The sequence below is a fragment of the Lactuca saligna genome, chromosome 8 (genome assembly GCF_052625555.1).
Source record: "Lactuca saligna cultivar CGN05327 chromosome 8, ASM5262555v1, whole genome shotgun sequence".
NCBI classification, from domain to species: Eukaryota; Viridiplantae; Streptophyta; class Magnoliopsida; order Asterales; family Asteraceae; genus Lactuca; species Lactuca saligna.
In genome coordinates this window covers 270093872-270165960 of record NC_136424.1, presented here as the reverse complement: position 1 = coordinate 270165960, position 72089 = coordinate 270093872, and the positions used below count along the sequence as shown (strand labels likewise).

Genomic DNA, 72089 nt, shown 5'->3' with positions numbered 1-72089 from the left:
ACACCAAGAGCAAATGGAGAAGGTATAAAGAGAAAGGAGAGAGGTTAGAATTCGTCCTTAGGACTTCTTGGGAAGAGATACACGAATTCATGAGCCTTAGGGTCTTTATATAGGTGTAGAGATAGGGTTTCAGTCATTATCCTTATCTAGTTGCTTATCCACAAAGCAACCCATAAGATAATCCTTGAATCCTTATCATAGTCGAATTCTAAGGCCTTATCACCTTAAATTCGTCCAACCTAATAATAAGATAATCCTTACCTTATTTTGTAACTATCACATAATTACAAATCAGCCCCTCTAGTTTAATTAATTACACTTGATCACAAAATTAATTCCTAATTAATTATTGACCAATATTAATTAAACAAATATGATTTCACCTTTAATATATTATTCTTATAACATATTAATAAATCATAATAACCTCTCTCTCTTTATTTATTTATCCAATCAAGTTGTTTTGGTGAAGGAAACCCAAAAGGACCATGCGCCATCGGGTCAAGTACATACCAAAATAGTTATGGACTTAGACACTAATCCAACAGTTTCATCATCCAGATTATCAACTTCTTTTATCCTAAAAACAGGCTCTTCAAAATCTTCATTATTAAAGTCAAGATCTTTAAAACTAAAAAATGTTGACTAAATAGTCTTCCTAATCCTACTAAATCAGATTTTATTGATGAACTTCAAAATTTTAAACAATAAATATGAGTTCTAAAGTACAAATTAATTGTTCAAAATATAATATGCTTTGGACTAATATGTTAAAAAGACATTGGAAGATAAAATCTAATATATACAAAATGATTCGACATTTAGAAGAAACTAGAACTTACGAAAATTATAATTTATACAAAATACCTCCATATACTAATAAATATAATAAACAATTAGAAAAAATTTCTAAGCTAACGATAGGAATAAAAACTACGAAAAATTATGAAGTCATAATTTAGAGTCAATAAAACATATTTCCTCAATCCTAACAAAAACAACCTGTTAAAATGAATTTCTCGAATTTAGAATATCAAGTTGTCACACCCCCGAACCGGACGGCGGAAACGTCCGAGGGCTATCGTGACTCATTGAATACCATCACAATGCATATACATGAAACATAACATTATACATCACCAACATTTGGAATGATACAACTGGTAGCGTTTACATTCATTACATTGTTCAAAACATTACATTCTCAAAAAAAATAACTGTTTGATACTACTTAAACCACAGCAAAACGTCATAGAGTACAAATCATCCTTCACCTTATCTGTTACCTGAGAATACAAGTATTTTGAAAAACGTCAACATATGAAATGTTGGTGAGTTCATAAGTAGTGTTTGAAATCCAATGTATTGTTTGAAAACCATCAGAAAATCCGATATTTTCTAAAAATAGAATAGTGTAAAAATATGCGAAGATCCATGAGTATGCTTGTTTGAATTCTATAGATGTAAGCGTAAGAGTTGTGAAATTCGACCGGTAATTCATAATTGTACTTGTTGAAAACCCTAGGAAAACCCGACGTTTTCCTATCACTTTGCTTTACTTAGTTTGTATACTGTTGTTTCGTTGCGTTAGAGGTAATCGTTGAGCTCCGGAGGCATTGCGAGTACAGTGGGTGGTGAAGTGTTGTGACGTGCGTTAATGAAAACGTCCCATCGACAACCTTACAAGCGATCCCTTAGGCGTCACTCGTAATTATTCACACAACTCAATCCTCCCGTACTTGTGTAGTCCCACGACCGGAGGGAAGGAGAGAAGGTACGAAACCCTCGGTATTTCCCCGCGTCGTTCAAGACTATTGCAATTGCGAAGGGCCTGAAGCCCAATCCCGCAATGGTGAGTTCCCGACTTTACTAGCAGCACTGAAGGACCCTTGGGGACCAGCAGCTTGTTTGCCATTGAAAGTCCTTTTACGTTATGTCGGATCGGTAAAACCCAACACTTCGTAAGAGAGAGAAGTCTTCGGGCCTTAAGATCAGGTCATTGGGCTAGCTAGGCTCAACAAACAAGATTTTACACTTTTGGGGCCCAAAGGTGGTGCGTAGACGTCTGTGCACACTCGCATGTATAGTGACTTCCCAATCGTTATTAGTTATGAATCGTAATGTCGTAATGTCATAGTATCGTCGTGTTAGTAGTTTCAGATTTTTATTGGTTCGAGACCGAACCAATTCGTTTGACAACGACTTTTGGTGTTGTAATGTATTGTATTTCGTCAATAGTCGTGGTACCATCATTTGATCAAATTGCATGTATTGAACTAGTCTTGAGAATTTTTCTGTTTTCAGCCCCTCATTATTTGTAAAAATTTACTTTTTCAATCCTTTATTTAAAACTTTCCGGTTTGGTCCCTAAATCGATTTTCTTGACATTTTGATACCAAAAATTATTGAAATTAATATTTTTCAGCATATTTTTCATTGAAGACAGTTTAAGTCCTTGAAATTTCAGTTTTCTCGGTTATAACCCATCTTTTCGCAAGTTTGACAATTTTGGCCCAAATTGAAATTTTTTTGCAACTTTAGTCCCCTTTAAATTTAAAAAGCATTCTAAACCTTTGAAAAGGACTTGGATCACTTATAGTCCACTATTTTACAGAAAAATGCAGTTTTGGCCCTCCAAAATAGAAAATTTCGCATATTGGGCCTCATTGGGCTGAAAATGTCATCTTTAGCCCATTAATCTTGGAATTTATGTTTTTAACCCTCCAAATAGTATATTTTCAGAAAATACATTATGTAAACTGTTTTGACTCATCTCACCCATCAGATTTCGAAATAATTCATTTTAGGCCCTTCAACTTTGTATTTTCAACATTTTATGTCAAAAAAATGAGTTTTTAGCTCAAATTAAGTGTTGTCAAGCCATTTGGCTATTTTTCTTAGTATACTTTGCATGTAGTAGTATATTTTATGCTATAATAAAATACATATCTCGGTTTTTAGCATTTCATAACTAGATCTAGCATCAAAATCATACAAAACATACATATAAGCATAGAAATCAACCACAACATACACATAATGATGGATCTACACCTTTGCTTGTATTCTCCCCCACAAAAACTTATGAAAACTGAAAATAAGGGGGTATGAAACTCACCTTGGGTGTTGATTCGGTTTTTGAAGAAAGAATGGAAGAAATGAAGTGATTTTTGGCCTTTGCACTCCTTGATGAAGTTTTCGAGTTTATGGAGTTTTCTAGAGTGCAAGATCACGATTTTTGCATGGATTAGGAAGGGATTTTGATAAAACAAGGAATACAAGTCATAGATCCAAGCAAAACCTTACCTTAGATGATGATTTTTATGGAAGAACTTCCTTGAATGCTCCCTAAATCTCGAGATTTTTGATGGAGAAGAAGAAAGAAGCCTTGAGTGATCTAGAGAGTGTTTGTGAGAGATGTGTGTGTGTGTGGGTGTTGCTCGGCCGAGAGTGAGAGAGAGAGGAAGAAGAAATGATGTTTGAGGTGAGGTTTGCATGGAGACATGAGTCTCTTGCATGGAAGTCCAAAAGATAAAAGTGATGTGGCATGAGAAAGTCAAACCCTTCTCTTGGGCTTGCTTTGGGCCGAGAACATGGAAGGAGGAAGGAAAAATTTGGGCTTTTTGCTCCTAAGCCCAATATTAGAGTTAGTCTTAGGTATTTATTGGCGTTATAAAATAAAATTGTGATTTTTATGTTTTAATAAGCTAGATTGGGTTAATCATGGATCAAGGCTTTCCATTTATTTCATTCTAGGCCCAATATGGCCCATAATATTGAAATAAATGAATGTGGGTCCAATTAGAGCCCAATTAGGGTTCTAAACCCATGATAGTCCAATTGGAAGCTTATTGGTCCATTTGGATCCAATAAGGAAGTTCTAGTCCAAAATGGACTTAACAAGAACTTCTAGGGTTTTCCAATTGCTTGATGTAGTGAATTGGGGTTTAGTTTTCCATTGAGTAAGCATCATACATGCTTTTGAGTTTTTAATTTCAACATTTACTTGAGTATAGTGATTACAAGACATAAAATTTCTAGTTGTGACACAAGTTGATTTTGATTACTTAAAAGATATTGTGTATTATAAATATTACAATTATAAAAAAAAGAGCTTGGCACGAAGAAAATTTTTCATACTACTTAAGATTTCTTCATTTAGGCCTTTGGGGAGATTATGTTTTATCAAATAAAATTCATTTTCCTTTTTTTCAATGGTTTGAATTAATATATGCCCCTAAACATAAAATAAATTACCCTTTTAAAAATGATTCTATCACTCACATTTTAGAGAAAAAAAAATATAAAGGTATTATTTCTAATAAAGAAATTATTGCTAATTTTCCACCAAAAGGAGAAATTATTATTAACGATATGTTTATTGCAACTCATTTAGTTCAAGCCCCAAATCAATTAACTACTGAAAAGGGTCTTCAAAAAATCATTTACCAAATTAATTATGCAAACGAAACATTATCTAGTATTACCGAGTATTTAGTTAAAATTGAAGAAAAAATTTTCAAACATAAAAATATTAATAAGCAAGATATAGCAAGCACTAGTAATATAAGTTTTGTTCATTGCCAACAATTTTAATCTAGGAAATACATATTTAATTAACGAATTAGAAAAACGACTTTCAAAGTTGCATATCTCAAACACTAACAATATTAATACTCTTACAAATGATGAGTCTGAAAATAGTGATATTAATAGTGAACCAAATTTTGAAACTCTTGCTCAACAATTTATTAATACCAATGATGATATTAATCAATTCACTAATGACTTTTCAAATCTTAATAAAATTAATCAATCAAAACAAAGCACTTTCGGAAAGAATCCAAAACCAACCATAAGAAATTATTGGAATAAACCCTATTTTCCATATGTTTAGAATCACGAACTTTTCAATTTGATCATTCTCAATATGATGATAATTTTGTTTATAAATGGAATATTGATGGTCATTTTGAACATCAAATTATGAATATTATACAGGAAATGACTATGGCTGCTAATGCTTATAAAGCTCATAATAATACTCAACTTCAAATTGTTAATATTATTACTTCTGGGTTTACTGGTAGTCTTAAAGGCTGGTGGAATTTCTGTATTTCACAAGAAGAAAAACATATATTTTATCTAGTAAGAAAACTATTATAAAACAAGAAAATAATCAACAAATACAAACGTTTGAAGATGATATGGTTAACACTTTAATTTTTTCTATTATCAAAAACTTTGTGGGAGATCCTATTACTTTTCAAGAAAAACTTCAGAAATTTTAATGAATTTACATTGCAGAAAACTTACTGATTTTAGATGGTATAAAGATAATTATCTTGTTAAAGATTTTTCGAAACTTGATTGTAAAGAGTCTTATTGGAAAAAACATTTTATTGCTGGCCTTCCAAAACTCTTTGTAGAAAGAGTTAGACAGAAATTAAGAGAAAATTTTAATAATATCATTCCTTATCAGAATTTAACTTATGGAGATTTAATAAATTACATTAATAAAGAGGTATTAGCAGTTTGTGCTGATCTTAGGTTTAAAGAAAAGCTCAAAAAAGATACAATTAATAGTAAAAATGAATTGGGAAATTTTTGCCAACAATATGGTTATCATCCCTTGAATTACATTTCAAAATTTAAAAACCCTTATAAAAACAATTATAAAAAATCCAAAAGAAAATCAAAAGATATTATTATTTGTCATAAATGTGGGTGTAATGGTCATACAACTAATAATTGTTATGCTAAGACAAAAATAAATGAGATAAATGTTTCTGAAGATTTGAAAGAACAAATAAGAAAAATTATTTTAAATACTGATTCAGATTCCGATGAGAATATTTCATACTTTTATACAAATTATTTAAATATTCTCGAAAATATTAGTTCAAGTTCAGAAGATTCTGATATATGCGAATGTATTGATAAATGTCACTGTAACAATTTAATCAATGTCATTACTAGTAGTTCTATTAATGTTCTTTCACAAGATAATAAAGAACTTTTAAACTCTTTAGATTCTATAAAATATAAAAATATCCAAGAATTATTAATAAGACGGATGCTTATTAAACTAATAACATAACTCCTGCTAATAATGAAAATTTTAGTTTTAAAAATATATATGAAAGATTTACTGAAGCAAAGCCAATTTCTATGCAAGAACTTCAAGAATAATTAAAAATAGTAAAACAAGAAATAAAAGAAATAAAAAATAAATTTTTAATTTTATAAAAAGAAAAACCTTCTACTTTTAAAAGTAAAAATATAGAAATTAATAACGAAGAAGAAAATAAAATTGAAAATGTAACTACTGGTAAAATTATAAATAATCAAGTTAGTCTAATATATGAGACAAATAAGACACTTATGGTTTATTAATATATTATAAGTTCTAATATATTAATAATAAGAATAATAATATATAGTTAGTATTGATCAATAATTAATTTACAATTAATTATGTGATCAAAAGAAGACTAATTCAATATATGGGTTGATTATGTCAATCATCCATAACTTATATAGTGGGCCAAGGCTCCATGGATTATCAAGTTGGGTTAAACCCATAAGATGCTCCATGGATGCTCCATGGGTTAACCGGCACTTCGATTGAGGGGTAATACATTAAGTGTACCAAGTAATTTGCATGGTTACTTCACACCTTGTTTTGTGATCCTCGGCATCCCAGTCACAAAACTTGAAGGGCACACTCGAGATTGAAACATGTTATTGAAAAGTTCAATGAATCTCAAAGAACCTAGGAATTTCAAAACCAATTAAAACCTAATAAGATTTATTCCGTTTTATGGTGGAAATTGGTGAATCGTCATTCACCTACCTTCAAATATTTTATAGCCTGGATTACGACATCCCTCTTCTAAGTTATAAAATATTGTGTTAGGTCCTAGACTTAATATAACATTTGGGTGCTTTATTAAGGACTATCTTGAAATCTAATTTAAACTTATTCTTTCATTTTATATGTCTTCCAAAAACAATGCTTCTGGCTCAAACCCTACTGGCTCCTTCTCTCTCATGAACCTTTTTGGGAGAGTCACCTTTGATGGATCCAATTTTATGGATTGGATCAGAAACATCAGGATGGTCACTCTCTATGAGGACAAAGAATATTTCCTTGATAAGGAGTTGAAGAAGATTGATGAGCTACTTGCTACCCTAGAGGCGATTGTTGTATTTCAAGCACATAACTTGTCCTCAAGTTATGGAAAACCAAGAGTCACACTTGAATTAAAACCATTAAAAGAACACAAGAGTTATGAAAATGAAAAGTCTTCATTTAATACTCTAATAAAATCATAAGTTATGAGAAATGAAAAGTTTTGAAAGTTTACGAAACTTGCCCTCAAGTTTTGGAACAAGTAAAGTCATAATTAAAACTTTAGTTCCAACCCTTAGAATTTTAAATATTAAAATTTAACCCTTATACTTTGTAATATTATAAGTGAATAATAATTATATATGTATAAGATAAAAGTCGTTTTACCATTAGTAGGTCTCATTCACGAAGTCGATCTATAAGGGGGGTGTAAGGTTGCTGCCTATAAAATGGCAACTTAATGGGTGTCCACTCTCACCCACCGCTTCCTTGATCGGTGGAGGGTCGTTAGCTGAAAAGGTAGAAAAATGACTACAGTTCTCATAATAAGTATTATGAATATACTAAAGTAACTAAAATCTTATTAATTCCCAATCTTAGTTACTTTAGGAAAATGTGAATAAGGTGCTAATCCATGAAATTACACTTTGCGCTTTGATTGAGTCGTTAGTGGAGCGTGTGTGGTTAACCGACACACTAACGTGGACTTATCAAGGTAGGAAAACGGTGACTCAATGAATCTCAAAGAACCTAGGAATTTCAAAACCAATTAAAACCTAATAAGATTTATTCCGTTTTATGGTGGAAAATGATGAATCGTCATTCACTTATCTTCAAATATTTTATAACTTGGGTTACGACATCCCTCTTCTAAGTTATAAAGTATTGTGTTGGGTCCTAGACTTAATATAGCATTTGGGTGCTTTATTAAGGACTATCCTGAAATCTAATCTAAACTAATTCTTTCATTTCAGATGTCTTCCAAAAACAATGCTTCTAGCTCAAACCCTACTGGCTCCTTCTCTCTCATGAACCTTTGTGGGAGAGTCATCTTTGATAGATCCAATTTTATGGATTGGATCAGAAACATTAGGATGGTTACTCGCTATGAGGACAAAGAATATGTCCTTGATAGGGAGCTGAAGGATATTAATGAGTCAAATGCTACCCCAGAGGAGATTGCTGCATTTCAAGCACATGAAAGAGATGCTACCAAAGTAGCATGTATCATGACTGCTACAATGACAACAGATCTCCAAAAGTCCTATGAGGACTATTACCCTTTTGAGATGCACATGGACTTGATGGAGTGATACCATCAAAGTGCTCGTCAAGAGAGGTATGAAATAGTCTCCTCCATGATAACCATCCAATTGAAGGATAATGAGTCCCTCACGACCCATATGCAGAAAATGCAAAGGTTTGCGGATCACTTTAAGAAACTAAATGTTGAATTTCCTGAGGAGTTAGCAATAGATATCATTTTGCACTCCTTACCTTCATGTTATGATAAATTTAGAATGACCTACCACATGAATAAGGAAGAAGTTACACTTAGTAAACTTCAAGGACTCTTAAAGACTACAAAAAGTAGTCTTAAGGGTAAGTCGAGTGTTACTACTCCTACTGCGGCCAATGTCTTCGCAATCGGGCAAGAGAAAGAACCCTTCTAAGGGTACCAAGGGTAAGACCCTTGAAGGCTCCTCTTCAAGCAAAAAAATGAAATGTTTTGTCACTCCTTCTGCTAACCCTAATGAAGCTGAATGCTTCTATTGCCATGAAAAGTCGCACCGGAAGTGAAACTGCCTTAAATACCAGCAATATCTTAAGGATGGGAAAGTAAAACCAAACCATGCAGGTATATAAACAATATTGTCTAATAACTCATCTCATTCTAAGTCTTGGTTCCTTGATACAGGATGTGGAATTCACATATTTTCTGATCTTCAAGGACTAAGATGAAGTGAGGATTTGGAGCATGGAAACATAAACCTAATCATGGCGAATACAAAAGTATCACATGTCACCAAGATTGGATTTTATTCCTTGTTACTAGACAGTGGGTTTACATTAGACTTGAATAAATTTTTTTATTCGCCAGAAATGGCAAGAAATTTTATTTCCTTTCATGCATTGTATAAACAAGGGTTCACCTTTTATTTTGATAATAAAAGTGGTGGTATTGATGCTTTCTAACATAGTGTTCTTTATTTTAAAGCATTACCTTGTGTTGGTGTGTATGAAACTGTATCTATTGTAGATAACTTAGGAAATAATGAATTGTGTATTGATTCTTCCACTAGCTTAGATAAAGCATCTTTATGACATTGTCGTCTTGGACATGTAAGCAAGAAACGCATAGGCCAACTCCAAAAGGATGGAGTCTTAGAAGCATTCAACCTAAAGTCGGATGATAGTTGTGAATCTTGTCTACTTGGAAAAATGACAAACTCACCTTTTACTGGCACTTGTGTTAGGGGTGAAGGTTTGTTGGATCTCATATACACAGATGTGTGTGGACCCTTCAGAACCGCCACTAGAGATGCTAATTGCTTCTATGTGACTTTTATTGATGATTTTAGTAGATATGGATATGTCTACTTAATCAAACATAAGTCGGAAACCTTTGATAAATTTAAATAGTTTAAGCAAGAAGTGGAGAATGAGTTGTGCAGGAACATTAAGATGATTCGATCCAATCGAGGTGGTAAGTATCTTAGTATCGAGTTCCTTCACTATCTTAAGTAATGTGGGATAGTCTCACAATTGACACCACCCATAACACCACAATTGAATGGTGTAGCTCAGAGGCGCAATCGAACCTTGTTGGGCATGGTTCGTTCCATGATGAGTCGAGTTTTGCTACCAATCTCATTTTGGGGGTATGCCTTAGAGACTGCTGCCCATATCTTTAATCTAGTCCGTACAAAGAAGGTTGCCAAAACAACTCACGAGATGTGGAATGGAAAAGTTCCTAATCTAGACCACATCAAGGTTTGGGGTTGTGAGGCTTTAGTGAGATGCGAGATTCACGACAAGCTCGAACCCCAAAGTGAGAGGTGTATTTTCATCGGCTACCCACATAAATCTTTTGGTTATATCTTCTACAGACCCAGTGACAATGTGGTCTTTGTAGCAAGAAGAGGAGTCTTTCAAGAGAGAGAGAACTCATAAGCCAAGGAGACAGTGGGAGGCAAGTTGACCTTGAAGAAATTCAAGAGTCAAGCGGTGAAGAAACCTCAAACCCTAGCCCTCAATCTGAGGAGGAAACTCATGTTGAGCTAACTGAAGAGTCCATACCTCTGAGGCGTTCCACCAGAGCTAAGAAGGCACCTGAGCATTATCATGGTTTCCATATTACTACAGAAAGTGATACCCTTATCAGTGATGATACACTGATAAATATGGAAGAGCCTAACAGCTACACGGAAGCCATGGCAGGCCCTGAGTCTGCTAAATGGAAAGAGGCTATGGATAGCGAGATAAAATCCATGTATGGCAATCAAGTTTGGAACTTGGTTGACAATGTACCAGGTCGTAAGACAGTAGGGTGCAACTGGATCTTCAAGAATAAGACCAACATGGATGGTAATGTACACACTTATAAGGCACAATTGGTTGCAAAGGGTTATTCACAAACTCCGGGAGTTGATTATGATGAGACCTTTGAACCAGTGGCCAAGATTAAGTCTATTAGGGTTCTGTTAGCCATTGCTGCATTTCATGACTATGAAATATGTCAAATGGATATCAAAACCGCTTTCTTTAATGGAAAGTTAGCTGAGGATGTTTACATGGTTCAGCCAGAGGGTTTTGTAAGTACATAATACCCTAATATGATGTTTAAACTTGAAAAATCCATATATGGATTGAAAAAAGCACCTCATAGATGGAATCTTTGCTTTGATGAAAAAGTCAAAGAGTTTGGCTTTTCGAGATGTGAAGCTGAAAATTGTATATATGTCAAGGCTAGTGTGAGTATAGTTAGCTTTTTGGTACCGTATGTGGATGACATACTGCTTATAGGAAATGACATCTCAACCTTGCAGGAAGTGAAATCCTGGCTTGGGAAGTGTTTCGCTATGAAAGACCTAAGAGAAGCTGCCTATATCCCTAGGATAAAGATTTTGAAAAACACGAGTAAAAGACTAATTGGACTTAGTCAGAGTACCTACTTGGACAAAGTGTTGACGAGGTTCAGTATGGAAAATTACAAGAAATGAGATTTACCTATTCGGTGTAATGACAGACTGAGTAAAACTTAGAGCCTGAGTACAGATGAAGAGATAGCTGAGATGAGTCGAGTCCCATATGCTTCCGTTGTAGGCTCGATCATGTATGCTATGACTTGTACTCGTCCTGATGTTGCTTTTTCTTTAAGCATGGTTAGCAGATATCAGAGTAATCCTAGCAAGGCTCACTGGACTGCAGTAAAGAATATTCTCAAGTACCTACGAAGGACTAAGGAGTGGGTCCTTACCCTTGGTGGGAGTGATGACTTGAAAGTAGCAGGGTATAGTGATGCTAGCTTTCAAACTGATAGGGATAATTTCCGCTCTCATTCGGGCTGGATCTTTACCCTAAATGGAGGTGAAATTACTTGGAAAAGTTCCATGCAGATACATTGGCTTATTCCACTTGTGAATCAGAGTATATAGCAGCAAGTGAAGCAGTAAAGTAGGCTATATGGCTAAGGAACTTCATCGAAGACCTTGGAGTTGTACCAGCTATTAAGAAGCCCATGGAAATGTTCTGTGATAGTGAAAGTGCAGTTGCCTTAGAAAAGGAACCAAGGGATCACGGGAGATCCGGGCACATCGACAGAAAATATCATTTCATCGGACATCGAATAGAAGAAGGAATCCTTGTGGCAAAGAGGATATCATCATATGGGAAATCGGCAGATCCCCTCACGAAGGGACTGAGTAGGGTTAAGCATCTTCAGCATGCTAGGAGCATAGGGCTAAGCGATGATATTAGTTTTTAGAAGTTAGATAATTTTGAAATATGTAAAATGAAATTGACATTTGATGAAAAACAAAAGTTTTTATTTATGAGTAAAGTGTTGCTATCTCGTGTCAATCATTTACTAGTATTTCTTTTTGCATTTTTGACTTCCAGAATAATTATGTTATGGTATATATCATATTATTCAAATTCTCCACAGTCAATCATATGCTGGAAGTACATATGAATCAAGACTGTCACGGGTTGGTTTGTAGAGGTCCAAGATGTTGGACAAAGGGGGCTACAACACTCATGAGTGCTCATAAGTTTTGAGTATTGGATTCAACCCACGCTTACTGGTATCACTTCATGGAATTTATCTCGAGTGATCGTGAGACGGTAATATCATATAAGTCTTGAAACCTAGACATATGATTTGTTACCTATAAGTTAGTTATGCATTGATTGTACGAAAACGCATTGGTAACTCGATGTTATAAAACATACCTTTATGTGTAATTCAACAAGTAGTAGAGCAAACATACGAGTCGAAGTTTATACATTCCTTCTTGGATTAGAAGCGATATCTGGGCCCCTTGATGATTTTCTTTTGACCCATGAATCAGGACCGGTCAGAACTAAATTGATGTGTTCAATTAAGTTCTATATCAATTAAATCGGAAATCGGGAAACAACTGCTAGACAATAGAAAGACATGGTTCCATGTTTTTGTCTGACTGATATCTAGAACAGAGATTATATGATCACTTATCTAAAATGTCACTCCATCATCTTCTCAGTTTCGAGAGACCTTGAAATAGCTACGATTGCTGATTGGTTCCTGAAGTCATACTTGCAACTATAGTTATTAGACTTATCCATGTGGGAGACTGTTGGATATAGTGTGTAAGTCCATAACTATATTTGGTATGTACTTGACTCGACCCGCCATGGTCCATTTGGGTTGCATGGCATCATGTACCTTGATAGACTAAATGAAAGAAATAAGACACTTATGGTTTATTAATATATTATAAGTTTTAATATATTAATAATAAGAATAATAATACTTAGTTAGTATTGATCAATAATTAATTTAGAATTAATTATGTGATCAAAAGAAGACTAATTAAATATATGGGTTAATTGTGTCAATCATCCATAACTTATATAGTGGGCCAAGGCTCCATGGATTATCAAGTTGGGTTAAACCCATATGATGCTCCATGGATGCTCCATGGGAGTTACATAAGCCATGGGTCTTGGAAAGGAAAGGTCATGACAGTTAGTGTTTACATGGTGTAACCCTAATTGTGACACACTATATAAAGGTTATTCCATTCACCAAAATCCGCCACTATAAAGAAAGAGGAGGGCAAACCGGTTTTACAAGTGTTCTTATTCTCTTAGAGTTTATTCCAAGTGTACTTGGTGTTGTGTGAGGTATTTGAGGCATCATACTTAAGGTGCTAGGCTCACAAGGTTTCAAAGGAATCCAAGCTACAAAGAGGTATGTAAGTCTTACTAACTATTAGAATAAAAGATCCCCATGTATGCTAGATAGGATTATGAACCTTGGAAAATCATTTTTCATGTATCTTAGTCAAACATAGATCCAAGGTTTCTAGGGTTGCATGTACACCATAGGAGTGTCAGAATGCTCAAAAACCCAACAGAGGTATCTGAGCCTAGGCTTGTTTGTTTGATACTTAATGCAAAGTAGCTGAAAAACGAATTTTTTTTGTTCACTGCACGTATGTACTCACCGAGTCCACATGGGAACTCGACGAGTCCATGAAGAAATGCATGCTACTCGTCGAGTCTGTTCATGCACTCAACGAGTAGAGGCTGTAGTGACCAGATTTTCGAGTTATGTTGCTGGAAATGGAATAGAAACATTACCCTAAATTGTTTGGTGTTTTAAAACTTGTTTTAGTTGGTGTAATGTTTATGCTAATCCATTTACAATGGCTATTATCAAAAAATTACAACTTTTATATAAGTTTGTTATGATTCTTGAAATTCTTGATAATCATGTTCTTGAACTTATGAATTTAGATGATCACAGGAATTATTTGTAACCTCCATCTTAGTTAATTATAGATCATTATGTGTTTTAATGGAGTCCATAACTTGTCCTCAAGTTATGGAAAACCAAGAGTCACACTTGAATTAAAACCATTAAAAGAACACAAGAGTTATGAAAATGAAGAGTCTTCATTTTAATACTCTAATGAAATCATAAGTTATGAGAACTGAAAAGTTTTGAAAGTTTACAAAACTTTCCCTCAAGTTTTGGAACAAGTAAAGTCATAATTAAAACTTTAGTTCCAACCCTTAGAATTTTAAATATTAAAATTCAACCCTTATACTTTATAATATTATAAGTGAATAATAATTATATATGTATAAGATAAAAGTCGTTTTACCATTAGTAGGTCTCATTCACGAAACCGGTCTATAAGGGGGGTATAAGGTTGTTGCCTATAAAATGGCAACTTAATGGGTGTCCACTCTCACCCACCGCTTCCTTGATCGGTGGAGGGTCGTTAGCTGAAAAGGTAGAACAATGACTACAATTCTCATAATAAGTATTATGAATATACTAAAGTAACTAAACTCTTATTAATTCCCAATCTTAGTTACTTTAGGAAAATGTGAATAAGGTGCTAATCCATGAAATTACACTTTGCACTTTGATTGAGTCGTTAGTGGAGCGTGTGTGGTTAACCGGCACACTAACGTGGACTTGTCAAGGTAGGAAAAGGGTGACTTAATGTTTATCATAGTATCGTCGGAACGCGTGTGGTTAACCGGCACTTCGATTGAGGGGTAATACATTAAGTGTACCAAGTAATTTGAATGGTTACTTCACACCTTGTTTTGTGATCCTCGGCATCCCAGTCACAAAACTTGAAGGGCACACTCGAGATTGAAACATCTCATTGAAAAGTTCAATGAATCTCAAAGAACCTAGGAATTTCAAAACCAATTAAAACCTAATAAGATTTATTCCGTTTTATGGTGGAAATTAGTGAATCGTTATTCACCTACCTTCAAATATTTTATAGCCTGGATTACGACATCCCTCTTCTAAGTTATAAAATATTGTGTTGGGTCCTAGACTTAATATAACATTTGAGTGCTTTATTAAGGACTATCTTGAAATCTAATTTTAACTTATTCTTTCATTTAATATGTCTTCCAAAAATAATGCTTCTGGCTCAAACCCTACTGGCTCCTTCTCTCTCATAAACCTTTTTGGGAGAGTCATCTTTGATGGATCCAATTTTATGGATTGGATCAGAAACATCAGGATGGTCACTCTCTATGAGGCCAAAGAATATGTCCTTGATAGGGAGCTAAAGAAGATTGATGAGCTAATTGCTACCCCAGAGGCGATTGCTGCATTTCAAGCACATAACTTGTCCTCAAGTTATGGAAAACCAAGAGTCACACTTGAATTAAAACTATTAAAAGAACACAAGAGTTATGAAAATGAAGAGTCTTCATTTTAATACTCTAATAAAATCATAAGTTATGAGAAATGAAAAGTTTTGAAAGTTTACGAAACTTGCCTTCATGTTTTGGAACAAGTAAAGTCATAATTAAAACTTTAGTTCCAACCCTTAGAATTTTAAATATTAAAATTTAACCCTTATACTTTATAATATTATAAGTGAATAATAATTATATATGTATAAGATAAAAGTCGTTTTACCATTAGTAGGCCTCATTCACGAAGTCGATCTATAAGGGGGGTATAAGGTTGTTGCCTATAAAATGGCAACTTAATGGGTGTCCACTCTCACCCACCGCTTCCTTGATCGGTGGAGGGTCGTTAGCTGAAAAGGTAGAACAATGACTACAATTCTCATAATAAGTATTATGAATATACTAAAGTAACTAAACTCTTATTAATTCCCAATCTTAGTTACTTTAGGAAAATGTGAATAAGGTGCTAATCCATGAAATTACACTTTGCACTTTGATTGAGTCGTTAGTGCAGCATGTGTGGTTAACCGACACACTAAAGTGGACTTATCAAGGTAGGAAAAGGGTGACTTAATCTTTATCATAGTATCGTTGGAGCGTGTATGGTTAACCAGCACTTCGATTGAGGGGTAATACATTAAGTTTACCAAGTAATTTGCATGGTTACTTCACACCTTGTTTTGTGATCCTCGGCATCCCAGTCACAAAACTTGAAGGGCACACTCGAGATTGAAACATGTCATTGAAAAGTTCAATGAATCTCAAAGAACCTACGAATTTCAAAACCAATTAAAACCTAATAAGATTTATTCCGTTTTATGGTGGAAATTGGTGAATCGTCATTCACCTACCTTCAAATATTTTCTAGCTTGGATTACGACATCCCTCTTCTAAGTTATAAAATATTGTGTTGGGTCCTAGACTTAATATAGTATTTGGGTGCTTTATTAAGGACTATCCGGAAATCTAATTTAAACTTATTGTTTCATTTTAGATGTCTTCCAAAAACAATGCTTCTAGCTCAAACCCTACTGGCTCCTTCTCTCTCATGAACCTTTTTGGGAGAGTCATCTTTGATGGATCCAATTTTATGGATTGGATCAGAAACATTAGGATGGTTACTCGCTATGAGGACAAAGAATATGTCCTTGATAGGGAGCTGAATGATTTTAATGAGTCAAATGCTACCCTAGAGGAGATTGTTGCATTTCAAGCACATGAAAGGGATGCTACCAAAGTAGCATGCATCATGACTGCTACAATGAAAGTTGATCTCCAAAAGTCCTATGATGACTATTACCCTTTTGAGATGCACATGGACTTGATGGAGCGATACTATCAAAGTGCTCGTCAAGAGAGGTATGAAATAATCTCCTCCATGATAACCACCCAATTGACGGACAATGAGTCCCTCACGACCCACATGCAGAAAGTGCAAAGGTTTGTGGATCGCTTGAAGAAACTGAATGTTGACTTTCATGAGGATTTAGAAATAGATATCATTTTGCACTCCTTACCTTCATCTTATGATCAATTTAGAATGACATACCATGTGAATAAGGAAGAAGTTACACTTAGTAAACTTCAAGGAATCTTAAAGACTACAGAAAGTAGTCTTAAGGGTAAGTCGAGTGTTACTACTCCTCCTACTCCTACTGCGGCCAATGTCTTGGCAATCGGGCATGGCAAAGGTAATAAGAGAAAGAACCCTTCTAAGGGTACCAAGGGTAAGACCCTTGAAGATTTAGAGCATGGAAAGATAAACCTAATCATGGCGAACACGAAAGTTTCACCTATCACCAAGATTGGATTTTATTCCTTGTTACTAGATAGTGGGTTTACATCAGACTTGAATAAATGTTGTTATTCGCCAGAAATGGCAAGAAATTTTATTTCCTTTCATGCATTGTATAAACAAGGGTTCACCTTTTATTTTGATAATAAAAGTGGTGGTATTGATGCTTTCTATGATAGTGTTCTTTATTTTAAAGCATTACCTTGTGATGGTGTGTATGAAACTGTATCTATTGTAGATAACTTAGGAAATAATTGAATTGTAATTATGTTATAGTTGCAAAGTAGGGCAATGATTATCCTTGTTAAAGGGTGGAAGAATTCAAGGATAAGGATATCCTTAAAATCGTCCAAGGTCCAAGGGATAAGGGCTTTTCAAGGCTTATCTTATGGTTGCTTGGTGGGCAAGTAACTAGATAAGGATAAGGACTGAAACCCTAATCCTAACCCTATATAAAGACCCTTAGGCCTTGAAAAATCATCCCACCTGTTCCCTAGAGTTCCCTAGGCTGATTTCTACCTCTCCTCTTCTCTCTCTATAGCCTCTCCAATTGCTTGTGGTGTTTGTGAGCCATTAGAGGCACTACACTTGTGGTGCTTGCTTTCAAGACTTAGGGTTTGAAGATTTAAGTTGTTATTACAATATAACAACAAGAGGTATGTAATCTAACCTTATATGTGAATTTCGAAAATAGAAACATACTTTAGGGTTTTATTCATGTGTTCATAAAGTTGTATATCTAATAGTGAAAACATAGATCCAAATCTAGGGTTGCATGCACACATAGGATTGTTTGTCTAAAACCTATCAGTGGTATCAGAGACTTTGGTTAACTTGTTTTCAATTAGTATTATTCAATTGTATGAACTTGACAAATTAGGGTTTATAGCCACTAAACCCTAGGAGGCTAAAGATTTCGAGATTAGGGTTTTCTAACCCTAATTTGCGAAAAATCTTGAAGGGTTTTTGAATCCCTTCCTTTTAGCTCAAGATTTCGAGATCTTGGGTTTGTAAGCCCTTAGATTTCGAGATTTGCCTCCTTCCCCAAGATAAGATCCTAAATTTAAGGGATTTGGATAATCCCATATCTTGTAATTATCTGTTAATTGTTAAATATGGTAATTAAAGATTTTGAATTATCCCCTCCCATTATTTTTGAAAATTAGAGGGATAAAAGGGATTAGGATAATTTAATTTATTAATTGGTAATTATCCTTTAAGATTTAATAATCCCTTATGATTTAATAATTTGAATTAATAGTTTAATTGGAGATAATTATTAAATCAAGAGTTTTAATGTTTAAAATTTTAATTTGAATGGTATTAAATTTCGAAAATTTTAAATTGAAGATTAAAACCCTAGTATTTTGAAATGTTTAAAATACACCCTATACTATTATATTATTTCAAGCTTGATAAATATATATATATATATATATATATATATATATATATATATATATATATATATATATATATATATATATATATATATATAATTAAAAATGCTAGTCTTACCGTTAGTAGGCCTCATTCACGAAGCCGATCTATAAGGTGGGTATAAGGTTGCTGCCTATAAAATGGCGCTTAATGGGTGTACACTCACATCCAACGCTTGCTTGACTGGTGGAGGGTCGTTAGCCAAATGGGTAGGATAGAGCAATCCTCTCCTCATTAATAAGTATAATGAACATAAATAAAGTAACTAAACATTTTTAAAAAATTCCCAATCCTAGTTACTTTAGGCAAAAGTGAAATTGATGCAATCCTATGAAATTACACTTTACACCCTTGCTAAGAAGTTAGTGGAGCGTGTGTGGTTTACCAGCACACTAATTGGTTCTAAGCAAAGGTGGTAAAGGGTGATTCATTGTTTGTCATAGTTCGATGGAGCGTGTGTGGTTTACCGGCACATTGAATAGGTGATTGTAACAATGAAGGCACCATGTAGATTTGCATGGTTATTCACACCCACTTTGTGATCCTCGGCATCCCAGTCACAAACGAGAGGGGCATATCGAGATTTAAACATGCCATTGAAAGGTTCAATAAATATCCAAGAAAATCTAGGAATTCTTAATACATTTAAAACCTAAGCCTATGTTTTTCATGATGAAGAGTTAGTGAATCATCATTCACTTACCTCCAAATTATTTGTGTGTTGGATTACGGCATCCCTTTTCTAATATGTGAATAATGTTGTTGGATCCTAGCCCTAATTTTTCATTTTGGGTGTTTAATTAGGGATTCAATTCTAATCAAACTTTGTCCTTTCTATTTGTAGATGTCTAACGCAAACAACGCTGCTGCTAGCTCATTCACACTAATGAGCCTTTGTCAAAAAGTGACTTTCGATGGATCAAACTTTAGCGAATGGATAAGATACATTCACACTATCGCGCGTTACAAGGACAAAGAGTATGTCCTCGATGAGAAGCTTGAGAAGATCAATCCTGAAACTGCTACTCCCGAAGAGATGGCTGTCTTTGAGACCCATGAGCATGATGCAATGAAATTCCATTGCATCATGATAGCCACAATGAACTCTAAATTCCAAAAGTCCTATGAGGACATGTATCCCTACGAGATGCATATAGACTTGATGGAGAGATATCACCAAAGCGCAAGGAAAGAGCGCTATGAAATCATTACGAATATGATCACTGATAAAATGGGAAGTGGAGAGTCTCTAACCGTGCACTTGCAAAAGATGCAAAGGTATGTTGATCATCTTCGCAAGTTGAATGTCAACTTTGGGTAAGATTTAGCTATCGACATCGTTCTTCACTCCTTACCCTCGTGCTACAACCAATTTAGGATGACCTACCACGTGAACAAGCAAGAGGTCACCCTAAGCAAACTCCAAGGGCTCCAAAGGACTGCTGAGAGCAACCTAAATGACAAGTCTGTTGCATCAACTCCTAATCCACCTGCTGCTATTGTTTTGGCAATTGGGCAAAGAAGGGGCAAGAAGAGGAAGGCTCCATCAAAGAGCCACCACAAGGGAAAGTCCTAAGATGGATCCTCTTCTAGTGGGACCAAGGTTGATCCTGCTAAGCCCAACTCTAACCCAAAGGAGGTCGAGTGCCATCATTGCCACAAAATAGGGCATTGGAAGAGAAGCTGCCCGGAATATCTGCAAGCCATCAAGGATGGAAAGATCAAGCCATCTTATGCAGGTATATACACTATTAAATCTAATGATTCATCTCATGCTATTTCCTGGGTTCTTGATACAGGATGTGGTTACCACATTTGTTCTGATTTGCAAGGGCTAAGAAGAAATAGGGATGTGGACCATGGAAGGATAAATCTAATCATGGGAAACAGAAGATCGTCACCTGTCACCAAGATTGGAGTGTATTCTTTAGTGCTTAGTGATGGATTAGGCTTAGATTTAAATAATTGTTGCTACTCGCCAAATATGGCAAGAAACCTCATTTCTTTTCATGGTTTGTTTAGACAAGCATTTAGATATTCATTTAATAATGAGAATGGTTCTATTTATGCTTATCTAAATGGTGTTTTATATTTTGAAGCAATGCCTTGTAATGGAATTTATGAAACTGTTATGGTTGTAGATAACCTAGGAAATGATGTGTTGTGTATGGATTCTTCCAATAGTATGGATAAAGCATCTTTGTGGCATTGTTGTCTTGGACATGTTAACAAGAAGCGCATAGCCCAACTCCAAAAGGATGGGGTGTTGGAGTCATTCGACCTTAGGGAAGATGACGTGTGCGAATCTTGTTTACTTGGAAAGATGACCAAGTCACCCTTCGCTGGCACTTGTGAGAGGGGTGAGGGTTTATTGGATCTCATACATACCGATGTATGTGGACCCTTTAGATCCACCACAAAGGATGGAAACCGCTTCTATGTGGCTTTTACCGATGACTATAGTAGATATCGGTATATTTACTTAATCAAACACAAATCAGAAACGTTTGAAAAGTTCAAAGAATTCGAGCAAGAAGTTGAGAATCAATTGGGCAGGAAAATCAAGATGCTTTGATCGGGGAGGAGAGTACCTATTCCACGACTATCTCAAGGAATGCAGAATAGTTTCGCAATTGACGCCACCTACGACACCACAATTGAATGGTGTGGCAGAAAGGTGTAATTGAACCCTATTAGACATGGTTCGTTCTATGATGAGTCGTGCTTCACTACCTATCTCATTCTGGGGGTATGCCTTAGAGACTGCCGCCCATATCCTTAACCTAGTCCCTACAAAGAAGGTTGCCAAAACACCTCACGAGATGTGGACAGGGAAAGCTCCCTCGTTGACACATATCAAGGTGTGGGGTTGTGAAGTTTTCGTAAGATGAGATACTCACGACAAGCTCGAACCTTGTAGTGAGCGATGTATTTTCATCGACTACCCGCAGAGATCCTTTGGATATCTTTTCTATAGACCGAGCGACAATGTTGTCTTCGTTGTGAGAAGAGGGGTTTTCCGAGAGCGGGAACTCATAAGCCAAAGAGATAGTGGGAGGCAAATCGATCTCGAAGAGATTTAAGAATCGACCAATGAAGAAACCTCTAACGCTGGCGCTCAACCCGAGGAGGAAACTTCGGTTGAACCAATTGACCAATCCTTACCTCTTAGACATTCCGAAAGAGTTAGAGTTCAACCCCAGTTGTATGGTTTTCATATTACTACCGAAGGGGACACGTATATTAGTGATAGTACACTAGTAAATCTAGATGAACCTAACAGTTATAAGGAAGCCATGGTAGGCCCGGAGTCTGCTAAATGGAAAGAGGCGATGGACAGCGAGATACAGTCCATGTATGACAATCAAGTTTGGAATTTGGTTGACAATGTGCCCCGATGTAAGACGGTTGGGTGCAAATGGATCTTCTAGAAGAAGACCGACATGGATGGGAATGTGCATACGTATAAAGCATGATTGGTGGCGAAGGGCTTTACTCAAACTCCCGAAGTTGACTATGATGAGACCGTCTCACCAGTTGCCAAGATAAAATCTATTAGGGTAATGCTAGCCATTGCTGCATTTCATGATTATGAGATTTGGCAGATGGATGTCACGACCGATTTCCTTAATGGGAAGTTGGCTGAGGATGTTTACATGGCTCAGCCAGAGGGTTTTGTCGATACGAAGCATCCAAATAGAGTGTGCAAGCTTGAGAAGTCCATTTATGGACTTAAGCAAGCATCTCGTAGATGGAATCTTTGCTTTGATGAGAAAGTCAAAGAGTTTGGATTTGTACGAAGTGAAGATGAATCATGTGTATATGTCAAGGCCAGTGGGAGTATAGTTAGCTTCCTCGTTTTGTATGTTGATGACATACTGCTCATAGGAAACGACATCCCGACTCTGCAGGAGGTGAAGTCTTGGCTCAGGAAGTGCTTCTCTATGAAGGACCTCGGAGAGGCTTCCTATATTTTGGGAATAAGGATAGTAAGAGAACGAAGTAAGAGACTAATATGACTTAGTCAGAACACTTACTTGGATAAAGTGCTAAAACGTTTTAGTATGGAGAACTCAAAGAAGGGAGAACTACCGATACAGAGTAATGCCAAGTTGAGTAAGACTCAAAGTCCAAGTACCGAAGCTGAGATAGCAGAGATGAGCCGAGTACCCTACGCTTCTGCAGTTGGCTCAATCATGTATTCTATGACTTGTACTCGACCTGATGTGGCCTTTGCCTTGAGCATGGTCAGTAGATATCAAGGGAACCCGGACAAAGCTCATTGGATTGCAGTTAAGAATATCCTTAAGTATCTTCGGAGGACCAAGGAATGGTTTTTAGTCATCGGAGGGAGTGATGACTTAAAGGTGCGAGGGTATAGTGACGCAAGTTTCCAGACCGACAGAGATAACTATCGTTCGCAATCAGGCTGGATCTTTATCCTAAATGGAGGAGCAGTGAGTTGGAAAAGTTCCAAGCAAGAAACTGTAGCTGATTCAATGTGTAAGTCATAGTACATTGCAGCGAGCGAAGTGTCCAAGGAGGCAATATGGTTGAATAACTTCATTGGTGACCTTGGAGTTATGCCTGCCATAAAGGAGCCTATGGAAATTTTCTGTGATAATGAAGGAGCGGTTGCCTTGACCAAGGAACCGAGGGATCATGGTAGATCTCGGCATATCGACAGAAAGTATCATTTCATTAGACATCGAATATAAGAAGGACACCTCGTGGTTAAGAGGATATCATCAGAAGATAACCCAGCAGATTTGCTTACGAAGGGACTGAGTAGAGTTAAGCACTTGCAGCACGCTAGGAGCATTGGGCTGAAGAATGATATTAGTTTAGATTAGATAGGTTTAGAAATGTATAATGGATAAATGTAATTGACATTTGATGATTAAATAAAGGAGTATTGTTTATAAGTAAGGTTACTGTCTTATGTTAATTGTTTAACTGTTGTTTCAAATTTTCATGTTTTGACTTCCTGAATAATTGAGTTGTTAAGAATAATCGAATTATTCGAATAGTCCACAATCGTTCATATGTTAGAAGTAGGTATGAATGAAGATTGTCATGAATTGGAATATGAAAAAAAGTGATCGCAAGACAATAATATCATATGGTCTTAAAACCAAGATATATAGTTTATTGTTTACTGATTGGTTGTACATTGATAATGCGAAACCGCATCAGTAAATTGATGTCATAAAACGAATTGTTGTGTATAGTTGATTATTAAATAGTAAATGCATATAAGTCGAAGTTTATCTGGTACTTCTATCCTAAGAGGGTAAAAGCGATATTACGGCCGCTCGATGATTTCATTTGACTTATGTGCTGGGCCCGGTCAGGACTGAATTGATCTGTTCAATTAAGTTCTATGTCAAATGAATCTGAGATCGAGAAAATAAATGCTAGACAATGAGTTCCATGAAATTGTCCGCACAATATCTAAACAGAGGACTGTACGATCCCTTATCTAAAGGACAGAATACTGATGAGATCAGAGTGCGACAGCATCTTTGAGAGCTACGATTTCTAATCGAGTTGTATGTTATATTTGTGGTTACTACACTTATCCAAGTGGGAGACTGTTGGATTAGTGTCTAAGCCCGTAACCATATTTGATAAATACTTGACCCGGTTATGCATGGTCCTTTTGGGTTGCCTTCACCAAAGAAACTTGAATGGAGAAATAAATAGAGAAAGAGGTTATTATGATTTATTAATATGTTATAAGAATAGTATATTAAAGGAGAAATCATATTTGTTTAATTAATATTGGTCAATTATTAATTAGGAATTAATTTTGTGATCAAGTGTAATTAATTAAACTAGAGGGGCTGAATTGTAATTATGTGATAGTTGCAAAGTAGGGCAATAATTATCCTTGTTAAAGGGTGGATGAATTCAAGGATAAGGATATCCTTAAAATCGTCCAAGGTCCAAGGGTTAAGGGCTTTTCAAGGCTTATCTTATGGTTGCTTGGTGGGCAAGTAACTAGATAAGGATAAGGACTGAAACCCTAATCCTAACCCTATATAAAGACACCTAGGCCTTGAGAAATCATCCCACCTATTCCCTATAGTTCCCTAGGCCGATTTCTACCTCTCCTCTTCTCTCTCTATAGCTTCTCCAATTGCTTGTGGTGTTTGTGAGCCATTAGAGGCACTACACTTGTGGTGCTTGCTTTCAAGACTTAGGGTTTGAAGATTTAAGTTGTTATTACAATATAACAACAAGAGGTATGTAATCTAACCTTATATGTGAATTTCGAAAATATCAAGATACTTTAGGGTTTTATTCATGTGTTCATAAAGTTGTATATCTAATAGTGAAAACATAGATCCAAATCTAGGGTTGCATGCACACATAGGATTGTTTGTCTAAAACCCATCAATAATGTATTGTGTATTGATTCTTCCACTAGCTTAGAATCTTTATGGCATTGTCGTCTTGGACATGTAAGAAACAAACGCATAGGCCAACTCCAAAAGGATGGAGTCTTGGAAGCATTCGACCTAAAGTCGGATGATAGTTGTGAATCTTGTCTACTTGGAAAAATGACAAACTCACCTTTTACTGGCACTTGTGCTAGGGGTGAAGGTTTGTTGGATCTCATACACACAGATGTGTGTGGACCCTTCAGAACCGCCACTAGAGATGCTAATCGCTTCTATGTGACTTTTATTGATGATTTTAGTAGATATGGATAGGTCTACTTAATCAAACATAAGTCGGAAACCTTTGATAAATTCAAAGAGTTTAAGCAAGAAGTGAAGAATCAGTTGGGAAGGAACATTAAGATGATTCGATCCGATCGAGGTGGTGAGTATCTTAGTACCGAGTTCCTTGACTATATGGGACAGTCTCACAATTGACACCTCCCAGAACACCACAGTTGAATGGTGTAGCTCAGAGGCGCAATCGAACCTTGTTGGACATGGTTTGTTCCATGATGAGTCGAGCTTCGCTACCAATCTCATTTTGGGGGTATGCCTTAGCGACTGCTGCTCATATCTTTAATCTAGTCCGTACAAAGAAGGTTGCCAAAACACCTCACGAGATGTGGAATGGAAAAGTTCTAAATCTAGACCACATCAAGGTTTGGGGTTGTGAGCCTTTAGTGAGATGCGAGACTCACAACAAGCTCGAACCTCGAAGTGATAGATGTATTTTCATCGGCTACCCACATAAATCTTTTAGTTATATCTTCTACAGACCTAGTGACAATGTGGTCTTTGTACCAAGAAGAGGAGTCTTTCGAGAGAGATAACTCATAAGCCAAGGAGACAGTGGGAGGCAAGTTGACCTTGAAGAAATTCAAGAGTCAAGCGGTGAAGGAACCTCAAACCCTAGCCCTCTATCTAAGGAGGAAACTCATGTTCAGCCGACTGAAGAGTCCATACCTCTAAGGCGTTCCACCATATCTAGGAATGCACCTGAGCATTATTATGGTTTCCATATTACTCCAAAAAGTGATACCCTTATCAGTGATTATACACTGATAAATCTGGTAGAGCCTAACAGCTACACGGAAGCCATGGCAGGCCCTGAGTCTGTTAAATGGAAAGAGGCTATGTATAGCGAGATACAATCCATGTATGGCAATCAAGTTTGGAACTTGGTTGACAATGTACCAGGTCGTAAGACAGTAGGGTGAAAATGGATCTTCAAGAATAAGACCAACATGGATGGTAATGTACACACATATATGGCACGACTAGTTGCAGAGGGTTATTCACAAACTCCGGGAGTTGATTATGATGAGACCTTGGCACCAGTGGCCAAGAATAAGTCTATTAGGGTTCTGTTAGCTAAGGTTGCATTTAATGACTATGAAATATGGCAAATGGATGTCAAAAGCGCTTTCCTTAATGGAAAGTTGGCTGAGGATATTTACATGGTTCAGCCAGAGGGATTTGTAAGTACAGGATACCCTAATAGGGTGTTTAAGTTTAAAAAAATTCATATATGGATTGAAACAAGCAACTCGCAGATGGAATCTTTGCTTCGATGAAAAATTCAAAGAGTTTGGCTTTTCGAGATGTGAAGATGAATCTTGTATATATAAATAGCCTCGTGGGAGTATAGTTAGCTTTTTGGTATTGTATGTGGATGACATACTGCTTATAGGAAATGACATCCCAACCTTGCAGGAAGTGAAATACTGGCTTGGGAAGTGTTTCTCTATGAAAGACCTAAGAGAAGCTGCCTATATCCTCGGGATAAAGATTTTGAAAAACATGAGTAAAAGACTAATTGGACTTAGTCAGAGTACCTACTTGTATAAAGTTTTGAAGAGGTTCAGTATGGAAAATTCCAAGAAATGAGATTTACCTATTCAGTGTAATGCCAAACTGAGTAAAACTCAGAGCCCGAGTACAGATGAAGAGATAGCTGAGATGAGTCGAGTCTCATATGCTTCCGTTGTAGGCTCGATCATGTATGTTATGACTTGTACTCATCCTGATGTTGCTTTTTCTTTAAGCATTGTTAGCATATATCAGAGTAATCCTGGCAAGGCTCACTGGACTACAGTAAAGAATATTCTCAAGTACCTGCGAAGGACTAAGGACTGGGTCCTTACCCTTGGTGGGAGTGATGACTTGAAAGTAGTAGGGTATAGTGATGCTAGCTTTCAGACTGATAGGGATACTTTCCGCTCTCAATCGGGCTGGGTCTTTACCTTAAATGGTGGTGAAATTACTTGGAAAAGTTCCAAGCAGATACAGTGGCTAATTCCACTTGTGAATCAGAGTATATAGCAGCAAGTGAAGCAGCAAAGGAGGTTATATGGCTAAGGAACTTCATAGAAGACCTTGGAGTTGTACCTGCTATTAAGGAGCCCATGGAAATTTTCTGTGATAGTGAAAGTGCAGTTGCCTTAGCAAAGGAACCAAGGGATCACGAGAGATCCAGGCACATCGACAGAAAATATCATTTCATCAAACATCGCATAGAAGAAGGAATCCTCGTGGCAAACAGGATATCATCAGATGGGAAACCGGCAGATCCCCTCACGAAGGGACTGAGTAGGGTTAAGCATCTTCAGCATGCTAGGAGCATAGGGCTAAGCGATGATATTAGTTTTTAGAAGTTAGATAATTTTGAAATATGTAAAATGAAATTGACATTTGATGATAAATAAAAGTTGCTATTTATTAGTAAAGTGTTGTTATCTCGTGTCAGTCATTTACTAGTATTTCTTTTTGCATGTTTTGACTTCCAGAATAATTATGTTATGGTATATATCATATTATTCAAATTCTTCACAGTCAATCCTATGCTGGAAGTACATATGTATAACATCCAGATTCTTAGGTATGTTATATTATTTATATATTTTTATTTAATCGAAGGGACTCAGCGAGTTGGTGGATTAACTCGTCGAGTAGGGGCGCGATCAGGTGATGTGTTTAAATGAATGGACCCGACGAGTCGAGTATTGGACTCGCCGAATCGGCGCTGTGGAGGAAAACCCTAATTGTCCGGGTTTGGGACCTATTTAAAGAGCCTTAGAGTCTTCAATTGTGGCTATCCTTACCCTGAAGAAACCCTAAATCATCCTTGAGAGCCTAGAGAGTAAAGAAGAGCCATCTTGAGCATTTTGGTGTGTCATTTCAAAAGAGGAGATGAGGTTCTAGCAAAAGGGACCAGAGGGGGTTGATGTACTGAGGTTATGAAGCTTGGAGCTTCATTTCGAGGTAACAAATCGGACCATTTCTCCTGTTTGATGTTGATTTCATGAATCTAGGGTTTCTTAACCTTTCTCTTTAGAGGTTTATGGAATGTTTGAGGTCCAAATCTGGAATAAGCCTTAGATCTGGACCATGGGAGGTCTAGAGAGTCCCTTCTATTCAGCTTTATGTAGTCACATAGAGAGTTTGAGCCTAGGTTTCCATTTAGATGGCTATTTTTTCATTTATGGCTCAAATCATGATGCATGGACGTAAAGTTTAGACCTTTATGTGATTTGTGGGTGCTAGAAGGATAGATTTACAAGTTGGTGAAGCAGATTTAACCTCAGAAGGTCATATGAGTTTCGTCATGGAGGAGACTCGCCGAGTCCATAGGAGGACTCGACGAGTCGGATCGAGTTTACCCAAGTTTCGTGATCAGTGGAGACCTGACGAGTTGGGTGGGCGACTCAGTGAGTCGAGTGAGACCTTGTGAGGAATCTGATTACGCGTGTGGACTCACCGAGTCATTACCTGACTCGATGGGTCTGGTCAGAGTTGGACCGTTGACTTTCGTTGACTTTTATGTGGACTATTGGGCCAGGGGAGGGGTAGAATGGTATTTTACCCTTCTGGGAAGCATAGTACGAGACTTATCTAGCCTTTGAGATCCACTGCTGATTTAGAGTTATTTATTTATGTGATTAGGCGGCGGCTAGATCGGTATTTCGAGCTCGAGACTTTTCGAGAATTACCCGAGGTGAGTCCTCTCACTATACGTTACCTTGAGCGGTAGTTATGTGTGACCGGAGGGTCTTATGTGCTTACATTGAGTATTATGTTATATGTGATATTCTATGCATCATGTCTTTGTGATTTATGTTATGCGGAGTTTATAGACCGGACCGGAGGGTCCAACGATATAGACCGGACCGGAGGGTCCAACGATACAGACCGGACCGGAGGGTCCAATGATACGGAACTGGAGGGTTCCGCTGAGACACACCGACCAGAGGGTCGTATTGTAGCCTTGAATGCGTATGTGTTGTATGTGGTATTTTGGGGGATTCACTAAGTTTCATGCTTACCGTGTTATGTGTTATGTGTTTCAGGTTATTCAGAATCGCACGAAGGCGACGGCTCGATTGTACACACACAAGAGAAAAGAGTGATGAATACAGATCCTGGAATTTCATAATGTTCTGAAAACCTTGTTGATGATTTTTAAATAAAAAGTGTTTATATAGAATAATGTGCATTTTTATGAAATAAAAATGAATAAAATAAATTTAAAATTTTTCGATGTTACAAGTTGGTATCAGAGCCTTGGTTTGATGGATTCGGATACACCTTCGGGTATGTCCGGACTCAAACTGAGGATTGAGTAAAAGGTTTTTAAAAGAAATGTGTTTTCTAAAAATGAGTAAGATAATTTATAAGAGAAAGAAACAATGAGCAGTGTGAACAATCAGCCAGCGTCCGAACGGTGATTTCCCAAAAAATACCCTTACATTGTGTGTTATGAGTAGTATGTGAAATGTTATATGTGCTAGAGAGTAGGCTAGTTATTTCATATTTTAGCGCTAGAGTGGCCTGATTTGTGATGCCTTAGCCTAGGAGTTACTGTTATCTGTGAATTGCTTTTGTGTATGTGCGGATTATGAGTATCCAGCAGGAATCCTATTTAGAGAAGGATTTGAGCAGAGGAGTAATCTAGGAGAGATACCTAGATAAGCATTTCAGGAGCCTTCTGAGAAGGTAGTCGGATACCCGCGAGGGGTGGAGTTGCTTGAGCTCGGTGACATCTTTTATTACAAGTGTAGCAAGCGGAGTTGTAACCTAGAGTGGTGATACGTGTTGATAAGGGACTAGTCGATGCCCGAATGCTGCTTGCTTCGTGCTTTGTGGAATTCTCGGTGATAGGAGTCGGCTACTAAGTGAATATGATGATATTCAAGAGGTAGACGGCTGGCATCACTATGAGTTCTTCAGCAACTAATGGCAGGAAGGTGTGGGAACCTAGGAAGAGCCTGGGAAGTGATCTTTGTTAAATGAGTAGGCGGATAATGGAGAGTATTCGCAGGAAGAGTGGCCAACAGGGCGGAATTTGCAAGTGAGGAGGTTGAGCAGATACTTAGGAGATCTGGGATGATTTATGTGGAAAGTATGGGTAGATGTGGCAGGTAGTATGGGCCCATACTACTGAAAGCAGATGACCCATGGAAAGTTCCTGGGACTCTAAGTAGCAGATGAGAGGGATCGTATGGTTTGAGTACTATGATCAGTGGCAGATGAGAGGGGATTGTATGGTTTGAGTACCATGATCAGTGGCAGATGAAAGGGGATTGTATGGTTTGAGTACCATTCTTGGAAGCAGGTTGGGAAGTGATGTCATGGTTCGAGTACCATGATTTGTAGTGGATTGAGAGAAGATAACATGGTTCGATAACCATGACTCATAGCAGGCAGAGAGATAGCAACATGGTTAGAGTACCATGGCTGCGATGATTAGTGTTACTAGTCCTACCAGTTATGCCATTATGTTGATTATACCGAGATCATGTATTAGAGAGTGTGCGGCTTGAGGGCTAATTTGAATGAGTTCGAGGGAGTATGCTTGAAAGAGAAATGGAGTTCGTTTTAAGAGGTTTTATTTGTGAGGTGCCAGTGGAAACTGCACGGCTTAAGGATAAGTGGGATGATGTTGTTGAAGAAGGGGGGTTCGATTCAAGCCAGCGGCTGATGGATGAGCCATCACCTTCTATGGCGAGAGTTACGTGGTTTCCATTCTTGAGAAGGGGAATGAGCTATCGAGTTTCTGGTTCCAGAAATTGGAGGTCGTGGAGTAGTACTGGTGGTGATCTTTTCAGGGTGTTTGAGTGGTTTGTCCGTGGTGAAGTATTTCTTGTACCATAGAGCCAATGGTGGAAACGGAGAGTCTTGATTGAATTAGGGCAGTTGGGATGTCCAATTATGGGGCAGTATGAGGTCCTGAATGATTAAAGGAATTCATGAGAAGAAGTTATGAGGGCTTCGGCTGTGATTCGGAGTATTTGCTATTGCTAGGTTTCTAATCGGGGAGATCATCAAGCATTGCGTAGCTCAATCAGAGAATAGATGCGATGTTATTAATGGAAGCAGTCTTTGGATGGATTGAAAGTGCGCCAATTGGCGATGGTTCGAACCCTAAGTGGGGGAGAACCAGGTAATTGCTGAAGGGATTTGAGAATTGTGCAGAAGCAGTTAGAGGACTGGTTATAGTGATTATGTGGCGGATTCATAGGTTTAGGGCTAAATTGGTGGATAGGGTGAGGTGCAAGTGAGATGATGCTTGTCGTGCATGATCAGGAAGGAATGAGTGATTCTATGGCAGGTGGCCGTTGGTCAGAGAGGTTGTTCGGGTCAAAATTTCTGTGTGTAAAACAAGACGAGATAGTTAAGTCCTTGAGTTGAGAGAGCAACAACAGAGGTTGACAGGTATATGTTCATAATGTGATCTTCTCACCAGCAAAAGCAACAATGGGTCTGTTAGTTAATTTCGGAGACGGTATGAGTAAGATGGTATGAGTAGCGATCGGAAATGGGTGAATTTATGGGTCCTTGTAGTCGAGTTACGGGTTAATGGTGATGTCCTGTGTTCAATTTGGAAAGGGAATACTTCGAGGTTGCAAGTGTTGCAAGATGAAGATCGATTTCGAGATTCTAATGAAGGGAGGCAGTATCCGTGTATGATGCTGTGAGTGTGAGATCAGTGATTGAGATAAGGCATCGTGGGATGTTGTGATGGTGTCCTAAAGTATCAGAATATGCTGTCATTAAGTTCAGATTATTTTGGAATTGTGAGTCAGAGGCAGATAGTGGGTATCAAGTGAGTACGGTTCCGGTGACAACCCTATGGCCAAATGACATCAGGAGAGATTATTCGGGAAGGTGGTTTACAGCAGGGAAAGGTGTGTGTGTGTACACCTACACATGGCCGGTCCGCAAGGCATGAGTTCATGATCGCATGTGGCATCAACGTGAAAATGAGGTTATGAAGAGGTAAGGGTTTGTGCGGTAAGACTGCAGGGAGCTGTAGTACTTATGGATCAGAGAGAGAGGTTGTAGTGATGCTACGGGGAGCCGTAGTACTCACAGATCGGAGATATGTTGTAGTGATGCTATGGGGAGCCGTAGTATTCACGGATCAGAGAGGTTAGGGTGATGCTACGGGGAGCCGTAGTGTTCACGGATCAGAGAGGTTGGGGTGATGCTACGGGGAGCTGTAGTACTCACGGATCAGAGAGAGGTTGTAGTGATGCCACGGGGAGCCGTAGCATGCACTAATCAGGGAAGGGTTGAGATATTGTGAGGGTGGTAGTACTCTCTAGTCAGTAAGAGAATGTTGGGATAAACTATTCTTTGATCAGAGCATAACGCGGAAAGGTTGTTTGGCTTAGATAGCCCAAATATATGAGATATGGGAGCTTGATGGTTAAATCAGGGACGAGATTATGGTTATCTCATTTTTTTGGAGTGGTTATATTGGATGGAATCGTGGTTGTTGTAGATGAGTGAGTTAAGGGTGGGTTGCGAGTCATCAGTCTCGAAATGAGTGGTTCTTGGGGTGAGTGGTCCAACCCGGGGATTGATCAAACTCTTGAGATGAGTTTGATTTTAGTAGTGCATTGAGAAGGCGATAAAAGGTTTTAGATTCAGAGAATGAGTACTTTTCTGAAAAATTAGTTGTCATCTGGAATTGAGACCAGAGGTTCAGTGTTTGGATGGGATAGTGCAGTGAGTTGCACGAAATTCTTGAGCCTTAGATGTCAAGTGTCACGAGTGAGCTGATATTCAAGTGTGGATTTTAGTGTTTGCTAGGGATAGCAAGAATTGGTGACTTGTGTGTCACCATGGGTTGAAACACTTGTTGTGAGAAGGAAGTGGTGAGTCATGCATGGATCTTCTTGGGAGGTTCAATAGTGAAAGTCGTGGGTAACATGGTGCTCAGGGTTGGAAAGGGAGATCTGGTAGGAAGATGAGGCTTGAGATTGCCTTACATCAGTAGATGATTCTGATTAAACATAAACATTTCCCTGAGTACGAAGGCAAGGTTTTGAGAGTCTTTGTTCAGACGAGATTTCGATGATAGTGCAAGGGATAGGTTCCCTGTGTAGCGTGATCCTTTCGCTCCTTTGAGCGGGATGAGGAGCACGTGGTGCGAGTGGTATTGATGATCGATAGCCGATCGATGGTTTTCGTTAGGAAGAATCAGAGGAACAGTGAGTTGTCAGAGTTGATGATTCTGGTAGAAGGTGGCATGAGGATAATTCATACAGGAGGTGTCCTCTTTAGTGATATTGGTGTGGTAGGAGATCCTACGGTGGTATCTTTCGGGTTATTGGATTCTAATTATGTGGGGTTAAGGAGCGATTTCGAGGACGAAATCTAATTCAAGTGGGGGAGAATTGTAACATCCAGATTCTTGGGTATGTTATATTATTTATATATTTTGATTTAATCGAAGGGACTCGACGAGTTGGTGGATTAACTCGTCAAGTAGGGTGCGATCAAGTGACGTGTTTAAATGAATGGACTCGACGAGTCGAGTATTCGACTCGCTGAGTCAACGTTGTGGAGGAAAACCATAATTGTTCGGGTTTGGGACCTATTTAAAGAGCCTTAGGGTCTTCAACTGTGGCTATCCTTACCCTGGAGAAACCCTAAATCATCCTTGAGAGCTTAGAGAGTAAAGATGAGATTCTAGCAAGAAGGGCCAGAGGGGGTTGATGTACTGAGGTTATGAAGCTTGGAGCTTCACTTGAGGTAACAAATTGAACCATTTCTCCTGTATGATGTTGATTTCATGAATCTAGGGTTTCTTAACCATTCTGTTTAGAGGTTTATGGAATGTTTGAGGTCCCAATGTGGAATAAGCCTTAGATCTGGACCATGGGAGGTCCAGGGAGTCCCTTATGTTCAGCTTTATGCAGTCACATAGAGAGTTTGAGCCTAGGATTCCATTTAGATGGCTATTTTTTCATTTATGGCTCAAATCATGATGCATGGACGTAATGTTTGGACCTTTATGTGATTTGTGGGTGCTAGAAGGATAGATGTACAAGTTGGTGAAGCAGATCTGACCTCAAAAGGTCAGATGAGTTTGGTCATGGAGGAGACTCGCTGAGTCCATAGGAGGACTCGACAAGTTGGATCGACTTTACCCGAGTTTCGTGATCAGTGGAGACCTGACGAGTTGGGCCGATGACTCAGTGAGTTGAGTGAGACCTTGTGAGGAATCTGATTACGTGTGTGGACTCGCCGAGTCGTTTCCTGACTCGACGAGTCTGGTCAAAGTTTGACCGTTGACTTCCGTTGACTTTTAGGGTTTAGTCAGCCAGTGGACTATTGGGCCAAGGGAGGGGTAGAATGGTCTTTTACCCTTTTGGGAAGCATAGTACGAGACTTGTCGAGCCTTTGAGAGCCACTGCTAATTTAGAGTTATTTATTTATGTGATTAGGTGGCGTCTAGATCGGTATTTTGAGTTCGAGACTTTTCGAGAATTACCCGAGGTGAGTCTTCTCACTATACGTTACCTTGAGTGGTAGTTATGTGTGACCGAAGGGTCTTATTGCTTACATTGAGTATTATGTTATATGTTATATGCTATGCATCATGTCTTTATGATTTATGCTATGCGTAGTTTATAGACCGGACCGGAGGGTCCAACGATATAGACCGGACCGGAGGGTCCAACGATACAGACCGGGCCGAAGGGTCCAACGATACGGAACTGGAGGGTTCTGCTGAGACACACCGACCGGAGGGTCATATTGTAGCCTTGAGTGGCGTATGTGTTGTATGTGGTATTTTGGGGAATTCATTAAGCTTCGTGCTTACCGTGTTATGTGTTATGTGTTTCAGGTTCTTCAAAATCGCGGGAAGGCGGCGACTCGATTGTACACACACAAGAGAAAAGAGTGATGAATACAGATCCTGTAATTTCATAATGTTCTGAAAACCTTGTTGATGATTTTTAAAGAAAAAGTGTTTATATAGAATAATGTGCATTTTTATGAAATAAAAATGAATAAAATAAATTTAAAACTTTTCGGTGTTACAATATGAATCAAGACTATCATGGCTTGGTTTGTAGAGGTCCAAGATGTTGGACAAAGGGGGCCACAACACTCATGAGTGCTCATATGTTCTGAGTATTGGATTCAACCCACGCTCACTAGTATCGCTTCATGGAATTTATCTCGAGTGATCGTGAGACGGTAATATCATATAAGTCTTCAAACCTAGACTTATGATTTGTTACCTATGAGTTGCTTATGCATTGATTGTACGAAAACGCATTGGTAACTCAATGTTATAAAAGGTACCTTTGTGTGTAATTCAACAAGTAGTAGAGCAAACATACGAGTCGAAGTTTATCTGTTCCTTCTTGGATTAGAAGCGATATATGGGCCCCTCGATGATTTTGTTTTGACCCATGTACCGGGCCCGGTCAGAACTAAATTGATGTGTTCAATTAAGTTCTATGTCAAACAAATCGGGAATCGGGAAACAACTACTAGACAATAGAAAGATATTGTTCCATGTGTTTGTCCGACTAATATCTAGAACATAGGATTATATGATCACTTATCTAAAATGGTACTCCATCATCTTCTCAGTTCCGAGAGACCTTGAAAGAGCTACGATTTTTGATCGATTCCTGAAGTCATACTTGCAACTATAGTTATTAGACTTATCCAAGTGGGAGACTGTTGGATATAGTGTCTAAGTCCATAACTATATTTGGTATGTACTTGACCCGACCCGACATGGTCTATTTGGGTTCCATGGCATCATGTACCTTGATAGACTAAATGAGAGAAATAAGACACTTATGGTTTATTAATATATTATAAGTTTTAATATATTAATAATAAGAATAATAATATTTAGTTAGTATTGATCAATAATTAATTTAGAATTAATTATGTGATCAAAAGAAGACTAATTAAATATATGGGTTGATTGTGTTAATCATCCATAAATTATATAGTGGGCCAAGATTCCATGGATTATCAAGTTGGGTTAAACCCATAAGATGCTCCATGGATGCTCCATGGGAGTTACATAACCCATGGGTCATGGAAATGAAAGTTCATGACAATTAGGGTTTACATGGTGTAACCCTAATTGTGACACACTATATAAAGGTTATTCTATTCACCAAAATCCGCCACTAGAAAGAAAGAGGAGGGTAAACCGATTTTGCAAGTGTTCTTATTCTCTTAGAGTTTATTCCAAGTGTACTTGGTGTTGTGTGAGACATTTGAGGCATCACACTTGAGGTGCTAGGCTCACAAGGTTTCAAAGGAATCCAAGCTACAAAGAGGTATGTAATTCTTACTAACTATTAGAATAAAAGATCCCCATGTATGCTATATAGGATTATGAACCTTGGAAAATCATTTTGCATGTATCTTAGTCAAACATAGATCCAAGGTTTCTAGGGTTGCATGTACACCATAGGAGTGTTAGAATGCTCAAAAACCCAACAATTGTCAAAAACACTATTAGACCTATTACAAGAAGCTTGCAATTTTCTACTAAATTTCTTGATGAAATTAAAGATAAAAAGCAACTTCAAAGATTTTTAGGATGCTTAAATTATATCCATGATTTTTTCAAAGATTTAAGGATTATATGTAAACCTCTTTATAATAGATTATAAGATAATCCTGAACCATGGACTCAAAAACATACAGATATAATTAAATATATAAAACTACTTTGCCATGTTTAAATTTACCTCATCTCAATGCCAATATCATAGTTGAAACCAATGCAAGTGATATTGGATTCGGAGGAATTCTAAAACAACGATTTGTTAACTCAAAAGAGGAACAACTGGTTCGATATTACTCTGGTGCATGGAATGATACACAAAAAAATTATTCAACTGTCAAAAAAGAAATTTTAAGCATTGTTTTATGTATTAAAAAAGTTGAAGATGATTTATTTATGAAAAGTTTTTTTTTTATTAAGAATAGATTGTCAATCTGCAAAAACAATTTTAGAAAATGATGTGAAAAATATTATTTCCAAACAAATTTTTGCTCGATGGCAAGCGCTCTTAGGTAACTTTGATTTCGAAATAAAATTTATAAAAGGAGAAAATAATTCGCTTCCTGGATTTCTTTCTCGAGAACTTTTGCAGGGAAAATGAGTCTGTCATCCTCTTCCAAACATGATCACAAGAAGTCCGTCTCTCAAAAGTTTGTTCCATTTCAAAACCAAAATCGTTTTTCTCCTTTAACTCCTATTTCTAAGAATTCACAACTTTATTCTAATATCCTTCATTTAAAACTTGTTACTCTAAAAGTTACTTCAACCAACATGATAAGCCCTTTTGCAAAACCCATCACTCCTCAAACTCAAAAATATGTTGCTCCTAGCTCTTCTACAAAAACTCCTTATGTTCTTAATCCAAATTTCTTAAGAGTTCAAATTATTGAAGATTTTCAAATTCATAAGTTACATCAATGTTTTCATATTCTCACGAATCATCTCTTTGGTCAAGGGAAAACCTTATATGTCGATTCATATAAAACTCAAGAATATTATCAAGCTATTCTACAAAAATCTGGTTCAGTCAATTTTGTTCATTGTTCTAATTCAAAAGAAGAAAAAATTGATATTAGCAAAACTCATATTATCAAAATGATTTCTCCAGAAAGTTAGGTTCCAAGCCTTCACTCTGAAAAACCTCTTATAAGTTATCCTGCTTATCCCATATTTTCTTACTATGATTATCAAGATGCCTAGACTAAGCCATTCTTTATTCGGAATTATTCACACTCATGGTTTATCTTCTTTGATTTGAACTTCAATTGTAAATATCCGAGATGATTTATCAATTGGTACAAATATATTGGAATTCTTCCAAATTGTTCACCAAAAGAAATTTATGTTGGATATATCAAATTTAAAGAATTGTTTATTCAACAAATTCCAAATTTTGAATATATGTTACAATTCACCATGCTATTCAAAGCACCATGGATAATGTCTTGGACTTTCATTATTAAGAAGCAAATGATTCATCTCCTCCACGGCTTAATTGCCACTCAAAGTGGTGGGATAAAATGAAGATTTCTTAAGCCAATGAACAAGCAGTAATTAAACATTATCAAGAAAGATATATTCAAAAACCAGAGGTTGAAACCACTTTTATCAACAGTCTTCCTCAAAGTGATGTCGATCTAATTGCAAGAATTAAAGATGCTGCTACTTCTTCTCCTGAAGAACTTCAAAAATTACTTCAAGAAATTCACCAAACTCTATCAGTTTTTGATGATTCTCCAAAATCTGTAAATAATGATTTGTTTCAAGATGCTCAAGTCCCTTTTGATGATCCATATGAAGAATAAGAAATAATTATCGTTAAATTTTGTGTACTATCTTCAATGTAAGGTATTTCGTTTCTTCTATTATCAAAATTATTGTTTTCAAATACAAGTGTGTATATATCGTGTGAATATATATTATATATGTATTTATAGTGTATAAACAAATATTATCAAATTTATTTATTCTTATCATCAATGATGATATGAAGACAAAAAACTTTAAAAGATATTCTATAATGACCATATTTTTTTTTATTACAAACAACAATTTCTTTAAAAGATGAGTGACAACCACTTACAAGTAACTGATTGAGCTTTTGATCATACAGCAAATTTCACTACAAGATTTCAAGACTTTGAAAACTTCAAGATCATTATAAATAGATATTATGTTTTAGTAGAAGAGGGCAAGAATTATACTCCTAATAGAGATATTCTGTTAAGAATACAACAATTCAAGAATCTATAAATAATTCTGAACACAATCTTAAGGATTCTTACAAACCAACTAATCTAGATACAATGTTAAACAATAATCATATTCATTATACTAGATGGCTCATAAGAGCTACTATTACAATTCGTTACAAACAAGTTATCTAAAAACAAAACTATTTGTTTTTTTTTAAATCGTTGTCATATATATATATATATATATATATATATATATATATATATATATATATATATATATATATATATATATATATATATATATATATATATAGGGAAAAGGGAATATACATTACAACACCACCTAAGCTTAGGTACTAAACCTTTTGAAAATATATTGTTTTACTATATAAAAATTACGGTTAATAGACTCACGATTAATACTTCAAGATGTAAATTCAAGATCGACACAATAGGGTTTAGGGTTTAGAGTTTAGGGTTTAGGGTTTAGGGTTTAGGTTTATGTTTAGGGTTTAAGGTTTAGGGTTTAGGGTTTAGGTTTAGGGTTTAGGGTTTAGGGTTAGGGTTTAGGGTTTAGGGTTTAGATTTGGGGTTTAGATTTAGGGTTTAGGGTTTAGCTTTAATGTTTAGGGTTTAAATTTAGGGTTTAGGTTTAGGTTTAGGGTTTAGTAATGTTCACTTGGATGAAGTAATTAACGATAATTAAGGAAAGAAAACGAAGATGAAAAAAAAGATAATGAAAGAAAGAAATGTTATGGAGAATGATATATTTACCAAGTGAAACCAAACCGGATATATTTAGCATGTTAAAACGATATATTTTATAGGTTTAGTACCTAAGCTTAGATAGGGCTGTAATGCATATTCCCTATCCCCATATATATATATATATATATATATATATATATATATATATATATATATATATATATATATATATATATATATATATATATATATATATATATATATATATATATATATATATATCAGTACAAGACTTCAAGACTTTGAAAACTTCAAGATCATTATATATAGATATTATGTTTTAGTAGAAGAGGGCAAGAATTATACTCCTAATAGAGATATTCTGTTAAGAATACAACAATTTAAGAATACAACAATTCAAGAATCTATAAATAATTCTGAACAAAATCATAAGGATTCTTACAAAACAACTAATCTAGATACAATATTAAACAATAATCATATTCATTATACTAGATTGCTCATAAGAGCTACTATTACAATTCGGTACAAACAAATAAGTTATCTAAAAACAAAACTATTTGTTTTTTTTAAATCGTTGTCATATATATATATATATATATATATATATATATATATATATATATATATATATATATATATATATATATATATATATATAAACAGAATCAACAAAAATCAATATAATCTTCCAACCAAACCTAAAATTAATGAGTTGTAATATACATACACGGGTCAACCGATGACAACTCATTTATTTAACATTATTTATCAGGTTGTGTTGGGTTGGAAATCCCAACTTATTTAAATAAATAGGTTGGTTATAAATAGATTTATATATGATAATGAATTCATATATAGAATTTAAACCAATACTTTTGTATTACTAGTTAAGCTAATAATATTAATTATTTATAAACAATAAAGATATATTTATTAAAAATGTATACAATGATTGTTGAAATAATGCCGACATTGCAAAATCAGACAATAATTATAAATGGTTCAAGTAACTGATTGGTTTCAAGTGTTAACTAGACATTAAAATATGTATACATATAATATTACACATGAAACTATTAATCTAGACAATGTGAACAAACAAAATTAGACATCAAAAAGATATTATTCTTTATCAAACATACGAGAATGTTTTATGGTTTCATCATGTTTTAAGCTGCTAATCTATCTTGAATATGCACTGTGTTGCTTCCAATCCTACCTGATTTCACAAGTTCATTACAAGGGTCAATTCAGTCTTTTTACTCCATCAATAATTTAATAAATTCAAAATATCAACATAGTCATATACCTTGCTTCTTTAGCTTTTTCCTGAAGCTTCGTTTCCTACTAAATGCCTTTTCCTGTATCATTACAACACAAAGAATTTAGAAAATAAAAAATTAAGATAATTCTTAATTACAAGTACTATAATAGCTAAAAGTACATCTCCTAAAGCACAATGTACAAGTACTATAATACATAAAATAAAACTTTAATCCATCAATTTTTTATAATCTATCACATGCAACCTTTTTATTTTGTAAAATTATATTTTCGATCCCTTTAGTTTTAAAAATATCACTTTCACCCTTCTACCTTCAACTTTTATAAAAAGTAAATTTTTCCCTTCACTTGCAATCACTCTATTTTGTAAAAAAATATTTTCCATCTCTTTACTTTTTAAAATATCACTTTCACCCCCTTCCACATTCAACTTTATAAATTATCACTTTTACCCCTTCGTTTTCTAAACTTTCATGTTTATACACCCTCCACCTTCGACTTTATAAATATCACATTTACCCTTTCGTTTTCTAGACTTTCGTGTTTGTTTCGCTTTCACCCCCTCCACCTTTAACTTTATAAAATATCACTTTTACCCTTTCGTTTTCTAAACTTTATAAAATGCATTTTTCACCCCTCTATTTTTTAAATGTTACTTTGACCCCTCAACCTTCAACTTTATAAATATCACATTTACCCTTTCGTTTTCTAGACTTTCGTGTTTATTTCACTTTCACCCCCTCCACCTTCAACTTTGTAAAATATCACTTTCACCCTTTCATTTTCTAAGCTTTGTAAAATACACTCCTCTATTTTTTAAATGTTACTTTGAGCCCTCAACTTTAAACTTTATAAAATGTCACATTTACCCTTTCGTTTTCTAGACTTTCATGTTTATTTCACTTTCACCCCCTCAACCTTCAACTTTGTAAAATATCTCTCTTTTAAAAAAAAACTTTGTAAAATAGCACTTTTACCCTTTCGTTTTCTAGACTTTGTAAAATACATTTTTTTCACCCCTCTATTTTTTAAATGTTACTTTGACCCCTCAACTTTAAACTTTATAAAATGTCACATTTACCCTTTCGTTTTCTAGACTTTCATGTTTATTTCACTTTCACCCCTCAACCTTCAACTTTGTAAAATATCTCTCTTTCAAAAAAAACTTTGTAAAATAGCACTTTTACCCTTTCGTTTTCTAAACTTTGTAAAATACATTTTTTTCACCCCTCTATTTTTTAAATATTAATTTGACCCCTCAACCTTCAACTTTGTAAAAGATCACTGTTTAATCAATTCTCACTCCTAATACGCAACAAAAATACATAAAAACCCGCAGAAACACAGACTCAATTACTAGTTTAATATATTTTGTAATGATTATTAATAAAAATTTGTTTTTTTTTACCACAGGCTCACAGAGATTCTCAGCTTGACAAACTGCAGAAACAAGATCCCGGTTTGACTCATTGTACATGCTTGTGACCAGGCCCGGTTGACCCGCTCTAGCTGTTCGACCCACCCTGTGTAAGAAATCTACAGCAGATGTCGCAAATTCTGCCTGAAAACAAATAGAAAACAATTAAAAAAATGAGAATTATAATACAGAAAAGAAAAAATCAAAAAAAAATTGATTACCTGTATAACATGAGAGACATTGGGAATGTCAGTGCCACGTGCAGCAGCATCAGTGCAGACAAAAACACCACCTTTTTCTTTAAAATCAATCAAATTTCTTGTGCGTTCTTCTAAAGAGCTTTCACTGTGATAACAATAACATTCAATGCCTTTTCCATGTAAAACTTGAGCAACAGCTTCAACAGCTTCAACTGTATTTGCAAACACCATTGTTCTACTCAATTCATTGTTGGAATTTAATGTCTTGGATTTATGATTGATTGCATCTATAAGTACATCCACTTGTGTGTCAACTGTAACTTCAATCCACTTTTGCTCTAATCTGAATCAACACAGATAAAAAAAAAAAAAAAAAAAAAATTAAGCTTTCTTTTTTATTAAGATTGGATTTTTTTTTTTTTAAAAGATACCTTGGATTGTGCCGATGAAGATAATGGCCACTAACCCATGTGGCTTCTGGAAATAACCGTTTGAGTTCACCTCCAGCTGTTCTTTTTCCATTTTCAGGAAGTGTTGCTGCAACAAATATGTATTGTTTGCTTCTTTCGTATATCTCTCTGTATCTTTTCCAGTCTCTTTTTTTAACAATTGGTTCAGTTTCTTTTAAAGAATTTCCAACATCTTTATCTTCTTCTTGTTCATCGTCTTCATGGATTGAGTTGGATTCCATGTCTTCATGGTTTTCTAACTCGAATAGCATATTGGATTCGGATTCTATATCCAATGGCTTCTCAGGTGAAGAATTTTTCGCACGTGACAAGAGTTTTTCATCAAAACGAAACATGTTTATGAGGCGAATAACTTGGTTTTGGAAACTCCCACATAGAAGCATGTCAGCTTCATCAAAAACCTATCATTTGTTCAAGAAAATTAAGAGAAAGAACTCATCAAGGAGACAATTAAAGTTATGATATAGATGGAACATTACCACATGTTTAACATCACGGATAAAATTAGCTCGACGCCTTCTTTCCGGATCAATGGCATGAAGGAAATTCAGAAGAGCTGCAGGTGTTGACACGATTATGTTGGGTTCATTAACTGGCCAGCCCTACAGAAAAAGAAAAGAATGTAAGAAAAGAAGAATTGGAGAAGAGGGAAACAGATTGAAGATTAGGTTATGGATATGGATATGGATATCACAGTTACCTGGCGTCCACAGACAGCTGCAACTCGAAGAAGTGGTTCGCCATTATCATTGCAGATACAGTTGGCCATTCGAACGACTTGCTCACATAACATGACATTAGGGCAAAGAACAAGAGACATATGAGGCCGATTCAGTTGATGATCGGTGTCAAGTGAATCGTTTGTTATTGTGCATAGTTTATTGAACAGTGGAACAAGATAACCATGAGTTTTGCCACTGCCAGTCTCAGCTGCAACCACAACATCATTTCCATGGAGTATAGGAGGTAAAGACACGGCCTGAAGTGGAACGAAACATGTGTTAGCAATTACAAAAAATTGAAGTTCATGATCTCTACGCATTCACAACACAACACCAACTATGTATATCAGCTATGAAATCGACTCAAATCTATGTAAATTTTGGACGAATTGAGTAATTACCTGAACCAGAGAAGGACGATTGAGGCCAATTCTAGAAAGAGCTTGAGAAAGTCTATCAACAACCCCTAGGGAACTCCAGGAAACAGTGTCATCGGCAAAGAAGGTATCGCTTTCCTTTTCATTGACGGAGACGGCGGTGGCAAAGGTCCTAATTCGGCCGCGCGGCCGGTGGTGGAATCGAGACGCTTGTGGTGAACAGGAAGTCGATGATGATAAGCTGAAAGGTAAGAACAGGAATTTGGGAGACGACAATGAAGTTAATTTGCAGAAACTGAAAATCGGAATCGAACGTTGAAGAATCATCAGATTTACGTCAAGATTTGTCGATTTCTCACTCAATAAACCAAGCGTGTGTGAGTGTTCTTGGTAGAAATTTTGAGATTACGTTTTAGGGGTTTTGCTGGGGGTTTATGTTTACCTATTGGTCGAATATGCATATAGGTCCTTCTTTGCAAGTTTAACTTCATTTTAGGGTGTTAGTCTCTATATGAAGATTTTCCAGGGACTGATTGAAAAATAATATATTTTTTTTAAATCTCAAACACAATCGCTTAATCATAGGTTTTGTTTAGGTTTGTGAGGATAAGGTCGTGGGTTGTTAGGTTGGTCAGTAATGCATCAATCCCTATATGTCCCATATAATTATTCGTGTTATGGGTTGATAGGTTGGAAACATCAAAACGGACATAACTCGTTTAATTATATAGATTTGTGAGTTTGTAGGTCAGATTCGGGTTTTTAGGTTGGTGGGTTAACCCATAAATCCAAATATTACTTGCATAAGAGGGAGGATCGATTTGATTTAGGGCACATAACACGCATACCCTGATAGGCATAGTCGTATAACTTAAATTTAATATATTATATGGTGAACCATCAAATGATAACCATCTCTAGGAGAGTTTGCTTTAAAACGATAATGCCCTTTAAAAAAATAATAAAAATTTTATATGGGTTGACCTGTGAACCCAAATACTACCCCTAACACGACCTGTTTATTTGACAAGTTATCGGGTTAGAAGTCTGAACCCAACCTTGTTTATTTACATGTCAGGTTCGAATCGTGTTGAGAATTGTCACTCATGTGTGTATATGTTTTTTATGTTCTATTGGTTAAATATGTATGTGTACTTGTTTGTTACTTTTTTTACTATACTGTTCATTTTTTGTGTTTGTGTTTGTGTTTGTGTTTGTATTTGTATGTGTATAAGTTTGTTATCTTTTATTACACCACTCTATTGTGTTGATGTAAGTTTCAAATTTCCTCGATTGCTTATACTGAATGTGTTTATTAGCTTGTTTAAAACATTATTTAACTACATCAGAATATAATGATACATTTTTTTAGAAGTCAACATGTCTTGTTTACAACATTGTTTAACTACATGAAAATATAATGATATGACTTGCTTAGAAGTCAGCATATACGTCTAAGGATATAAAAATCATTTTATTTTCAAGATTCATTTAATAACATCAATTCATGAAATGACATCTTGAGTTTGGTCAATCCAATATTCACAAACAATGAGTACATTGAATTTGGCTCTTCTTCGAAATATATCTATATCCATGAATATAATCAATCTTTAACATTAGTCTTAATTCAGTGTTACTCACATAATATGATATTACAAAATATGGAGATTTAGATTGTTTAACAACTATTTAGATTACTTAACAACTATTTAGGGATTTAAACATGCTAATATATAACATAACGACGATAAAGAAAACAATCGTATCAAATGCATTAATCTTTGTTTTCATATTTAACTTCATCATCTATAAGGCTAAGGAGAGTGATAGCATGTGCTAAACATTGTCACATCATTTTTTTTTGGCATGCCACATAAGCATAACATGGTGCTAGGGAGTGCTGGTGAGCTTGGTATTAATTTTGGATGACAAAAAAAATATATAACTAAAATAAAATGAGTCAATCAGTGCCTCTCTCTCTCTCTCTCTCTCTCTCTCTCTTTCTCTCTCTCTCTCTCTCTCTCTCCAACGAGCCATGCTTGGTGCATGCCCTTAGCAGGTGTTGGGGGTGGTGTTGGCACATGCTAAGAAGCTTGGCAAGTAGGCTTGGTGCACCCACTAAATGATGTAGTTGTTTTCATATTGCAAAATATCAAGTGAACTTTCCAGGTTCTTTAATCTTCCTATAAAGTATTACGATGTAATATGATAATGATGAATAAAATGTTGAAATTTGATGAATTAAAAAAATAAACTAAAAAAACTTAAATTTTTAAACCTTGATCAAACTCTATGAACGACACGACTTCGATAATAATATCTCAATTTTTTCAATGAATAGCAACGAGCAAAGTTGTTAAGTTCACTAATATCCCTAAAAGTTTAAATGTATAATCATATAAAGATGAATAAAAGGATGGTTGTTGAAGAATTACAACAATTCAGAGGAATTAAAAGAAGAATAAATGTGTGAACCGAATTTCGAATATGTCAATAAAACAAATTATAAACCCATTGCAACTTTTGTTGATCGAATTAAAGAAGATGTTGAAGCTATTTTGTAACACCCATTTATTAATTAAGTTAAATAAATAAATTAATGAACGAATGGTAGCTTAAAATAAATAATAATATATCAAAGGATGACTTCGAAGAGCTAATGGTCATAACTTTAGAAGTTGGGAGTTAAAACTGTAAGTTTCACATTTATTTTGTAAGAATTTATGGAATCATGGGTTAAAGAATAACTATTAGACTTATTTTGAGAAGAATTCGTTATAGAGGGGCCATTGGTGAAGTTATGGACTTGACTTGAAAGGAATTCCAAAGTCAGGGTGGGAAAGGTAAAATATGGACTTAATTGGAAATAAAAGAGAATGGAAGGGGCTAATAGTGTCATTATGGAAATCAGTTAAAGGATCGGGTATATAACCCTAGAAAGTAGAAACCCATTGCACCGCCAACCCTCTACCACCTTATACCTCCCTTATCTCCAGCGGCCGTTCCCTCCTCTGTCGATATTGTTAACCACCGATCGAGTGACTCCAGCAACAAGCGTGAAGGACGAGACCGTGGCTGTTGTTGCTATTCCCTGAATGCTACTGCTCTCTCTCTCTCCCTCTCTTTCTTCCGATTCGATCCCCGTTGGGCTACGCCGCCGCCACTAAACACCACCTGTGGCTTCGTCGATGTTGCTGCTGCCATTGTGGCTCGAGTTGCTGCTCTAGCCATCGCAAAATGTCGCCGTGAGCACCGATGTCGCCACCGTTTGGCATGTTTCGTTACTCTGGTCACTGTTTGCCACCCCGAAGTGTGTTGTATTCGTGTATGTGTGGGCTCTCCGTCGAATAGGGTCATGAAGAACCACCATGGCAGGCGGACATGGTGGCTACAACCATCCACACCAGCATTAACTATTGCATCATGCTGATCGTTGCGTGTGTTTGGAGTTTTCGGTTGCTGGAAATGTTTTTCTGCCGCCACTAGCCACCGTGAAAGGTGGCTATGTGCATATTACAATGTATGTGCTCATGTGTCGCGATGGTATAAGGCTGCTGGAAAGCAATTCTTGGCTGGAAATTCAAAGGAATACCCCACCGCCACCACTCGCCACCGTCGGCCACCACAAGGTGGTTATGTGTTTGTATATGTTTAGCTTAGTGTGTATATGTGTGCGGTTTGATTATTTTGTTGTAACTTTGTATTAATTGGAATAGTGAAGAAAATCCATTACCACCACCGTTATGTGGTGGTTGCCGCCTCCTGCCGCCACCGGCCGTCGTGTCGGGTGGCAGTGTGCTCGTCTCGTTGAGTTTGATCCGTTTGGGGTGCTCGAAACCCTAATGGGCCTTGTAAGCCCTAATGGACCCTAATTGACCCAATAAAACCCTAATGGGCTTAATGATATTCTAGTGGGCCTAATAGGCCCAATAAAGCCCTAATTGATCTAAAAGCCCAATAAATTGATAAATGGGTAGTATTTGGATTGGAAACCCTAATTAGGGTTTGGAAAACCTTAATGCAATGAAACCCTAATTTGAGGAGTTAACCGGGACACACGGGAATTATTTAATACTTGGAGATATTAAATAATAATCATTGGCAAAATTGATCTAAGCAATATTGGACTTGATGGATTAAGTCCTTAGTGGATTAAGTCTCGGGTAATATTATAAAAGCCCTAAAATTTTAACCCGTAATTGTAAAAAGCCCTAATATATTTTTTATTATTGTTATGGCCACAACTTTCTCGCAAAATTATTACTCTAGCCCATTTAACGAGTTTCATGGTTAACTTGGTTAATTTTTTTGCAAAATCAGTCCTAAAAGTTCATATTTGGTCCCTGAGGTTTGAAAAAAATTACACCACATGATTTTTTAACTTTATTTTCGTTTTTATACTTTATCTATTTTCAGTTTTTTTATAAATATATATACATTTTTATTTTCTTTTTTGTATATACTTTATTTATTTTCATTTTTTAACTTTATTTTTCATCAATTTGATTTAGTTACCTTTTTACCTTTTGTTTTCTATTTTATAGTGTATATATAGAGTATATTAGAGTTTTGTTTTTGGTTTTTTTTCATATTTCTTTTCGTATTATATTTTAATTTTTTCATCTTTTGATTTTTTTTTTCTTATTTGTTTTTCAATATACTCTATATATACACTATAAAATAGAAAACAAAGGGTATAAAAGGTTAAAAAAATAAAATTGTTGAAAAATAAAGTTAAAAAATGAAAATAAATAAAGTATATAGAAAAAGCAAATAAAAATGTATATATATATATATATATATATATATATATATATATATATATATATATATATAGATATATATATATATATATATATATATATATATATATATATATATATATATATATATATATATAAACCGAAAATAAATAAAGTATACAAAAAACGAAAAATAAAGTTAAAAAGCCATGTGGTGTAATTTTTTGCAAACCTCATGGACTAAATTTGAACATTTTAGGACTAATTTTGCAAAAAATTTAACCAAGTTAACCATAAAACTCGTTAAGTGGACTAGAGTAATAATTATGTGAAAAAGTTGTGGCCATAGCAATAATAAAAAAAATATTAGGGCTTTTTCCAATTATGGGTTAAAAATTTAGGGCTTTTATAATATTTACCCTTAAGTCTCTAATGGGTTATGTAGGAAAACTTAACCCTAATCGTCATTTGATGTGAAACCCTAATTTCACTTGGGTTTATTGTTGGGCCTTAATGATTGAGTTATTAGTGAGTCATCCAAGATCAAACAAATGGACTAGAATAATTAATGCGCTTTGAGGTAAGGCCCATATGAGGAGTTCGGCCCAATTTGGAAAATTGGGCCATAGGTAGGCCATAGTTTGGGCCTTTATGACTATGTGATATTGGGCTATTAGAATGTTAAATGTTGGATTGGATTAAATGGTTGGGCCTTATGGTAAGATCTTGTAAGGGTTTGGGCCCAATTTGGAAAATTGGGCCATATGTTGGGCTTTGAGCCATAGTTGGACTTTTGGGCCTTGGATTAGGCCTTGGGCTTGAATAAAGCCTAGCACGGGGTAATGTAGTAATTATCCAAAGTATGTACTTATGGTTATGTAGTGGAACCCAATTATTAATTGGGTGTTATTTTGGTGTTGACAGTTCGGGAATCTGTCAGCCAGCAGCTGGGGTTGAGTCTGCGGGACTTCAGCAGTGTAGGATTGTGTCTACGGGACTTCAGCAGTGTGAGGTGAGTTACCTTCCAGTAGCGGTGGGTCTACGGCCACAATTTCGGCCCACCAGTAGGAGTTTTATGTTGGATGATTGTCTTTGTGATATCATCTAGATTTGCTTCTACCTGATATGTTATATGCTGGCATGATATGCTATATGTGATAGTAGTAGAGTTCGAGTGTTAGGATCGAAGGGTAGGTCAGACACCCCAGATATGTCTGACAGTATGTGATGATATGTTTATATGCTGGCATGATATGTTATATGTGATAGTGGTAGTAAGAGGGGAATAGTCCCTAAGTTCGGTTGTTAGGACCGAAGGGTAGTTCGGACACCTGAGATATGTCTGATAGTATGTTTATGTTATGATATATATATATATATATATATATATATGATAGTAGCAGTAGGGGGTAGAATAGTCCCTGAGGGTCGGTTGTTAGGACCGATGGGTAGGTCAGCACCCTAGAATGGTTTGACACGGGTAGGTCGGCACCCTAGAATGACTGTACCGGGTAGGTCGGGTAGGTTGACAATTATTGGGTTTGGGTTTACAGGTTGTGGGTTGTCAGGTTGGTCGGTCAGAATGCATCAATCCCTATATGTCTCATATAATTATTCGTGTTGTGGGTTAACAGGTTGGAAACATCAAAACGGACATAACCCGTCTAACCCGTTTAATTATATGGGTTCGTGAGTTTGTAGGTCCGATTCGGGTTTTCAGGTTGGTGGGTTAACCCATGAACCCACATATTTCTTGCATAAGAGGGAGGATCGATGATATTGCCATATTTATACTTATTTTTAGGCAATATTTAAGTACATTTTTATTAAAAAGTCGGTAATTTGTTTAGAATAATGGTACTTATGAGCTTAAATGTTGTTTACAGCCAAAAAGGAAGACATTTTGAAGAAAAGGGGACTGAAAATGTTAAAGAAAGAAACCTTGGGAATCAGAAGAGTAAAAGTGAAGTAAATATGGAGAAAAGATTATTCACGACGTGAGAATTAAAGGATTCACGACGTGAATCAATGGTTCTAGAAGATATGTACGCGGGTGAAGAAATCCTTGACGGGCACGGTTATCTACTACTCACGACGTGAATTTATGATTATTCACGATGTGAATTTATAGATAACAGCAATTATATAGATCCTTGACCTTGACGAATGGAGGGGATTTTGGCAAAAGAAAAGGAGTTCCAGGAGACGTTTCAGAGCAGAAAAAAGGTTCTGGAAGAGGGATTTCAACACCAAAATAAGTAATGTTTTATATTTTAGTTGATTATGAACATGTCTTTCATTAGTTTTAGCTGTGTTAGTTTAATTACTATGATGAGCAGCTGAATCTAGCTACTCTTGCTTAGCTAGATGAAGCTTTGAACTTATGAATAGTTATATGTTTATGGATTAATTTGAGTTGGTAAAAATTGCTTGTGTTTGATTTGTATAACCTAGCATGTTATTATTTGTTTATCTAATTGCTAGATTGCATGTTTTGTGTAGCTTAGTGACCATGAAACTGCATGAACTTGTTTACCTAATAATTTAGTGAACATTAAATTGTTAGAGCTAGGATTGACCAATCTTAGTTAGTAATTAGACTGAATAAATCTTAGTTGTGCTAGAGAACGTGAATTGTGACCATAATTGCGTTTATACAACAAATCTTACATAGCATATTTACATTCATAATTAGTTCTGTGTTTAATTATGTGTGAACATACATGGTTTGACATGAATTAGTTACTTATTGGTAAGATAGAACTAAATTACTAATATAACTAAAAACCAACTTAATAACCCATGATCATTAGCTAGCCATAAGGGAGAAGTGGATTCAACTAAGCAAGAGTGTGTTTTTATTTAATTTGATTTAAGTTCATCTGATCTTGCAAAATCAGATAAAACCCCTTATTAAACTTGTTAATAAATTAGGTTAATTTAATAGTAAGTAGATTAATTAGTAACACCGTTCCCTGTGATCGACACCCGACTTACCTAAGCTATACTGTAATCTGACTAGGTACACTGCCTATAAGTGCATAGTTAGTCTAAGTTTGTTAGGTTATAAATATTAAAATTAATGGGTACTTTTGTGCACATCAAGTTTTTGGCGCCGTTGCCGAGGAACGGCGCAGATTATTAGTTTATTTAGTTGCATTAGATTAATCGTTTTTTTTAAATCTGCAGAAAGTTTAATTGGTTATTTATTTTGCTAGCTTATCTTAGTTTAATTTTTTTCTGTTTGTCACAGGGTTCACGACGTGAGATTTAGTACACTCACGACGTGAAATCTGAGAGTTCATTTTTAGTTTTTCTTATTTTAGTCCAGTTTTACGTTTTACTTTAGCAAGTTGCAGGAGTTAATGACCAGAGGCTCAAACACACCATTGGTGCCACCACTAGAAGATCCCGAGTCTACAATTCACAAGAAAAAGACGCCCTTGCAAGAATTGAAGTCAGCCTTCTCTAGGAAGCCGGGAAAGAAGACAGGAGAGTCAAGTTCATCAGCAAAGCACGAGAGCAATCTTGAGCATTTGGATCATACACCCATGCAAACCGAGTACGAAAGTGATACCGAGCCAGAATTTGAAGAACACACGAGTGAACCCGAGAACGAGCCAAGGAACGAGATGGCAGCAGTTAAAGAAATGTCCATGGGAGCTTACAAGAAGCGGATCCGAGAGATGTGGGTCCCGGATTAGTCCAACCCGCAATACCTGCCAATGCCACATTCGAGCTGAAGGGACACATATTGACTGCCCTGAAGGACATTCCATTTTTCGGGAAAGATCATGAAGATTCTTTTAAGCATCTAGATGAAGTCAATGACATTGCAGACTACTTCAATGTCCCACATGTCAGCAAAAACACAGTTTTGCTTAGGATGCTTCCCATCACTTTCAAAGGAGCTGCTAAGGAGTGGTTAAAAGCACACCCACCGGGTACAATCACCACTTGGGCTCAAATGCGTGAGCAATTCCTGGACCAGTTTTGCCCGCCATCCAAGATAGCCAAACTCAAGAAGGCAATAGCCAACTTTGAGCAACAGTCGGGGGAGTCACTATACGAAGCATGGGAGTGGTATAAGGGCATACTTAGAAATTGCCCACAACATGACCTAAATGTGCAGTAAGAGATGTCAATCTTTTATGTTGGGGTCAACGTGATGATGAGACAACTCCTTGATTCTCAAGGACCTTTGACAAAGAAAAATCCAAGGGAGGTCAAGGAGCTAATTGAAGAATTCACAAAACACTCCCGCGAATACCACAACCCAAGGCAAGAAGGAATCAAAGGCGGAGGAGGGTCCCAAACTGAAGAAATAGCAGCGGTCATGGCCATGTTAAAAAATATGGACCGCAGGATAACACAGATGGACCAATCGATACATGCCATAAGAGTGGGTTGCGAGAGATGCAGTGGTCCACACTTGACAAGGGACTGCAATGTAGATGATTATGGGAACAGAAATGCTCAAGTATGCTACTCTAGTGGGGATAAATTTGATGAGGACTGGAGGAAACCGAAGAAGGAGTGGCTGCCATATGAGGAGTATAAGAAGCAAAAAGAAGAGAAGTATAGGTAGACAGGTCGAGGCCTCTATCAAAAGGAGCAGCCACCAGCCGAAAAGAAACCCGACCTAGAGACCATTTTAATGAAGTTTATGGAAGCATCGGAAAAGCGACACGAGGCCACTGATTCTGCTATTCTGGAACAACAAACTTTGATAAAGACTCAGCAAGCCTCCATCCATAACCTTGAAGTACAATTTGGTCAACTAGCAACTCTAGTTCATGAAAAATTGTCCCCGAAGAGTCCCGAAGTACATAACCAATCTCATGTAATGGCCATAGACACCTAAGAAGAAGCCATCTCGGAATTCCTGGAAGCATTGGACGAAGAACCATGGGAGCCCGATCAAAAGATGAAGAAGATCAAGCTTGAAAATCATGAAGCTGCTGAGTTCCAGAATTCACGACGTGAACCTTATATGTTCACGACGTGGACCCGTCATGAACAGAAAAATTCTGCATTCAGTTTGGTTTATGAGCCGAATTTGCCTTTTCCTTCCCAAGCTACCCTTAGTACACTGGAGAGAGAGCATAGAGAGTTTGTCAAGCATGTGAAGGGGATCCCGATTAATACCCCCTTTGTTGGGTCCTTATCTAAAGCTCCCGAGAACCAGAAATTACTGCAAGACTTGATAGACACTCGAAGACAATTAAAGAAGCAGTCTACATTGATTCTAAGCGAACAAACTTCAAAAGCTGTGTTGGGAGAAACACCAGAAAAGATGGGGGATCTTGGACGCCTCACTCTTCCATGTGAGTTTGGGAATAAAATGAAGGCTAATGCTTTAGCCGATTCTGGGGCTAGCATTAATCTGATGCCTTTTTCATTTTATCAAAAATTGGAGATTCAGAAAATGAAGACTACAAAAATGAAGATTCACATGGCGAATCGTTCGGTGACACAACCCCGAGGCATAGTGGAGGATATTTTAGTAAAAATTGGAAAATTTATTTTTCCAATAGACTTTGTAGTCTTGGACATGAAAGAAGATCCAGATGTTCCGATAATCCTAGTTCGGCCATTGCTCAACACTGCTGGTGCCCTTGTTGATATCCGCGAGTCTAAGCTAACTTTGAGGGTTGGAGATGAACAAGAAGTCTTTGGGATAAAGGATGACTTTCAAGAAAATAAAGAAGAGGTGTTCACAATTAATGAAGAGAATGAACTAGAAGAACTGGAAAAGCTTATGGAAGAAGAGATGAAGGTAGTTCATCAAGTCAAGAGGACAAAACCAAAGGCATCTGTTCCATATTTGATTGAAGTCATAGCTTACAAGAGCCCACCTTCTTGGGTAAGCAAAGAGGATGAGGAAATAACAAGTGATGAAGAGGAGGTCACTTCAAGAGTAACAAGGCCGGTGGTGAAAGAAGAAGAGAATAACATAAAGTACAAGGAGGAAACCAAGGGCACAAAACGCAAGCTTGAAGAAAAGGGAAAAGCTAAAAAGGAGAATTCAAAGAAGGCATATAAAAGGCGAGTTCAAGCTTACAAAAGGCGGTTCAAGGAACAAAAGATCTTGGTGGAGGATTCTTCCGAAGACTCAACGTAGGAGGCACGGAGTCCAGCTCAAGACTCCAAGAAAAAGAAGCGCTTCTCGGGAGGCAACCCGAGTTTGGTTTGAAATTTTTTTCTCTTTCTTTTTGCATTTTAGTTTTGAAAACTTAGATCGAGTCATCCAACTCTATTAGAACAAAATGTGGGGACCTTAAAACGAAAGTAGTAGTAATTAAGAACTTAGTTCAAACTCAAAAAAATTGATTATCCAGACTTTATTCACGACGTGAATAGTTAGCTATTCACGACGTGAATTGTGAATGAACCGGGCACATAATCCATGATATGGCTTAACCCAGTAGACTAGCAAGCCCAAGGTCAGTCCGTGAGTACATGGCCCAAACTTAAGCCCAGCCACTATTCACGACGTGAATTGTATATAATTCACGACATGAACGTTTAAAAGTACGGGACCACATGTTAAGTCCCTGGACATCAGCAAACCCTTTCATTTGTTTATTGTTCACGAAGTGGAAACAGAAATTGGTCCCCCTTGGTCCCCATTGCTGCGAATTTAGCCGACAATCCTACTAATTACCATTGTGCTTACGTAATACTCCCAACACAGGTACTAATTATTGATTATTATGTTTAATTTTTGGTTCTAGTAGAAGAACTTAGGGTTAGGGTTTGTTAAATGATGAAATTAATTCTTTACAGTTCGTAAATAACCTTGGAATGTTCATGCTAAGTGTTTGGAAGTGGTATAGGAGTAAAACCCAAGGATATTTTGACTGGATTTTCCCCGATTGTGAAGTTTCTTCTTTTTGCGGTTACGAACTCACGACGTGAATCATACATGATTCACGACGTGAATTCTGGGGCTAATCAGAACTCATTTTTCTTCTACATTTGATTTGTGGATATTTGTTTTGGCTGTTTCTTTTTCGTGTTTTTGCAGGAATGGCTCCAAGAAGAGAGGTTCCAGCTGGGGTTGCGGGTTTACACTCGTTTTACAATTTTCCCGCGACGACGGCCCGTGATGTTTTGACCCGTTGGAACAATAGATTGGGGTGGCTTTACAACAGGGAAATTGCAGTTGCTCCAACAGTCAATCGGACAAGATTGAGGGAAGTAGGGCTCGTAGACCGGGTGGGCCTGTACTTGACAAAGACATTTATTGGAGATGGCTATTCGTTCACCTGTTCTGGTTGGCAAAATCTGTTCCGGGTGCAAGAGCGGGTCTACAAGGAATTTTGTGTCGAGTTCTTCGCAACGGTGACATTTCAGGAAACGGTCCAAGATCCACATTGGCCACATGCGTTGGTATTTCGATTGGGGGGTGAGTACCGGGAGTGCAGCCTAGTTGAGTTTGCTTGGAGAGTGGGACTGTATGATCGACAGGAGGCTGTGACTCCCGAGTTTGGCATGTTTTTAGGAGGGGCTGCTAGAGGATATATGGAGGGTGTCACGGGATATTCTTTTTGGCATAACATTGCCTCCGAGATGTTTAATTCCGGAGTATCTCCTGAGAGTAGTATTCGGTCCCCGATCCATCGTTTACTCCACCGATTCATTACCTTTTTCATCAACCATAAGAGGCATGGAGACAAAGTGACTAAGCAGAACTTATTTTTCTTATGGTGCATCTTACAGCCTGGTGTTTGTTGTAACATCCTGTATTTTCTAGCTCGTTTTCTGGCTGGGTTTGCCGCGAGTTCGCACCCTGGGAGCCCTATTTGTGGGGGTCATTTTGTTACTCGTTTGGCCCGTTCTTATCATCTGATTGTTCCTGATATTATTAGATCCATGACGTGTGTGGACGAGCATGACTTTGGTATGGGATATTTGGAGACTATGCGGGTGGTCAGAAATTTTGGATCGCACTGGGGAATAGTTCCATCAGATGTTGAGGGTGAAGATGAGGATGATCAGCCAGCCGATCAACCTACGCCAGAGCCGAGACCGAGGCGCAGGAACGTGAGAGGAAGGGGAGACCGCAGGCAGCCGATACACCCACCTGCTTCCATGGTTGGTGCACCTTTTGGGGGTGATATGGCCGGTTACTTTGACCAGTTGTCGTTGAGTGTGAATTGGATAGGCGGCACGATGGAAAATGTGGTTCAGCATCTTGGGGTGGAGTAGCCGTCTCATTTAGGGTATCATTACCCGATTTGCCCACGATGGTCGGAGTATGGTGGTCGTGGAGGTGATGGAGCTGCTACCAGTGGAGCGCATGAAAATGAGGAGGATGATTGATCGTTATTTATTTTGTTTGATTTGTGTTTTTTTAGTTTGTTTTTATGGGATTGTAAGAACTACTTTGAATATTATGTTACTTTTATTCTTCGTTGTTGATTGTTTCTCAGAAATTGCTACGGAGTGCTTAGGAGGGATAACGAGTTATGAATGCGTACGTTTTTAGCTGGAAGTGTTCAATTCCGAGAGTCGAGACCCATATTTTCAAAATAAGTTTGGGGTGAGTTAATGAAGTGAAGTGTCAACGAATGAGTCATAAACTGATGACTTTGGAAGAGTCTTAATACATTAAGACACTAGAAGAAGGGTTGAGCAATGTTTTCTACTTGTCCAGTTCTCACGACGTGAACATTTCTAATTCACGTCGTGAGTCAGTTATCAGGAGGTTCTCAGGATACGTTCAGTTCGATTTCACGTCATGAATTATTCCACACTCACGTCGTGAATATTAGATTTTTACGAGATTCAGGGCCCTTGACATTTTAATCTTCTATGGGTTGATGTTGTTCTTCTTGTTAATATATTCAAGATTATTTTGGCTCATTTTTTTACCACCATGCAATGTGGCGTATGCTTTCCCACATTGGTCATTCTACTTTTGGAGACTTACACCATATTTGAAGATGATTGAAGGCTCGATTTCATGTTTTGCCGGTACACTCCTTATTTCGCAAGTTCCAGAATCAAGTTTCTATTTTTGGAAGTCCATATTCAAGATGCACATTTCCCGCACTTTTAAGAGATCTTCATGCCACTATCCCAGGGGAGTTTGTTCTTTTTTCTCCTTTTTCTTTAAGTTTTTTTTTTTACTTTGATGCATACAATGAGGGCATTGTATGAAATAAGTGTGGGGTAGGGGTAGAAGAAGTAAATGGCTAGAAAATTTTGAAAATTCGAATTTTTATTAATTGAATCTAGTAATAATAATTTGAGCTATAATTGCTAGTATTATGCGGGATGATTCGATGAAAGTTCAAATGTTTAGTTGAGCCAATATACGTTATAGTGCATTTGTGGCTTCCCTTATTTTAGTGAAATCATCGAACAAAAACATAACCCCGCTCGATTTGAAGGATGCAATATGTTTAGCAGCCTAAACCTGAAATGTATCCAGGAAAATTATTATCATTAACCAATAAAGGTTGAGGTTGAGCGCCTCTGCTTAAGCATGTAGGTTTTGAGTGAAAAAAGAGAGGTACATGTAAAAAAAAGAGAGAGAGAGAATTACGAAAAAGTTTGAAGAATTTTGGAGCAAATAAAGTGAAGATCAAACGATCAAAATTCCAAGAAATCCGAAAAGTTGAAGATACCAAGAAATCAAATCAAATAAGGTGGTGAATTCAAAGAAATCAAAAATCAAATGTCAAAGAATTAAAGAATTCCAAAAGAGCTCCATAGTGGTATCGAAAAGTTGTAATTCTAGATTATGTATGCTTAGGTTGCTCAACTAAAAATACCTTGAGGTTAGGAGGTTTTCTGCGGATGGATTCGGAGGGTTGCATAAAATGAACATTGTTTGGAAAAAGTGGGCAAGTGTTCATGAAGATTGTGAGTATTTAAAGTATGGAGGGGTACTTTAGGAAAATTTTACACACAAATGCATGCGTTGAGGTCTTGGCATAATGGCTGAATTAGAGTCGGATTGTTCAATGTAATGTTAGTTTAAATTTGCTTGAGGGCAAGCAAAGCCTAAGTGTGGGGTATTTTGATATTGCCATATTTATACTTATTTTTAGGCAATATTTAAGTACATTTTTATTAAAAAGTCGGTAATTTGTTTAGAATAATGGTACTTATGAGCTTAAATGTTGTTTACAGCCAAAAAAGAAGACATTTCGAAGAAAAGGGGACTGAAAATGTTAAAGAAAGAAACCTTGGGAATTAGAAGAGTAAAAGTGAAGTAAATATGGAGAAAAGATTATTCACGACGTGAGAATTAAAGGATTCACGACGTGAATCAATGGTTCTAGAAGATATGTACGCGTGTGAAGAAATCCTTGACGGGCACGGTTATCTACTACTCACGACGTGAATTTATGATTATTCACGACGTGAATTTATGGATAACAACAATTATATAGATCCTTGACCTTGACGAATGGAGGGACTTTTGGCAGAAGAAAAGGAGTTCCAGGAGACATTTCAGAGCAGAAAAAAGGTTCTGGAAGAGGGATTTCAACACCAAAAGAAGTAAAGTTTTATATTTTAGTTGATTATGAACATGTCTTTCATTAGTTTTAGCTGTGTTAGTTTAATTACTATGATGAGCAGCTGAATCTAGCTACTCTTGCTTAGCTAGATGAAGCTTTGAACTTATGAATAGTTATATGTTTATGGATTAATTTGAGTTGGTAAAAATTGCTTGTGTTTGATTCGTATAACCTAGCATGTTATTATTTGTTTCTCTAATTGCTAGATTGCATGTTCTGTGTAGCTTAGTGACCATGAAACTGCATGAACTTGTTTACCTAATAATTTAGTGAACATTAAATTGTTAGAGCTAGGATTGACCAATCTTAGTTAGTAATTAGACTGAATAAATCTTAGCTGTGCTAGAGAACGTGAATTGTGACCATAATTGCGTTTATACAACAAATCTTACATAGCATATTTACATTCATAATTAGTTCTGTGTTTAATTATGTGTGAACATACATGGTTTGACATGAATTATTTACTTATTGGTAAGATAGAACTAAATTACTAATATAACTAAAAACCACTTAATAACCCATGATCATTAGCTAGCCATAAGGGAGAAGTGGATTCAACTAAGCAAGAGTGTGTTTTTATTTAATTTGATTTAAGTTCATCTGATCTTGCAAAATCAGATAAAACCCCTTATTAAACTTGTTAATAAATTAGGTTAATTTAATAGTAAGTAGATTAATTAGTAACACCGTTCCCTGTGATTGACACCCGACTTACCTAAGCTATACTGTAATCTGACTAGGTACACTGCCTATAAGTGGATAGTTAGTCTAAGTTTGTTAGGTTATAAATATTAAAATTAGTGGGTACTTTTGTGCACATCAATCGATTAGATTTAGGGCACATAACATGCATACCCTGATAGGCATAGTCGTATAATTTAAATTTAATATATTATATGGTGAACCATCAAACGCTAACCACCTCTAAGAGAGTTTGCTTTAAAACGATAATACCCTTTAAAAAATAATAAAAAAATTATACGAATTGACGGGTTGACCTGTGAACCCAAATGCTACCCCTAACACGACCCGTTTATTTGGTGGATTACCGGGTTAGAAGTCTGCACCCAAACTCATTTATTTACAAGTTGGGGTTCGAATCGTGTCGAAAATTGTCACCCATTTGTGTATATGTTTTTGATGTTCTATTGGTTGAATATGTATGTGTACTTGGTTGTTACTTTTCTTTACTATATTGTTCATTTGTTTGTTCTTGTATTTGTATGTGTATAAGTTTGTTATGTTTTATTATACAACTCTATTGAGTTGATGTATAGTTTCAAATTCTGCCAATTGCTTATACTGTATGTTACCCTGTTTAAAACATTGTTTAACTACATTAAAATATAATGATACATTTTCTAAGAAATCAGCATGTCTTGTTTAAAACATTGTTTAACTGCATCAAAATATAATAATACACTTGCTTAAAAGTCAGCATATACATTACGTCTAAGGGTATAAAAAATCAGTTCATTTTCAAGATTCATTTAACAATATTAATTCATGAAATGACATATTGAGTTTGGTCAATCCAATATTCACAAACAATGAGTACATTGAATTTAGCTCTTCTCCAAAATATATTTATATCCATGGATATAATCAATCTAACATTAGTCTTGATTCACTATTACTCTCATAATATGATATTATAGCATATAACTATTTAGGGATTTAGACATGCTAATATATAACATAACAACGATGAAGAAAACAATCATATCAAATGCATTAATTTTTGTTATCATATTTAACTTCATCATCTATAAGGCTCGTGAGAATGGTAACATGTGCTAAACATTTTCACATCATTTTTTGGCATGTCACGTAAGCATAACATGATGTTAGGGAGTGGTGGTGAGCTTGGTATTAATTTTCTAAGACAAAAAATTATAAAACTAAAATAAAATGATCCAATCACAGCCTTTCTCTTTCTCTCTTTCTCTCTCTCTCTCTCTCTCTCTCTCTCTCTCTCCTCATGCTGTAGAACCAACGAGCCATGCTTGGCGCATGCCCTTAGCATATGTTGGGGTGGTGTTGGCACATGCTAAGAAGCTTCGCAAGTAGGCTTGGCGCACCTCGTCCTTGCATTCTAACGTGTTGAATGATGCAGTTGTTTTCATATTGCAAAAGATCAAGTGAACTTTCCAAGTTCTTTACTATTCGTATAAAGTATTATGTGTAATATGATAACGATGAATAAAAGGCTAATATTTGATGAATTAAAAAAATTAAACTAAAAAAACATAAATTTTTAAACCTTGATCAACTCTTTGAATGACACGTCTTCGACAATAATATCTCGATTTTTCAATGATAGCAATGAGCGAAGTTTTTAAGTTCACTAATATCCTTAAAATTGTAAGTGTATAATCATATAAAGACGAATAAAGGATGATTGTTGATGAATTAAAGAAACTCGGAGGAATTAAAAAAGACAATAGTGTGAACCGAATTTTGGAATATGTCAATGAAACAAATTGTAAACCCATTGCAACTTTTGTTGATCAAATTAAAGAAGATGCTTGAAATAATTGTGTCTTTACTCGTAATCAGTAAGAAAAATGAAGCCTTGAACCATGGGCTAAAATCGATGTTAAAAAAGTAATTGATTTTAAATAAAAATATAATTAGTTTTAATAAAAAATAATGGTTTTTTAAAAAGAAGTAGTTGTTTAAAAGAAAAAAATTGCTAGGAAAGAAAATAATTAAAAAAAGGAATCTCACAATGATTTGGATTGAGACTTCGAGATTAGAATATGGATCCAACAAATGAAAAGTGAATTCGAGGTAAATGGGTCGGAAAGGTGGATCATGTTCGGACAAGGTGGGTCCAAATATGAATCCACGGGGTTTCCATTCGGATAGCTCAATCTCGAAATGGTGGGCTCGAAAAATGAAAGATAGATCTATTTAAGTTGAATCAAAATTAGATGAGTCCGAAATATAATTTGTGGATCCAAACAAAATAAAAAACATGTTAAAAAGAAAAGGGTTAGATAAATAAAAATGGGTTTTAAAAAGTTGGGTGAGTCGAACTTAAAAGAAAATGGGTCGGACATGGCAAAATGAATCCGAAGTGGATCCACAAACGAAGTATTTCAGATGAGTTGAATCCAAGATACGATCCTTATCTCACAAATGGATTCAAGTAATTTAATCTTGGAAATGATTTTAGGTGGGGTCCATCGGTTTAAAAGTTAAAGTGAAATGTGTATGGGACAACGGTAAGGTTTTTAGGACCGATCGGTATGGGCCACAACGAGAAACGAAGTGGCTGAACTGGATGGCCACAACGCGGTCATAACGGGGTGAACACCGCCCCCTACTCATTGCTTCTCATCGTGTTACAATTCGTGCTCGTTACCACCGGGTGAAACGGGGTGTTTCTTCTCCAATTTCTTCTGTTTTTCTTCTTTAATCTTGCCTCACAAATGGCGTTGTGAGTTGGAACACCACCCCTGAAATTTGCCTCACAATGGTTTATGCCTATGTGGCCTTTTAACGATGTTTTTTTTGTTGCCCTTACCATACAGTCTAAGGGACAACCAACAAAAGCTGAAGGTGACGGGTCTAGGTAGAGAAAAAGGATGGTTGTCAGCTGCTAATTAATGCACATGAGCATCTAGTCAGATGGAGTACATCAATAAATGGTGGGCACCAAAGACTTCAAGTAGATGGGTACGACATTGCTTATATGTCAATAGGAGATCCAATGAGTGGAACTCAAATACTAGAGAGGAGAATGGCTTTCAGCAGTTGTCTCCTAACCATGGACAACAATTAATGTCATACAATTACAACTTTGAGACTTGTACTCCAACACACATGCAAACAAATACCCAAACATAACAACATACTATCTCAGAAAATCATATCCATACACACTAAGCTACATCGACTTGTACCATCAAAACATCAAATTTGTACCCTCGGAAAATAAGTGTCCAAACACACAAAAATCCATATTTTTGTCTTTCTTCAAAACATATTTTCTGCATGGGATAAAATGATCAAACACCACATTTTTCACAAAAAAATTCATCTTCTTCAACATAAAATAAATTTCTTCATAAACCAGATTTAACAACAGCAAAATGTATGAACAGTAGCAACATAATATTTATTTTTCAAGCAATATCACCAACAAAAATAGTAAATAACTCAGAAAATTTTCCAATTGTGAAGGATGAGAAATTCTTCAAGAATGAAGAAAATCTTCAAGATAATAAACCAATCGGGATCGTTCCCTTGAAATAACCAGTTAGATCTTCAAGGTCTTGCTCTGATACCACCTGTAGGTTCTCATTTATCGATTGAATTAGTGCGGAAAGATAATATCAAGAAGATGATCATGTAGGAACATGAAGAACAAAATATGTGAGTAAAGTGTAATGAATAGATAGAGAGAATCAACATGTTATAAGAATAAATCTCAAGGCTAGGGAGAATCCCCAACCAAACACACACACACACACACTCTTTCTCTAAAAGTCTACATGGTGCCCTCATACACAAATGACCACTCACCTCCACTTTGTATACTAGTGGAGGGAGTATACTCTCATATAAGGGAATATTCTAACCTAATAAATCACTCATCATTGTAGAGCATCTTCATGCACCAATAGTTCGACACATAGGCATATAGATGATGTTCGGTTGCCTAGAGCTGTCCCGACTACTTGGTGTTACTCTGATGTTCGTCAAAAGGTTAACGTCTTCCTTTGGAGGGCGAGTCGTGATAGGTTACCGTCTCGATTAATTTTTTTTAAGAGAGATATATATTTAACTAATATTCAATGTCACATGTGTGGTAATGGAGTAGACTCCTCGTCTCATTCATTTTTCACTTGTTTAGTTGCAGTGGAGGTTTAGATTTCTATTCAAAAGTGGTGTGGTGTTTTGGTGTTGAGAGCTTTGTCCATCTTTAAATGACTCTCTTGGGTGGATGATAGTAATTTGGATAATTTGTAGAAGTCCAGATTAGAAGTGGTGGGTAATTGGGTATTGTTACGTGTTGGATGTTATGGAGATTTAGGAATTCGGTGTTCTTTGATGCTGAAAGTTTGAGGAAGAATGATATTGCAGATAATATATATATATATATATATATATATATATATATATATATATATATATACTAGCCGTTTACCCACAATAAGCGATGGGTGCGAATAGTTTTTCTATAAATTAGTTTCTAAAGACAGATTAGTTTTTTTTTGTTGTAAATAGTTTACTATATCTAAACAACTATCAAACGATGTGTGCGATTTTTTTTTTCAGAAACTTGTTTCATATGTTGGATCTGTTGTGTCGAAAATAGATCATTTCTATTTCATGATAACATATTTGATTCCAAAAAACACACAAAATGTGTTATAAATATCGAAGTCAAAAATCCTAAAACCAAAGTTTCATTTAGGAAAATTACAAACATATTTATCACTTAAACTCGTCAAGAGGTGGTCACTAAAAATACATTTTATAAAAAAGAAAATCCTTATGCTTACCGATGCAATTTTCATAGAAAATAGTTAAATCTAAAAGTGACAATGTATATTTAGAATCTAAATGAAATTTTACAATGTAGAGGTGCAATAAACAAATAATGAAAGTATATAGCTATTAAATATATGTTTAGTAAATTTTAGAATGTACAGGTAAAAAAATATGTTCCCTCGATAACAATCACATACAACTTTAAATTCAATTCATCATGTTATTCCTTTCTAAAACACGTGTGTGACTCATTAATCAACCTGCTTGCATCATATTTTTTTATTAGATCAATAGACTCAAGCCTTAAAATGTATTGATTATTTTCTCGTAATGAAATGTATTGATTATTTTATCTTACTTGATTCTATAGATAAAACATCATTGATTATTTTATCTTACTAAAATGTATTGATTATTTTATCTTATTATTTAGACAAAACATCTATAGTGAATATGAGTGTAGCACTTGGTTCCTGATACGTAAAATTTATCTAAGAACTTGTCATTTTAGCCTTGGACTCGGCGAGTTGTAGGTCCGACTCGTCAAGTAGGGACGGGGTCCAGGAACACGTTTAAGTTGGCGACTCGGCGAGTCCATATTCTGGACTCGACGAGTCACCGTTGTCTGATGAAACCCTAAATTTCAAGGGTTTGCACCCTATTTAAACCCCTCATTTCCGCCCCAAGCTCGCCCACATTCACCCTCAGAGCCCTATACCTCGTTTAAACTTGTTCCTTGTGAGATTGAAGCATTTTGGTGTGTTTTCTTGAAGTTTTGGAGAGGAAAGGAGAGTAGATCAAGAAGAGAAGAAGGAGACCAGGCTTATTGGTGTTATATCAGTTATTTCCTTGAGGTATAACTCATTTTCCCTCTGTTTTTATGCTTGTTGTCCCTTGTAGCTCCATGAAAGTCTTTTTTGAGCCTTTCCCCAAGCTTGTTTGTGTATTAGAGTGGATGATAAGTTGTTTAGCCTCTAGATCTAGGCATGATTGAGCTCCAGGAGCTTGGATCTACTGCCTTTATGGAATCATAGTGCATGTAAGCCCTAGATCTACCCTTTTGGTGCATTTTGAGCCCTAAAACTCTCATGGATGTTTATTTACACATAAAGTTGGAAACTTTACATGTAAACCAGGCCCTAGGAACCCAGATCTATGAATGGCATGAGCTGGATCCAAGCAAAATCGCGTGTATAGTTTTTGCATGTGGCCGACTCGGCGAGTCATTCATCTAACTCGGCGAGTCGAGTCGCGAGTCCCCGAGTTTCCCCTTTTTCGCATTGGCAGGTGGGAGTAATGAGTCATGGGGTGTGACACAGTGAGTCGGAATCTATACTCACTCATGAAGTCACTCGGCGAGTCAATGCCATGACTCGGCGAGTTCAACGCAATCTTCTTACCTCAAGAACAACTCGGCGAGTTGTTCATACAACTCGGCGAGTCACAGCTTAGAGTGTTCTTCGAATGAAGGTGAACTCGGCGAGTTTTTCATACAACTCGGCGAGTAGGATGAAGGACTATTAGCTTTGGGTATAGAGAAAGGGACTCGGCGAGTTGGCAAGCCAACTCGGCGAGTCTAATCAACTGGCAGTTGACTGTGACTTGACTCATGACTTGTTAAGGGTAAATGGACAATATACCCTGAAGGCGGTTAGCAGTATTTGACTGAGTATTTGTGGGAATTATAGCCGGAGGATTTCCAGAGCGGCAGCAGCAGCAGACAGTCAATTTCCACACAGATTGGCAGTTACTTTGAGGTGAGTTTCCTTCCAGTAGTAACGGATCTAAGGCACCAAGGCCGGCTCGTATAGATGAGACGTTAGTATTAGAGTGTGGGCCGAGCCCGTATCTCTTAGTTGAGTTGATTATGATATATGCCAGTATGGTAGAGTTGTCTATAATTGTTATCTGTGTGATACTTGCATCATATGGGTTAGCGGCTGAGTGTGGGCTAGGCCCGTATCTCTCCGAGAGTGGGGTGTGGGCGAGGCCCGTATCTCCCAGATAGTGGAGTGTGGGCGAGGCCCGTATCTTCCGGCTAGCGGAGTGTGGGCAAGGCCCGTATCTCCTAGCTGCATGTTGTATGCTTGCATGGTATGAGGTATTATGGGGAGCTCGCTAAGCTTCGTGCTTACAGTTTTTAGTTTTGGTTTTAGGTACCTCTTCTTCGAAGGGGAAGGAGCTGGTGCGGTAGCGGTACATCACACACACACCTGCTCGTATTCCGCATTACGATATCTTCCTGGGAAAATTGTACTCTGACATTTTTATGATTATGATAATGTTTTCTGACCTGCAACATCTTTTGGTGAAATGAAATGTTTGTTGAATGAACTATTCCTAATGTTTTACTAAGTACATGTTTTGAAAAATGAAAATTTTGACTCGCATTTTTGGGACGTTACAAGTTGGTATCAGAGCACTGGTTTGAGGGATTCGGACACACCTTCGGTGGTGTTTGAACTCAAATCGAGGGATTAAAAGATTTTGGAAAAAGAAAATGTTTTCTAAAAGGCTCAGTAAAGGGTTTTAAGAAAGAACAAAGTGTGATGTGCGCGACCGCCCAAGCTTAAGTAAGTATTCCCCAAAGTACCCATACAAGCTTATATTATGCTTATCAGTTTCAGTAAAGCAGCATGCTAAAATAGGACTAAGGATCTAGGAGTGATGCCTTATGTTCCTGCTTTATGTGCTTTAGTGTATGAAAAGTTGCATGCTAGAATTGAGTAGACAGCAGTAGGATAGCCTGTTTAGGTTATGCCTTATAGTACGAGTTATCATTCTATGATAGTTCAGTTTTTCTCTGCGAGGATGGAGTTGCTTAAGATTGTTTCCTTTTTGTCCAAATGCTGTTTTCTTTGTGCTATGTAGGTTTTGAGTGATGGGAGTTAGCTGTTAGGTGAATACTCTAAGGTCACATGTGATCAAGGTTGAATAATCTCAGAGTGTTGGATGAGCCCCCTACTCGAAGGATTATCCGAGCCTCGTCATATGTGATTGTATTAAGGTAATAGCTAATTGAAATCACAAAGAGACCTTCAGCAACTGAGGATTGGGTTGGGTGGAGTCAAAGGTTTCCTAGGGAGAGCCTAGGATAAGGGTAGCAGTGATCAACAGTAGTGGAAGGGACCTGGTGGAGTCAAGGAAGTCCTTGGAGAAGGTACGAATAGATGTGGAAGGTAGTATGGGCCCGTACTACTGAAAGCAGAGGATCCGTACCCGAATCTAGGAATGCCAAGATAAAACCCGGGAACTTGTAGTAAGTGTGATCCCTCCAGAGGTATCAGTATCGCTAACAGTTGTCATTTCTTTTGTATTTCAGAATGGTGGTACTACGTTCAAGGACAGCAGTTGGCAGTACAGGAGAGGGATCAGGTTCCGAGCCAATAGATGAGGGGCTATGTGAGTTCATCGCGTCCGAGATCACCAGAGGCATCCTTGAGAAGACCCGCATCATCTTCGGGTCGATCAAGGAAGGGATATTGGAGTTGATGGAGGATCGCCTCCAGGCATTCAGGAACGACATGGCATCTGGCCAGTCGGGATCTCGCACACTGTCCTTCAAGGACTTTCGGGGCAGTGGTGCGCCGGATTTTCACGGGGCGAAGGACCCCATAGCTGCTAGACGATGGATTGCCGACATTGATGATTAGCTTCTGCCCTGAGGGGTCGAAGGTGGGTTCGCAGCAGGGTGTTTATGAGATCGAGCTAGGGATTGGTGGGAGTCCGTGGGGGACTCATTAGGAGCCTCAACTGTCGAGGCTATGACTTGGTTGGACTTTGAGACCAGGTTCAGGGCGGAGTTTGCGCCAGCTGTCGAGCTTCAGCAGTTGGCCAGACAGTTTTTGGATATGAGGCAGACGACGGAGACTGTGGCGGAGATCACCGCCAAGTTCCGGGAGAGTGAATTGTTGGTGCCCCAGTATGCAGGTGATGAGGATATGAGTAGGACCCGTTATCATGACATGCTACGGGCTGACATCCGGGAGCATGTTAGCTTTTCAATTTGCCCTACTCTGGAGTCCATGATTGCCAGGGTGAGGGAAAGGGAGATTGATTTAGAGCACATTTGGAAAAGGAAGGCAAAGGTCGGGCAGGTGGTTGGGGCTTCGGGGAAGAAGCCCAGGGGATCAGATGGGAGACCGAAAGGCCAAGGAGGGCCGGGCCACTGCGGGAAATGCGGCAGGACGCATAAGGGAGCATGTAGGATGGGATCAACAGGCTGCTACAAGTGCGGCAAGGCAGGGCACTTTAGTAGGGATTGTACTACTCCTGTCTCGGCTATTCATACATCAGAGTTGCTGTGTTTTCACTGCAACCAGAGGGGCCACAAGAAGGCCAATTGCCCCCAGTTGAGGCGCTGGCTCTAGCTACCCTGCGGATTACAGATGGCCGGTAGGGTAAGGTAGAGGCTCCAGTGGTGAGGAGCCGGGCATTCCAGCTGACAGCAGAGGAGGCACGCGCAGCACCCGATGTGGTGACGGGTATGATTCTTTCCCTCTACTTTAATTTTTATGATGTTATGATATTGATATGTGCTCTGTGTATATGCATTAGGATCGTTCCATGTGAACGGTATTCCTGTCCAGGTATTGTTTGACTCGGGTGCCACCCGGTCATTTGTTTCCTTTGCGATTAGCAAGAGGTTTACTGAGTCTTCAGGCATGTTGGATTGCTCTTTAGAGGTAGAGATTGCCGATGATCGATCGGTGCAAGCATCAGCAGTGTTCAGGGATTGTGTTTTGAGGTTATTTGAGGAGCGCTATTTGGTAGATTTGGTTCCCATCCCGTTGCGGGGGAACAAGGTGATTATAGGCATGGATTGGTTGAGCCCTAATGGGGCGGTGATAGATTGCGCACAGCAGCTAGTGCGGATCAGGACCCCAAGTGGGGGAGAGTTGGTGATTCACGGCGAGAGGCCACAGTGCGGACCTGCTGTATGTTCAGTAGCGAGAGCTAGGCGCTACCTTCAGCAGGGTTGCGCAAGATACGTCGCGTATGTTATGGATACCCGAGAGACGAGTAAAGTGGCGGCAAGCTAGGTTCCAGTGGTGCGAGACTACGCTGATGTGTTCCCGGAGGAGCTTCCTGGGATACCTCCAGAGCGTCAGGTAGAGTTCAGGATCGATCTAGTTCCTGGTGCGGCTCCAATAGCCAAGGCACCCTATCGGTTGGCTCCTCCCGAGATGCAGGAGTTGTCTACGCAGCTGCAGGAGCTGCTAGATAAGGGCTTTATTCGACCGAGCAGTTCACCCTGGGGAGCCCCGATCCTGTTTTTGAAGAAGAAGGACGGGTCGCACCAGATGTGTATAGATTATCGGGAGCTGAATAAGGTAATGGTGAAGAACCGTTACCCACTCCCGAGGATTGATGACCTCTTTGATCAGCTGCAGGGAGCATCTTGGTTCTCCAAAATTGATTTGCGTTCGGGTTATCATCAGATGAGGGTCAGAGAAGAGGACGTACAGAAAACCACCTTTCGGACGCGCTGTAGCCATTATGAGTTCGTGGTGATGCCGTTCGGGCTCACCAATGCTCCTGCCGCATTCATGGACCTAATGAACCGCGTGTGTAGACTGATGCTGGATAGATCTGTGATAGTTTTCATTGATGACATCTTGGTTTATTCCAAGACACAGGAGGAACATGAGGAGCATCTGAGAGAGGTTTTGGAGACCCTGAGGAGGGAGAGCGTGTACGCCAAGTTCTCCAAATGTGAGTTTTGGTTGCGCGAGGTGCAGTTTCTTGGGCACCTCATCAATCAAAATGGGATTTCAGTAGACCCGGCCAAGGTGGAGGCCGTGATGAGGTGGGAGGTTTCGAAGTCTCCATCCAAGATTCGGAGTTTCCTAGGATTGGCAGGCTACTATTGGAGATTTATTCGGGATTTCTCCAAGATAGCCGTACCCCTGACACGATTGACTAGGAAAGTTGTGGTCTTTCGTTGGGGACCTGAGCAACAGGTAGCGTTCGAGGTTCTGAGACAGAGATTGTGCGAGGTGCCGATCTTAGCCCTGCCCGAGGGCGTAGAGTATTTTGTGGTATATTGTGATGCGTCAATCTCAGGCCTAGGTGCAGTATTGATGTAGAGGGGGCATGTCATTGCTTATGCCTCGAGGCAGCTGAAGCCTCACGAGGCGAACTACCCAACACATGATAGTCGGGGGTTATTGACACTACACCGCAGGGTGTGGGTGCCATATCATGGAGGCGTGCGCCAAATCTTGATGGAGGAGGCACACAAATCCTGATTCTCTATTCATCCAGGGGCGACGAAGATGTATAGGGATCTTCGTCTAGACTATTGGTGGCCCTGCATGAAGCGGGACGTGGCGTGGTACGTCGAGCGGTGTTTGACATGCAGGAAGGTCAAGGCCGAGCATCAGAGACCGCACGGCAAGATGCAGCTATTGGACATCCCGTTATGGAAATGGGAGGATATTACAATGGATTTTATCACAAAGCTTCCCCGGACGGCGCGAGGAGTGGATTCGATTTGGTTCATCGTGGATCGATTGACCAAGAGCGCCCATTTTATTCCGATTCAGGAAAGTATCTCGGCCGAAAGGTTGGCCGATATCTACATCAGGGAGATAGTGGCATGGCACGGGGTGCCAGTGTCAGTGATATCAGATCGAGATGTGCGGTTCACTTCCAGGTTTTGGAAGAAGTTTCATGATGAGCTGCGCACTCGCCTGCACTTTAGCACCGCTTTTCACCCGCAGACGGATGGTCAGAGTGAGCAGACCATCCAGACTTTGGAGGATATGTTGCAGGCTTGCGTGCTAGACTTCGGTG

General features: G+C 37.3%; 1 protein-coding gene and 1 non-coding gene across 2 annotated transcripts; both read right to left on the bottom strand.

Annotated features, from left to right (window-relative positions):
• Nucleotides 1–41021: 41021 nt before the first annotated feature.
• EMB3108 (DEA(D/H)-box RNA helicase family protein) lies at nucleotides 41022–44959 on the bottom strand. Its single transcript, XM_078970023.1, has 8 exons — nucleotides 44525–44959; nucleotides 44102–44380; nucleotides 43881–44003; nucleotides 43363–43802; nucleotides 42953–43274; nucleotides 42723–42875; nucleotides 41340–41391; nucleotides 41022–41249 (listed from the first exon to the last, which is right to left on the bottom strand). Exons 1-8 carry the CDS (start codon nucleotides 44825–44827, stop codon nucleotides 41200–41202), a joined length of 1722 nt encoding a protein of 573 aa, XP_078826149.1. The 5' UTR covers nucleotides 44828–44959; the 3' UTR covers nucleotides 41022–41199.
• An 8301-nt stretch (nucleotides 44960–53260) lies between these two features.
• Nucleotides 53261–53367, bottom strand: LOC145013466 (small nucleolar RNA R71). Its single transcript, XR_013665024.1, has one exon. It is a non-coding gene; the product is annotated as a small nucleolar RNA R71 (small nucleolar RNA).
• Nucleotides 53368–72089: the final 18722 nt, after the last annotated feature.

Coding starts and splice junctions, on each gene's coding strand:
- EMB3108 (XM_078970023.1), bottom strand. CDS start 44,827: ATGATTCTTCAACGTTCGATTCCGATTTTCAGTTTCTGCAAATTAACT. Junction 44,381..44,524: donor ATCGTCCTTCTCTGGTTCAG/GTAATTACTCAA, acceptor GTTCCACTTCAG/GCCGTGTCTTTACCTCCTAT. Junction 42,876..42,952: donor ATGTCTCTCATGTTATACAG/GTAATCAATTTT, acceptor ATTTGTTTTCAG/GCAGAATTTGCGACATCTGC.